Source organism: Erigeron canadensis, chromosome 8 (genome assembly GCF_010389155.1).
Source record: "Erigeron canadensis isolate Cc75 chromosome 8, C_canadensis_v1, whole genome shotgun sequence".
In the NCBI taxonomy this organism is placed as follows: Eukaryota; Viridiplantae; Streptophyta; class Magnoliopsida; order Asterales; family Asteraceae; genus Erigeron; species Erigeron canadensis.
In genome coordinates, this window is record NC_057768.1 from 680059 (window position 1) to 752147 (window position 72089).

Sequence of the window (72089 nt, forward strand, 5' to 3'; positions counted from 1 at the left end):
ACCCTTTTGCTATCTTCCTAAAAGTGCAGGTTGTTACAATGCATGGAACCTTGCGCAAATTTAGCTAATTTTACAGTTTATGAATCTGATATATAGATACTGCAGTTACAATAGACAATTATTATGAGCTAAACAGGAACTACCTGAACAATGATAATGTGCATGATGGTATGTTATAATGCGAAAATTTGCAAACGATCAATGAGTCGTAAACTTATTAAGGAAAAAGAGGCCAAGGTTTATATATGATTGATACTTACAGAGAACTACTAAACAGATATAAGTATCTTTATCAGACAAAGAAGGGGTACCCCCACCTCCGGAAAAAAATTAAAAAAAAAAAAAGAAAACCTCGATGGACCCGATTGATCAGCAATAAAGTAAATATCGGTCGGGTGCGCTTTTGTTTGAATCTTTGTTAGACCAACATTATGCTATCTGGATGTAAGTTAGAATCATAGATTCTTAATTTTTTTGAAGCTGATAAAAGGGATATTTTATAGGAAATGGCTGGATTTTGAGTCTTGTATGTATGACCATCACTTTCTGGTAGCAAGAAGTCCAGACATATGGAATCCTTTCTTATCTCATTTAGGAGAAATCAAAGAAAATGTGTTCAATTCTTATAGCTCAAACATATCTAGTGGTCCATTGCTTTCTGTTCAGATGAAACTCAAATAAATTGATTATGTGCTCATCTTAACTCCTAAGGTTATAATAATATCCACATCTAATATAGTCTGATATAGTATCGTACATTTTGGGCGAAGCTAACGATACATTGTGTACAATTTGCTGAAAAAATATATTCTGCGACCCATAAAGTAGTAATATGATGTGCTCATATATCATATCATTAGGTTATAATACCCTCATATCTGATATAGTATCTTACAATTTGGGCGAAGCTAATTACCATCTGTCATTAGATCACACAATACATCGTGTAGCCCCCAAAATGAATTAACTAACAGGAAGTTGAAACATAATATATTCAAACCCAAGTTTGTGATGCATTTAAACTATACTCCACCTTAACCAGTTTTGGCTAATACTATCAGCTTGAAAAACTGTATATATTTAGCATCAAGTATCTGAAACTATGCAACTTAAATGCTAGTAGATTATGTAACACTGTAGAGATCTATTGAAGTATTAAGTGAAAAGGCCTTAGATAACCATCGCAGGCCTTAGAATCAGGGCCACCAAGTACCATGAAAAGGTGAAAAACTTCACTATCATGTTCTATACAGTAATATGTACAAATACTTAAATAACAGAACAAAGTTTCTGTCTATTGAAGTATTAAGTCCAAATTTATTATTTGTTTCTATGGGCTTACATTAATTTTTATTCAACATAATGCATTATTTAGGTTTTTACATCTTTAGGAGTGATGGAATCAGAAGAGTTGACCACCAGCTGCTACTTTCTAGGAGCAACCTAGGTTCGAAGAGGCAGAATTAAATTTAAGTAGTTGACACTATCCCTGCTGGGGGTTATGTGGGTACCAATTCGGTACATGGGATCAAGCGGTTCCTATCAATCTACCGTTTTTTTATCTTTAGGAGTGATGGCTGACCTTTGAGGCAATAGGATCAGATAAGAATTCATTGAAATTGATACGACATTGTTAGGGTAACTTGCTTCTTTTTATAAAAATTCTTAAATCCCCATTTAACTTGAGCTAAGAAGATATTTGGACCCTTTAGCCCAGTTAAGTTGGTAGTTATCTTTACTTCTTTATCTTTACTATTACTATTACTATTTACTATATATTATAAATCATTTTGGATTTTTATTTATAATATATCTTAAGAAATTAAACATATTTTTTTTTCTTCCAAAAAGCCCCTTTGAGTATATTTATACACTACAACACTAAATTACTATATTTACCCTTATAACAAATTGTCACTACTTTAACAAAATTCCGCCGCAACGCGTGAGTATTATGCTCGTAACTTATTAGCTATACAAGGGCACTAAGCGACTAACTTGTTTATAACGCTATAAAAGGGCACTAAGCGACTAACTTGTGTGTTTGTCCAACGAACATGAACAAGTCGATTTTTTATTTTTAACGAGCATCAACATAATTTTGTGCCCATTTATACATTTGTGAACATGAACAACGCCTAATTCATATATGTTTGATTTGTTTATAACGCTGAATATCTTTACTAAAAGTCAACAGCAACAAATAAAAAACATACTAAATTCTCACAAACAATAATATGTTGTAAAACAACTAAAACTGTCCCATATGTGTTTTGCTGATGATCTTCTTGTGGTTTGCAAAAGGAATAGTGGCTCTTTAAAGGTGGTGAGAAAGGTTTTGGATGAATTTAGTATGGTTTGAGGTCTAAATCCTAATATGGGTAAGAGTACTATTTTCTTTGGTAGCTTGAAGGAAAGTGAAAAAAGGGAATTACTAAATATTTTACCATTTAAATGTGGTAAATTACCTGTAAGGTAATTGGGAGTACCTCTGTGGACAAAATATTAGGGATAAAGGATTGCAAAGTTCTGGTTGATAAAGTTAGAAATAAAATTGAATGTTGGAGGAATAAGAAATTGTCTTATGCTGGAAGGATTCAATTGATGGGATCTGTTTTGGCTTCTATGCAAGTGTACTGGGCATCTGTCTTCTTATTGCCAATTTCAGTCATTAAGGAGTTGGAAAAACTGTTTAAAAGATTCTTATGGAATGCTGGTGAGTCTGCAAAAGGCAAAGCAAGAGTTGCTTGGAAAGATGTGTACATGCCTAAAGAACAAGGTGGATTAGGTATAAAAGATATAAGGAGATGGAATGAAGTTCTTTTGATTAGACAATTTTGGAAAATTATAGATAATAAAGGATCTTTATGGGCAGAATGGGTGAATGTGGTGAAACTTAAAAATAAGAATATATGGTATTATCAGGTGGATAAGACTGACAGTTGGGGATGGAAAGCTATGATGGGGATAAGGAACTTGATTAAAAAACACGTTTATGTTGAAATTGGTAATGGAAAAAGCACCTCAAAGTGGTATGACAAACTGTGTATGGAGGGTACTCTGCATGAATTTATTAGCAGAAGAGATTTATGTGATGCAAGACTTGGTGATGATGATACTGTGAATGAAATGACTACTAATTGGTGTTGGAATTGGCCTGATGGATGGATAGAACAGTTTCCCAGAATTAGAAACATTGAGGTTCCTGTTTTATGTAGTGGAAAAGAAGACAAGATACTATGGTTGACTAAGAATAATCAGAAAATGGAGTTTTCTACTAGTCAAGCATGGTATGATTTAAGGGATGAATGGTCAAATGTGACATGGAAGAATGTAATCTGGTTCAAGCAATGTATACCAAGACATGCATTCATTCTGTGGCTGTCAGTTCAAGGAAAACTCCTTACTCAAGACATAATGGCTATATGGAAAGGAGATGCAGACTTAAAATGTGTTTTCTGCTAGTTAACCACAGGCAGTCATGTTCATTTATTTTTTTAATGTGAGTTTATTCAAGGTATTTGGAAGGGATTGTATAAATATATGCAGCAGACACAAGAAAAGGACAATTTGCAGGTTGTTATCAATTCGGTGGCAACAGAAAGGGGTATGAATAAGCTAGGAGGAATTGTAAATAAACGGTTTTTGGCTCCTGCAGTTTATTACACATGGCAGGAAAGGAATGCAAGGGTGTTTAAGAACCAAGAAAGAAATAAGGAAGAATTATGCCAAGTCATATTTGATAGTGTTAAATATAAACTCATGACTTTTAAAGTAAGGAAAACAAGGAATGTGGAAAGGATAGCAGAAATGTAGGATTCGGAATGGATAAACAGAACTTTAAAGGCTAAGTAAGGATGTTGATATATATAAAAGGTTGCACTTACGTATGGGAATAGTGAGTCATGCAAGATGAGACTATTTGGTCCCATACTGGTGCAGGCTAGGTGTGGCTTGAAGACTGAGATTATGCAATTTAAGGTTCAAGGAATATTGCTGGACATTGAGATGGATAGAATAGATTCTGTATTGGTTTTGGAGAGTATATAGTTGATTGTAATGCTTGGGCCTGCCCAAGTTTGTTTATACTGTAAATTTGTAAATGTTGGACAGATTATAAAATTTTCACATTTTCACCAAAAAAATAAATAAAATACGAAAGACCATTTGATGGTTTAAAAGACAATTCGACTTCGAGCATTGTTCGAATACATTTCTAGTTTGTTTGTATACATGTAAAAGAAAAGAAGAACTATGTATAACGGATCAAGTTATAGATAAATTAAGATATATCAATCCGCTTGCCTCAAGAAAGGAAAACAATCATGTTTGGCTAGTTTTCATCGTTAGATTGCCGACTCGTGTGAACTTGATTAATAGAGGTATTGATATTCAATTGAGTCTTTGTCCAAACTGTTCCAATTAAGAGAAGTTGGCAAGACATTTGTTTGCAAGATTGGTTCCTGTATTTTGTATATTTTTGCAAAGGGGGTCTCTATTCGAGAATCATTGCAATGAGAGTCCCTATTTTGAGAATTTTTTCAAAATTGATCCATATTTGACGGATCCGTAAAAGGTGGCCATCAAGTGTGCACATGTGGGATATTTATGAACTTTCCACTTCACAAGGACCCCCATTGCTAAAATGAAAAAACCACAGGGACCAATCTTGCAACTAACACCTTGATATTGTTTTTATTTAATTCAAGAGATTGTAACATACAATTATCTGATTGTTAGGTCTCTCATACTAAAATTATGTGCACTTTAAAATTTTAATAATAGATCTACCTTATATAAATACTTTTATTTTAGAAAACTGGTTTATATATAAACTTTTGTTTTTATATAAGTTTAAATAAATAAAAGATTGTATGTTAGGAATTTGATATTTATTAAAAAGAAAAAAGCAAATCTGTTCGAATAATATAAATGTCATATATGGTATTTTAGTTATCTATTCTCGAGTCAAATACGCAGAAAGTCAACAACATTTTTTGAAATAAAATAAATTATTAAATAAATAAAAATAAAAGCAAACTAGTAATTTGATAGTTGTCTTAAAAAAAATCTTTGATATATTATTAGAAAGTAGATATAAATTATTATGTAAATTGGAGTTTAATCATAAATTGAAGTATTTATAAGTTTTAGAATTTTTAGTGAAAATATGTTTTTAGTAATTTAACAATAAATAATCATAAAAAGCTAAACTTTGCTAAAAGTTATATTAAAGTTAATTTTTTTTAATAAGATTTATTATTTTATGGAAAAGTTAAAAAGATTTATTTAGTTATGGATTTTTAAAAATTAATAAAACTTTTTCTACAACTATTAATATAATTGATAATTAAAAGTTTTTTAGTTCCATAATTTTTAATTTATAGTTTTAATTACGATACATGTAAATTAAATTTTTTTAAGTTAACTAAAATTTTTTAAATGGTTAAGAAATGGTTAGACCAATAGTCTTTTATTATATATAAAGAAGAGTTAGTTGTAAGATTAGTCCATGTGGTTTTCCCATTTTAGCAATGGGGTCCTTGTGGGGTGGAAAGTACATAAATCCCCCACATGTGCACACTTGACGACCACCTTTAACGAATCCGTCAAATTTGGACCAATTTTGCAAAAAATTCTCAAAATAGAGACCCTCATTGCAACTAGGGACCCCTTGCTAAAAAGTACAAATCACTGAGACCAATCTTGCAATTAACTCTTTTATTTATTTTTGATATAGTATCACATCAATACATAAAAATAGTAGGTAGTATGGCAATAATGTAGCATGGTTAGATACTCGATTAAGTGGTTAATACCCTTAAAAATGGAGACAGAGGTCAATGGTTCAATCTTCATCTCAACAAAAGCCAGAGGTCCTTTTCTATCATTTAAATACAACATGGAAGCAGTTTCTTTACTTAGATAGAGGTGGAATGTCTACATCTCAACCTCCCCCATATATCGTCGATGTATTATGACCCAAAACTTGTGAAAAATGGTATTGGATATTACATTTAGTAGGTAGCAGGGCACTAAACTGCGTCGCTAATCCTTTTTGCTATACCGTGAATGGCTAATAAATTGTGAATGGTGATCTCAAAATGGCTAGACATGTGCTTGCTTGGTTTCATGATTGTTTCGTATACGTTGACATCGGTAGATGAGATACAAGTATACAACAAAATCAAAGTGAAAAAAAATATAATCAGACAGATTTTATTTTTCTCGTGATATAGGCCATTTGAATATTCAAAAATGAGGAAATGTTTAGTGTTAACAGAAAAAAAAAACGACCTACTCTTAGACTGGGTGGATAAACAACCCATTTTTAATATGTAACTATTTTTTGTATTCGATTGAAGGTTTAGTACTAAACGTGTTTTATAATTGACGAATAAGTAGAAAATGCATTACAATACAATGGCAGATAGTCAGGACAATAATTTGTGTCGTTACCCCCTTAAAATATATATATATATATATATTGAAAAGTTATTTTGAGAACTTTTGAGAACTTTTTAAATCAAGTCCAACCGATGATTATTTTTTACATGAAAATTGTTTTTTGACTGTTTATAGAATAACTTATGTGTAATTTTGAAGTTTATAATTGTGTGGAGGCATGAATTATGATCCGTTATACAATTATGTGGAGATTTGGATTCTTGATCACATGTGCACGAATATTGCTATAATTACATGCGATCGACTTGCATACCTATGATCATAGCAATATTCGTGCACATGTGATCAAGAATCCAAATCTCCACATAATTGTATACCGGATGGTAATCCATGCCTCCACACAATTATAAACTTCAAAATTACACATAAGTTATTCTATAAACAGTCAAAAAACAATTTTCATATAAAGAACAATCATCGGTTAGGCTTGATTTGAAAAGTTCTCAAAAGTTTTCCAAAAAAAAAGGTTTCTCAAAATAACTTTACCCTACTGCTTTTAGAAAAATAACGGATCAACAAAGCAAGCAAAGTAAAAGTAAAACCAGTTAACCATTATGATATGAGCTAACAGCTAACTCACCCTTTTGAAGACTAATCTATTGGACGGGCCATAAATAGTGTAACCCATTGGGCCTCGCCAACACCTTGATATTGAATATCAACCAATAATAATAAAATAACCCATGAAATTCATTTTTAAAAAAGTCTCAACGGATGAAAAAGATTTTTAAATTGTGATATTAGGATTAGTTTGATGACCTCATCTTCCATATTTAGATATATTGTAATGTAAAACTTAACTACCAAATGAAAAAAAGATAGAAATTACGTACATTTCAAAAAAGTTATTTTTGTACGTTCCCTTTCATATCATTCATATTTAAATACGATTAGCGAATTACTTTACTTTATGGTTCAATACAATTAAGTGAATTCTGAATACTTAATGAATGGATGAAATTGCGTTCCAAAGACGAGCATGATACCCGCGCGTTGCGGCGGAATTTTATTTTAAGAATGAGGTAGATTCGAGGGTAGTTTAGTTTAATTGTAGAGGTGGGTAAGGTGAGGGGCATTTTAGACTTATCAGGTTCTTAATAACTTAAAGCTAGTTTGCTTTACAAGGGAGTATAGATAATAAATCTCGATCCCTTCATATCCATATTATTTTGATATTATATATATAATAATAATAATATTAGATTATTTCTTACGTAATATGTGGGTAAAATATATTAACTCTTTATTATAATTTTAATAAATAGTTATATATAAAAAAATGTTAAAGTTTGATGACACTGTTATTTTAAATAACTAGCTAATTACCCGCGTAATACGCGAGATTTATATATATTTTTTCATTAAAAAATATTTAATATCTGAAAACTATTAACATCTAAATAAATATTTATAAAATTATAAACCATAATTATAATATCATATTCACTGTCAAGAAAGAATGTTAACTAATAATGTTTTCAATTATAAAGCTAAAATATATACATGAAATATTAAAGGGATATTTTTATTAACATTAAGTTATAACTATATTTCTACTCGTATTAAGGGTACCTTATGTGTTATTTTAATCCATGTATTTAAGCAATCACATCAAAAAACTATGTAATATAAAGATTTTTATAAAAAAAATTTAGTGTCATTGAAATAAAATGTTATTAATGGAAAGAAAATGTAATTAAAATTTCTCATAGCAATATAATACTTTTTATGTTTTATTATAATTAAACACTAAAATAAGTAAAAAATTTAAAAAAATCATACAACTAAAATTTTTTACCAAAAGATAATTAGTAAAGTAAATGGTATAAATTATCAACAAACAAATAAGCATATAGTAAATTTATCAAAAAATTTTTTATCAGAACTTAAATATCATATTCATTTTATCAACTCATCTTGAATTGAAATTTTATCAAATACTCAATTAGACAACATTAAAAATATAAATATATAATATATAAAACTTTATACATGAAAGAATAAAGAGTACCATTATTATAAAGATTTGGTTAATAAAGTTGTTGATTTACTAAACTAAAATAAAATAACATAAATGCTTTATTTATATGAAAGTAAAGTATGAGGACTAAAAATGCTATTGCCTAATTCTTTGGTCAATGATGATGTAATCAAAAAAATCTAATGGTGGAGAATAAAAGGTAAAACTTAATCAATGATTTACACTTATTCAATTTAAAATTAAGGGTTTTGTTTTAATATATATATATATTAAAGATGTATTGTGTCACAAGATTTTAATAAGATATGTATTTAAATAAAATATTTATAAAATGATAGAATAAACTTAAATGTAATAGTACGTGTAGAAAAAATATTGATATTATTACTTGAAAATGTTTTATATTGTGTTGGGGGATTAAGCGACAGTTCAAAGAGCTGCTCAAAAGCTTGACGAAGAAACGAAAAATGGTTTTAAAGATAGATATCATGACGATGTATAATTAAAAATAGATCAAATAGGTTTTGTTTTGTGTATTAATAAAATTTTCAAGAAACATATTATTTTCTTTTTTTTTATTACATATTAAATCACTAACTTTAAACTAAAATGTGTCTTGATCTAATAATTTAATATGACATTCGCAATAAAATTTATATTACAAGAATCAATGTTATACTTTACTTTTAAATTACATAAATGCATAGGATAGAACTTATGAGATTGTATATGGTGAAAGGGATTTCACTCAACTTAATTATACATAATACATAAAAACACATGAGAGCTCCATCATTTATCCATTATATAAATTATTAAAAATTTAATATGTAAAAAGGTTTTCACTCAACTTAAATGTGTGACAACACCGCATTTATTTTTCGTTACAAATGACATCCATATCTTTAAATCAAAATTTAGAAATAATTATTAATGCTAAAAATGGTTCATTAGAGTAAAAATAATATATCTATTCCCCATATATTTATAATTTATGTATCTATAATTCTATTATTTTTATGTGTATATATCCATTCATCATATATATAATTGTTTTATTTTAGTGTTAGCCGTTAAAAAAAAAAACGTTGATTAGCACAAATATAGAGAAATAATTTTTCCCTTACAAATGACATCCATAGCTTTAAATCAAAATTTATAAATAATTATTAATGCTCAAAATGGTTCACTAAAGTAAAAATAAAAATACTTATATATCTATTCTCGATATATTTATAATTTATGTATCTTTGATTCTATTATTTTTATACGTATATATCCATTCACCATATACGTAATTGTTCAATTTTGGTGTTAAGTATGTTAATAAGCATAAATATAGAGGAAAAATTTGTTATGACTTTTCATGCATTTTTTTAATATATTATTCACGTATTACGCGAGTTAATAATTTAATTGGTTAATAAATAAATTCTTTTATTTAAACAACTAGGAAAAAAAAATTCCACACGTGTAAAAAAAAATTTGTTATGACTTTTCGTGCATTTTTTAATGTGTTCTCAACGAATTTTTTCGTGACGCCAACTCATTAATTTTCAATTTAGACACGCGTTGTATGGCGTCTCAATCTAACGCTGCTATAGACACCGTTGATCATGGTGTGACAAGAAGCCCATCATAAGCTCATAACAATGCTTGATAAGCACGCACCATGGAAAAGTAGTAGTAATTGCAAAAGTATGTGTCGGAACGTGGATACAGTATTCTTTCGGAAGTTGGCGTACGCTAACTTTTAAGTTTTACTCTCGGAGTCAATATTTTTGACATTGACCGTTGGTTTGGTTTCTCATTCTACAAAATTTGATTGCTTAAAATGGACTGATAGCTTCGAAAATGATTTAATTATCACCAGAACTTGTAGGTTTATTTATTTTTATTTCATCTTGTATATAAGAATATATATTTTTTAAAAAAGGAAATAATGATGTTTATTGTCATGTTAGTACATGCATGTAATAATATTCATGCTATTAGATTTATGAGACATGTATATTGTTTATGATATCAAATATCATAGATAATACTACTTTAGATCAGATTTGGAATTATGATTTTTTTGCTATATTGAATATTTGGATGCTACAGGAAAAGAGTTTGAAAATGCTAACGAAGATACTAAGTTAATTAGGTGGTATACATTTGACACAGAGACTGATTTTCCTCAGATTTTTTTTTTTAACAATGAAACGGCCGGGATTGATTTTCCTCAGATAAGTTACATGACACAAATGTGGCACTCAAAACTCAAAAGAGTCAAGAAGAGGAGATATGAGCGGAGCAAACCTCACTTCAAAGTTAAGTTGCAACAATCTAAGTAATTTGAACATGAATAATTGTGTTTGAACAAGCTGGTCATAAACCATAATTTCATCTGAAATAAACCACTTGCTTCTCAACAACTGAATCCAAATCAACACCATCTATAACCATAAAACCAAATTAAAAGTCTTAACATATAGCAATACTATCACAAGAAAACATAGATAAACTGATGATGACCAATGAAACGGATTGATTTTCCTCAGATAACTTGAGCTAGAGAAATCGTAATTTGTTTTTAGTGGTTCTCTAAATAACTCACCCATATATATATATATATATATATATTTCAAATTGATTCAGATAAAAAAAGCTCTTTTCATCATCAGAAACAACCTTATTTCCAACCTCTTGCATTGCATTACCATAACGAAAAGATAAAATAATTCAAAAACAATTACGCCGTCCCCGGTCCCTTGGGCTTGGGGTAAGCCTTAAATGTGCGATGCCCGATAATTGTGCATTAGGAGCTCGCTTCCTGCCCAGAATGGTACTAACATGAGGGAAAACATTCCTCCATCCAAACATGAGAGCTTATATCAGAAAGAAATAGGCTTATTTGTTGATCCGCTTAAAGAGTTCTTTCCTGGAATAAATTATTCTCAGCTTCTAGTCAACGGTTTTGCCACACCTGAATCAGACGATGTGCCCAGGTCTAAAGTAATAGGTACAAGCACTTCCCGCTTTATGTCTGATCTGAGGTGCTCAAGTGCATTCTTATTAGGTATTGGAATTTTTCTATTATTTTAGAAACTAAAATTTCGATATAGAAGAATCTCCTTATTTCTGAATAGATTATAGCATCATTTTCTTTCAAAGATATGAAATCACCTTGGGAAACAGAGAAAGTCTCGGCATTAAGAAAATGGGGTTAGCTGTGAAAGAAAGAGCCCGACATTCATTTTTGAATGAATATTCATAGCTGAGTGAAGATCCGGACCCTTTTTTTCTGATCCTTCGATAAAAAGATTCATTCTCTTCATAAAAAATAGGAAGTAGAACCGATAAAACCAATAAAGATGTCGTTTTCCATTCATACCGGAGGAAAGTCAATAGCGTAGATAAGGAAGTGGCTATTCTTGTTTGTTCATGACTCCGCTGCGCTCCTATTTCATGGAATAAGTTTTCTCTTACAGACAAAAGAAATGGATTTATTCCGTGCCAGCGCTACTAATTGAGTGCCAGCACGTAGCTGTGCTGTCAGTAAGAAGGTAGCCGGCGCCTTTCGAAGCCTAAGCCCTTTCTATCTTCTTAGTCAAGCGCGCTAGCTGCAAGGTCTATAATTTACTGAGTACTCGGTATAACTCACGCATTCGTGTACAAACCAGTGCAGACGAAGTAACACGAATATCCCCGGTAGTCAGTCCATTTCCATCAGCCGGCCGGTGGGAGCGAGAAGTTTGGGACCTGGGAAGGCAACCCGATTGGGAGTCAGAGGATCCATAGTACCTGCAGCCTCCCGGACTTCATATTCATCATTTTTGAAAGCGGGGGAAGGGATCTTTTTTCTGCAACGGAAAAAAAAACGGAGCAGATTTGTATATGTATATATATATATATATATAATTTCTGGATTGAGGTTATCTAAAATGATTTCTAACTTCCTTTCAAGATTTAAAAATTATTTTTAAATTTTAATCAAATATTCTAATCAAATGATTAAAATGTCTAAAATGTGACATATATAAAAAAAAATCAAAGATATAAATAGTGAGAGCACCCCTTATGTGCTAGTATTGAGGCCGTATTCAACAACCAATACGGTGAACACCATTAGGTGTGAACTGTATTGGTTCGTATTGGGCTGCGTATTGGATGGGTTCGTGGTGGGCAATACGGAAGTTGATGTTGTTGTTTTTTTTTTTTTTGTGTATAACGGCTAGTTGGGTTAAAATTTTTTTTTTTTTTTGAATTTAATAATTGTTAATTCAAATAACCTTTTAAACAAACACATTACTTTATTAAAACAAACACATTACATATTAAAAAAAACACAATTAAAACACAAAATAGATTACGATACGATTACTCGTCATCATCTTTAATTGACATTTTTCCTAAACCACGATAAGCGGTTTCATTTGCCCACCATTTGTCATGTTGCGGGCACTTGACTTCCCACGTCGTTTTGTCTTTTCCGCAATTGTCGTGGTACGATTCGGCCCAAGTGCATTGGTCGGTCAACGTGTGATCGGCCTTAAAAACATCATCGACCACGCTCTTGACCTGCTTGATCTCTTGTTGCAGAAACGAAGAATAATGTTCTTCGTGGTTCGAGACCTTGCGGCCTGGTGCTTGTATTGCTTCAATCATTTGCTCGCATCGTCGTCTTTTCTCCCGCAAGGAACCCATGACCCTAGAGATTTCAGTTTGAAGTAGTGTGTCATCTTTGACATCATCCATGATTCTTTTTTTCATCTCATCTTCGGTCATACGAGGTCGGTGAACATTCTTTTTAGATGATGATGATGAGGACGCCATTTTGTTAAAAAGAGTGAATTGTATTTGTAGAAGAATGAAAGTTGGAATGGTAATGAAACTGAATTGTACTATGGGTTGGTATTTATAGAGTGACAATCCAGGCTAGTCGTTCAGGGACTAAAAGTATAAATGTTTTTGAATTATTTGGCCGTTTGAGGGACTATAAGCATAAATATTTTGAATTTTGAACGTTAGAGAAGCGTCTTTTTGTTTCTATATATACTTGCATTGATCAAATAATTCTGATCAACACAGAAACTCTTAATATGGCTTCCTCATCAAATGCCCCTTACCGAAAACCACTAATGACCGCCGATCAAGTGCATGAGCGTATCATGGCTGATATCGTCGACCACCAAAGGTTCAAAGAGGAACTGCTTGAAGTTGGTCTCAAACTAAAAGCGAAGAAGGAATGGTGTCAATAGCAAATAACCTACATACAAACCGGGCATTGTACTGAACTTGAGTGTCAGTACTTTACTTATTTGCAGGGAAAGATCGATAAGATTGAAATTGCTATGGAACAACTTGCTTCTACGATCATAACCTTGAAGCATATGATGATATGGGCGAAATTAATAAATAATTTCCGTTGTTAAATTGCTCTAAGACATGATAAGTTTGTAATGCTTTTTATTTTATGTGTTGTACTCGTTTTTATTAATAAAATGGTATTTTAGAATTTTATATATTCAAATATAATATTTTATTTATTCAAATAACGTTACACAAACACATCACAAACAGACACATAAGAAACAGACACATTAGAACACACTTAACTAAAAGACTAAAACACACTTAATTAAACGTTTCAAAAGTAGGAAACCATGATAAGCTCCATGAAGCATTGCTCGTAACGGAAGCCCCTCCCATAATTCCCGCGGTACTTCTGATGTGCCGTTGCATAGAGTAAGTCATCAGATAAGGTCCTCCTCTCTGCCTTCAGCCTCGTATAGATTGTCTCAAACTCCTTACATTCATTGCGAATTTTTTTGAAGCGACTGAGTAGTTGAGATATGGTCCGTGGACCTTCAGTTGTGAGGCTGTTGAAGCTTTCTGATATGTTGGTCCAAGCAGTTTGTTGGGTTGGGAAGTGCATTTCACATCCTTCTATCCAACACTTGCATAACAAAAGATCTTCGGATTCAGTCCATATTTGTCTAGCCATTTTGAAAGAATGAGTTGAAAAAAGTTGTTTTATATAGAGTGATATAGGGACTAAAAGTGTAAATGTTTTGAATTATTTAGCTGTTTGAGGGACTAAAAGTGTAAATTTTTTGAATTCGAATGTTGGGGGACTAAAAGTGTAAATAATAATATTTGTGTTTATTTTATAAATTATATTTGTGGTTTTATTTATTAAAAGTTTGAAAATAAATATGTTGGAGTGTATCAGTTAATATTAAATGTATTGGGTATTGAATGTGAATTGAAAAAAATGTATTAAAAAGAGGTTTTGTTGAGGTGGGTTAGTATTGGGAGTGACCGGGTGCTCTGAGTAGCATAATAATAAATCAAAGTTGCTCCCAAACTCGTTTGACATTTGTTAAAAAGCGACTTAAAAAATTGTTGTTGAGTAGGGGGGTTATAATGACCCCTCCCTCTCTCTCCACCCACTCTTGTTCTTCTTTCTTCTTCTTCTTCTGCTGCTGGTGATCGAAGAAGAGGAGGACGACGAACCGGTCTCTTTAATTCAATTCATCACTATATATATATATACAGATAAAGATAGCTATAGAAATGGGAGTGTGTGTTTCAAAGCAACAAGGATGCATGCGTGTACGAAACAAGAAACATAATAATCATAATAATAATAATGATAATGTAGGAATAAAATCATCAAGAAGAAGAAAAAGAAGATTAATAGGAGGAGGAGGACGGCGGAACAAAACAAATCCTTATTCTTCATCTCGTCAAGTCGATTCCGATAATCCTCATCCTCCTTCTTCTATTTCTAATCCTACAAATCAAGGTTATTTCTTTTCTTTTTTTTAATAATTATTATTTTTGATTATAAAATGTAGGAGGAGGCTTGAGAAAAGCAGAAAAAAATCTGACCTTTTGGTTTTCACATTCATTAATTAGTTGGGAAAAGTTTTAGTAGCTGATGTGATATATTAGTGTATAAAAAAATTATTATGTAGGTGGAGTGCCTAACTAACTATCCCTAGTAGCTACCTTTATACAATTATTAATTAATTCTTTTATGGGGATAACTTGGATGATGTTAACATTATTTTGGTCGGATAATGTTGCTCTCACAAACCATTAAAATCATGGGGGGCTTTTTGACATGTGTAGACATTGATTTAAGTGAGCTTGTGAGAGCAACATTATCCAACAAAGATGATGTTAACATCATAAATCATTTTCCCTTCTTTTATTATATTTTATATATAGATATATCAATATATGTATACTTTTTAAGATTAGATTGTGTTAGGAAGATGTTTGTTGTCAAAGTAATTCATCACAGCTTTATACAATTATTAATTACCTGTTAAGTATGTATCTCTTGATAGATAGAAAAAGATCATGACAGAAAGTCTTTAGAAAGTGTAGGAGGGAAGGATTTCGGTACTGACACATTTTTTTACACCTCGATGCCACACCAATAAACGGTGCATCAAGATGTAATTCCGTAAGCTGCCCTAATAGTATATAATGTTCTATATTTGATATAAAATTTTTTTTTTTTTAAATTGCTACCGAAAGTTAATGTTGTCTGGTACATCTTGTTGAGTTTTATGTAAGTACACGAGGAACTTTTTTAGAGGAGGGGAAGGCGGTTTTGGAAAATGAAGCAAGAATACAACCTTGAGAGGTTTTGGAAAATGAAGCAAGAATACAACCTTGAGATGAATAATAAGTTTGTTCTGTATTGTTTGTAGTCACTAGTCATAAAATGTGTTAATGGCCCAGTTAATTTATTTATTTCTTGAGCTATCTGATGTTTATCAGGGAGTACAGAGTGGTTTGATACTGCAACGGGGTTAGAGTCTGACGATGATGACGATTTTTACAGCACTCAAGATGGCAAGTTCTAAATCTGAACTTACTTTTTAGTTATCATTGCTTGAATTACTTAACTATATCTGGGTTCTCAAGTTTTATGGAGTTGGGGGCGCTAACACGTTCAAGTCTATCATGATTCACTAAAGTTGCTTTTTGAAAAATTCTCAGATATTGCATCTCAAAGCAATTCTGTCAGTGCAACAGTAACTCCAAGAGTTTCTGATCATGTCACGGGTTCTTCCTTTTCTACGACTGATTCACTCGCAAAACCGACTGACTTACCACCTGCCAATGGATCTTTTGGGATGCAGAACAATTGCCTGCCTTGTCTTACTTGCACCACCTCCACAGATATAAAGAGTAAATCATCATGTTCAAGCCCTCAAAGTGCAAAGAAGAAATCTTTATCAAGACTTTCCTTTAAGTGGCGGGAAGGACAGTCCAATCTTTCTATATGTAAGGCTCATGCTTGCTACATATTTTCCTTCCATAGGGCTAGAGCTTAGATGTGGTATAATGGGCGGGACGAGAAACATGTAAAATCAGGCTGTTTTTTGTATGGGCTCAAATGGTTTGGACCTGGTTAGGTTGACTAAGAACACTTTTGTCCCAAGTTTTCAATTTGTCCACTAACAGTTAATGTTTAAACTAATTACAAGTGTATTGATTGATATATATATATATATGTGTGTGTGTGTGTGTGTGTGTGTGTTTAAAATGATTAGGGTGGTTTATGTTTTACAAGTACACTTTAGGAGACTTCTAACCCATTAACCCATTTTTTTTTGAACTATGCTTTGACCAGTTAATGATAAAACATGACATACACTGACACATTAAGTAGACAGTTATTTATTATTTTTGGGTGAATAAATATTATTTTTGATGTCATTGTTTTAAGTCACTTATTTATCTTTATCTGTTTCAGTATCCCCAAGAGCTACTTTGCAGAGACCAATTGCAGGCTCTCAAGTTCCATTTTGTCCAATAGAGAAAAAAATGTCAGATTGCTGGTCACCACTTGATCCAAGTTCCTTTAAAGTGCGGGGACGTAATTATATAAGGTATACCGTTATCAAATGTTAGGTTCGCAAACCTAGGAAAATGACACACTGTCCCTTTTGTGTTACAGAGATAAAAAGAAAGAATGTGCTTCAAATCAAGCTGCTTTCTACCCTATTGGTGTCGATGTATTCTTATCCCCCCGAAAAATTGATCATATTGCACGCCTTCTTGAACTTCCCAGAGTTGAATCATCTGGAAAAGTCCCTCCATTGCTTGTTGTAAATCTTCAAGTATGTCTTATCTACCTTGTATATTTGTTAAATTTAATCTAGTTACAAGATTTTTAGACATCTTATAATGCAATGCTCTGCCATCTCCATGTTTTTCAAATCTTATGCTCCATAACAGTTAAGGGGATGCATGGATGTGTAATTAAACTGATCTAGGTGTTTGACTATAAATGATTAAGCAGATCAGAAGTTGATATGAGAAAACTAATTACTGAAATAGAATTTATATTTACTTATCTATGTCTAGCTCTAATCAAATGTCACCTGACTTTGATATTAATCCTGCAAGTTTTAATGTGCACTTTTAAAATTCACATCCAAATTACCAACCTACTCTAATTTAATAATCTGAATATCTGATTCTGACTATTTAGTCGCAATAATTTCTCAAAATGTACATCAAACATCCCCTAACTTGATACATAAATAGAAGGTATATCAGACATGTGTCCACACTGTAATCCCTTCCTAAACTTTCTATTATATAGGGAATTTTCTTCTAAATTGTACCCAAGATAGATATTCTATCTATTTGTAAGATGTTTTATATTGATGCAATCTGCTGCAAATATGAATTTTTAGATGATATTGATGTTACATTTCGTCTTTATCTTTGCTCTATCAGATACCTTTATATCCACCGGCACTATTTCAACATGAATATGACGGTGAAGGAATGAGTTTTGTGCTTTACTTCAAGTTATCCGAAAAGTATGAGGAACTTCCACTGCATTTTCAAGAAAACCTCAGGGTAAGAATATTATCTTTCGTCATTCCTGCTTTATGTTCCTATACAAAAAGTTTATTATTGTAGCTATTTGTTTATCTATTAAAACCCCAGGCTACCTACCATGTATATGCTGTTTATTACAGAAAATAATTGATGATGAGGTAGAAAGGGTTAAAGGTTTTCCAGTAGATACCATTGCACCATGCAGGGAAAGATTAAAGATCTTGGGCCGGGTCACAAACTTAGAAGATCTTCAGTTGAATTCAGCAGAAAGAAAGCTTATGAATGCTTACAATGAGAAGCCTGTCCTTTCACGTCCCCAACATGAATTTTTCCTGGTAAATTTACTCCGCTAATTTTCAACTTAAACTTTACTTGGTATTTCTGGACAGTATATGCTTTTTATTTGATTGACAATTAAAGACCTCATTTTTAGTAATCAAAAGAAAGGACAAAATGTCTTTCCTGTGGCAAATAGACACATCTCCCATTAATTACACTATCTGCTTTTGCTCTGTCTTTGTCTGTATGGTATGTGATTTTAATGTTTAAGTGGGGTGTCAGAATACTTGATATTGGGGTGTTTGGATACGACATTTAAAGAGATTATGTGATATTGATTAATGATTAATCATAATCAGGTAGTTGGTTGTAATGATGAGTGCTGTATGAGATATATTTAAGATTTGCTTTAGCTATATGAAGATGCAACAATCACTATTAGGGATGGATCTGTTTTTGAAAAATTTATATTTTTTGATAGAACTTTGTGACTTCAAAATGTACATACAAACGCCCTCTTTAATAATGCAACTCATCCATAAATTATCTGATAAATGTTGCAGGGAGAAAACTACTTTGAAATTGATCTGAACATGCACAGATTCAGTTATATCTCTAGAAAAGGTTTTGAAGCATTTCGAGATAGACTAAAGCATTGTATCCTGGATTTTGGGCTCACTATACAGGTAAACATATATATATTTTTTTCTTCTTCCTATTTCACACACACACATACACGCAGTAAATCTAATATAGAGTTTGTGTTGGTTTTATTACAGGGCAGCAAGGCTCAAGAATTGCCAGAGTGTATTTTATGTTGCCTTCAGTTAAAAGAAATCAATTATACCAATTACAACCTGCTTGGGTTTTAAATTTGAGTATCTTCTCATCTTTATATGATTATAGAATTCAAAGTCCATAGACTATTTTCTATGTTTCTTGTTGATTTAAAATTCACATCTTAAAAGTAAAAATCACATTGAGAACTGGAATTCTTTCCAAGTGTACAGCCATAAACCATTTTGAAATCCAAAACAAGGCTTAGTTAGTCATCTTCAATATAACTCGTCTCTTCAGTCTTCACAATGAAGAAGTTCAGCTTAGTCTTATTTTTTATTTTGGTTTCTGCCATCACAGTGAGATACAGCTTGTATGTACATTCGTGTTGAGTTTATAAGGGAAGTGATATTTAGCTGGCAGCCTATACTACATACATGATAAGTTTAAGTACTTTTGACATTTGTTAGAAATTTTATGGACAAACGGAACTTCCCCTTTCACTTTAGGTCTTCGGCATCACTTCCGCTGGTACCTTATTTCCATTGTAGTTGAGGATCTGAACATCAAACCCTGGATCGCTGTCAATAGTCTTTGACATGCTCAACGGGATCCTTTGCCCTTGTCTTTTGATCTTGCTGTTTATTGGTTTTAATTGAAGGCTTAAAATTTTTGGCATGAATGTGAGTCCCCTAAATTACTCTTAACCGGAAAACAAGTGTGTGATTAGTTTATAAAATTTTCATTGATAGCAGTTATATGTCTAATTTGGCAATGGTGGGGTTTCAGGAAGAGATGAAAATAACAATGTGATTGGCAGGTTTCATCTTAAATAAATTCATTGTCATAATCAGTGTATGATTTACTTTTGACCCTAGTAGCAGGTTCTTCAGTAAATTTTTTAGGAATTTTATGATTAATTTGATATTGTTAAGACAAACATTTTGCCAATTTTAGGACAAACAGAATATTATTATTGAGACAATTGGCAGCGATGAGGAAAGTGAGGTAGCGACGACTAATTGGGCTGTTACAAACTCCTCGATTTACCTTGGTGAGTGCATTATTACGTGATTATTGATGTTTATCAGGATAAAACAGTTAACAAGTCTGTTGGGAAAGCTCGTAATTGCATATAAATGAACGATCCATATAAATCCAAATCTACTAGTTAGATGTATGAAATGAACGGAACAACAGATGCTGGAACTCAGAGACTACATATATGACTGAACTAGAAAATAGCTTGATGTAGAACCATGCTGACCAACACCACTAGGACAACAACCACTGCACCTGGACTTGATGTCTATTTAGTACTCTGAATATCCATCCAAAAGATGCGGGAAGTCCAACTGCATTTCCAGATCTTTATTTAAGATCGACTCAACAAAAGAAACAGGAGCCGCAGCAACATCTAAGTTGTTCTTTGTCTGCAACTCATTATAACTACTCGTGTTTTCATTATTCATTGATAAAAGGCCAAGATTGGGCTCGTTGGTACACTCTTGTTCTTGATCACCAATAAGATAATCGCTCCAAATGGAGGGAGATGATGGTAAATTTACTTGGACTTTAGAAGCAGGTGATGATGTAGAGGATGAAGCTTCAGTCATGGCTTGGAAATGAGCAGTGATAAAGTTCATTGGAGCGTGTTGTTCTTGAAACGTGTCCATCATTGTCAATGAACTATCTGCACGAGAGAAATCTGAGGGGTCTTGGAGGGGGTGGTCTAAAGGCCTTGTGTTCTGTGGGATGGTGTGGCTGATGTTTCCATAATCCAAAAGAAGCTGACTGAGAGGTTTATGGGTGATGGGATCAATCCCCATTTTAGTAAGCTTTTTCTTAAGTTTTGTGTTCCAATGATTCTTCACGTCGTTGTCTGTTCTTCCCGGCAGTTTTTTTGCTATCAATGACCACCTAAAGATGCAGCACAAAAGAAACTTTTTTGATACCAGAAAAACTAGATTGACAATTTTGACCTTTTTTTCTGATCTATGAATGTGTTAATTCAATAAGTAAATGAAAATTTTCATTTTTCTGGAAACATGTCAAATAGGTCAAGGGGTCAGCCAAAAAGTATCTACAGTATAATTTCTTATCATGAGAATAATTATTATTGACAACTACTTTGTTTAATCATATTCGACCCATTAATTAACTATAAACAGGCCAAAAGCTTTTACAAAGTGTTTTGGGCTAAACTGACCCGCTTAGTGGCCGCTTCCATTTTACCCAAACATATTTCATATTTAGACCCATTAACCAACCCGCTCATTCAACCCATTAAAGAAAAACCTTAATGTCTCCTTAAGTTAACATAGCAAGATGGATGGGTTGGTAACAACTAAAACATGTGAAATGTAACTATGTAAGATTTAAACAGAAATGGTCAGATCCATATGCCAACCCCTTTTTGTTTGAGTTTCACTAGTCTGTGACTTACAATACCTGACTAAATTTTGTACCATAAAACACCTTAGAAGGTTGTAAACTATTTTATTGATGACTTTTAACCCTTTTTAGTTGAATTTAACTCTTGGCATAATGGGTAAAAGTTTCATATCAATGGGTCGAAACGTCTCATTTACCTACTGCCTATAGCTTGATGATGTCTCAAAATGAGTTCTTCTTCTTGAGGTGTGAAACTATCATGTTTGAGATCTGGCCTCAGATAATTAGTCCATCTCAATCTACAACTTTTTCCGCATCTGTTAAGACCTGTACAAATATATATACACATAATACACTTTGTTATGAAAATGAACCAACATTAGAGTTTCATACTGTGGACAACAAAAAAAAACTAAGAAAACACCTGCTTTTTGGGGAACCAAAGTCCAATTGCCAATTCCATGGCTAGCAACATATGCAAGAATCTTTGCATCTTCTTCGGCTGTCCACGATCCTTTCTTGACATTTGATTTATCACAACATGGCGGTCGTCTTCCCATGGATCGAAATTGTTAATTGTACACAAACAAAAACACATACACACAAAAGTTAGATGGGATGGGTTGTTATGGTGATGTACTTTTAGAAGCATTCATATAATGGTGGGATGTGAGGAACATTTAACAAGTGCCAAGGCAACAAATGCATGTTGAATTGGCTTGCAAAATGAACATATTGCATGATCTCTTTCATTCACTCATAAAATGACCATGAAATACAATACCCTCTCTCTCTCTCTCTCTCTCTCTCTCTCTCTCTCTCTCATGTGCTTGGGTCTTCATGCATTTCTATATGCATGTTCCGAAAATCAAATTCGAATCAAAACAAATATTGTTATAGAGGCAACTTTTGTTAAAAATATTCATAAAATGTTATAGATATAATAATAATGTTGATATTAAATCATATCATGCATCGAAAGCGGCATGCACTGTTTATTTGTTTGAAAGATTCAATCCAAGGTGCTTTGTGTGAAAGGCAATGAAATCAAATCAAGTGAATTGGGATTGTTATGTAAACTGAAAATTAGGTCAACATTACAGTCCAGAGGTTAAATAACACATTGAAAGGATTTTTAAATTAAGCCAGTCGAAGTTGGTTAATTCAAAAACACTTGGTTCTTAATTTTTTTTATGATCGTGAAAATGTTAAAAGTGCAAATTTGTCACTCAACGTTTAAATTACCGCTATTTGCCATTAAACTTGAGATGTTAGCTAGCGTAGATTTTCCGTTCAGACATTATTGAACTCCATCAATATTCCAAGTTAACCAAAAATAGTAGCTTCTCCTTTTTATCATAACTAAGCATGGGAGCTTTCAAGAGTCCATAATCCATCACCTCCATATCACCAAACTCAAAACCTAACTCATAACGCTACCGTGTCCTTTTTGGAACCAAAATGAAGCCCTTTTCATGTCAACTATTTTGTCGCACTACCAGTATGCTGCAACTACACACCAAGCAATTCATCGACATTACGTATTGATCAAGAAAGGATGCAAGTTGCAGAATACATTAACTTTCTTTTTAACATGTCAAGTAGAGTGGCAAAAAGTCTATAACCAGCAACCCAAATCGTCCCAAGCACCTTTTTTTCACAATATATGACCTTTTTAAGTATTTGACAGCAAAACACAAAAATTCACACAACGATTTATTAAATTACTTTTCATATTTAAACATAAGTAACAGAAAACGCATTCTTACCTATTTTTTGGGCCAAAAACTGCTTTAAGTTATTAGAATGACGAATTTGCTCTTTTAATCCTGTGAAACAGATAACAAAGACTGTCACTAGTCTTTATAGATTATCATCCATCGCTTTTTAATTGTTTACACTTATTTTTTAATTATTTTATGAAGCATATAACATCACTATTTAGAATAAATTTGAACCTAGATTGATTATTTCCCTTGTCCAAGGTGCTAATTAATGAACATTTGGCAAGAAGCAACTCTCTTTTCTATACTTGTTGACTGTTGTACATGTCCAACAATTCAAACCCATGTCTGAATTGACAAACTTCAACAGCTTCATGAAAAGATAGTTGGTTTCCATTTTCTGTAAAACTTCAACTTATATTACTATCTATTTTCTTTTTCCAAATCCTCACAACTCAGCTTACATACAGCGACTCCGTTTATACCAAAATTTCTTACATGCTTCTCTGGGTTTTTCCTTTCCATCTTAGATTTATCTATCTAAACTCATACTAATATATAATTTTAATCGAATAAAGATAAATAAATTTATTGTTGCATATTCTGTGTATGATATACTTTTGTCACTAGTCTAAGGTTTTCAGTAAGTTTCTCAGGTGACCAAGTAAATGTGTTCATAGTTCTCATTCTCGATCAGCCAAAGTAGGATGGGGGCTGTTACAAACTCGTCAACTTACCTTGGTGAGAGCATTATCTTACATGATTCTTGATGTGTATCAGGGTAAAACAGTTAACAAGTCTGTTGGGCAATTAAGCTCTTAGTCACATATAAACAAACGATGCATTTGAAATCCAAATTTACTCAGAGTATCCACTTGTTCTTTGTCTGATCTACGTCCAACTCCTTATAACTATTCATGTTTTCATCATTAATTGATAGAAGACCAAGATTAGGCTCGTTGGTCTCCATAAAAGATAATATAATCACACATGCAACTACTACTAGGAACTTAAAAACAAGTGTGCTTAAATACTTCTTAAGTTCTTATTCCATGCGTTTATTACATAACTGAACTACATAGTTGACTCGATCAATCCAAATAACGAGCTGGTGTTTTTTTGATTTGTGTGGGTCGACCTGCAGTGGTTTGCTGGTGTTCTTGCCCGGGTCTCCACGTATCAGTGTTGCTCTTTCTTAAGTTTCGTGTTCCAATGATTCTTTACGTCCCTGTCTGTTCTTCCCGGCAGTTTTTTTGCTATTAATGACCACCTAAAGATGCAGCACAAAAGAAACTTACTCTGATGCCAGAAAAACTAGATTGACAATTTTTGACCTTCTTTTTCTGATTTATGGATGTTTTTAATTTGTTTAAAATTTTCTTTTGTAGAAACATGTCAAATGGGTTGAGAGGTAGGACAAAAGGTATCTGCAATATAATTCCTTATCATCTTATGGAAAACATAATAATTATTGTTGAGAACTATGATTGTTTAATCATGTTTGACCCATTAGTTAGATTCAGAAAGAACAAAACTATAAAAGCTTAGGAAAAAAGTGTTTTGGGCTGAACCGACCCGCTTCCTTTTTACCCAAACATATTACATGTTTGGACCTATTAACCAACCCGCTCATTGAACCCATTTTGCTAGCTTTAAAGAAAACCTAAATGTGTCAAAATAACATAGCAAAATGAATGGATTGGTAACAAGCTAAAACATGTAAAATGTTAGGATGAGATGAATCTGTTTTAGGTCGGATGGATAAGCCAACCCTTTTTTTTTTGTTTTCACTAGTCTTATAATCAAAATACATGACATAACTTTAAGTGTTAACCCTTTTTAGTTGAATTTAACGTCTCTCATTTAAACTTGCCTACTGCCTATAGCTTGGTGGTATCTCAAAATGAGTTCTTCTTCTTGAGGTGTGAAACTATCATGTTTGAGATCTAGCCTCAGATAATTAGTCCATCTCCATCTACAACTTTTTCCGCATCTGTTAAGACCTGTACAAATATACATACGCATAATACACTTTGTTATGAAAATGAACCAACATTAGAGTTTCATACTGTGGACAATAAAAAAACTAAGAAAACACCTGCTTTTTGGGGAACCAAGGTCCAATTGCCAATTCCATGGCTAGCAACATATGCAAGAATCTTTGCATCTTCTTCCACAGTCCACGATCCTTTCTTGACATGTGATTTATCGCAACAAGGTGGCCGTCTTCCCATGGATGATCGAGAATCGTTAAAATTAATCACACAGTTCGATTGGATGGTTGGTTTTGGTGATGTACTTTTAGAAGCATTCATATAATGGTAGGATGTGAGGAACATTTAACAAGTGCCAAAGCAACAAATGCATGTTGAATTATGTAGGTGCCAAATGCACATATTGCATGATCTCTTCATTCACCCTTAACATGATCATCAAAGGTAACTCTCTCTCTCATGTGCTTGGGTCTTCATATTATACGAGAGCAAGTACCCGCGCGTTGCGACGGTAAAATGATGAGGCTGATAGGTCATAAAGTGTGATAGGTCATAGGAGGTTATATGTCATAGAGTGTCATAGTCAAATGCCTTAGTCGTACGGGCTCCACACTCGGATTTAAAAATTCGCCGAAAATATATCGAATGACATCTTTAATGAAAGAGCATGAAATTTTAATAACATCCATATCATTTTTATAATTTATCGATGTACAGTTTTTAAGATAAAAGATTTTGAAATAATTAGAGGAATAAAATGATTTATGGAGGATAGAGAAAGTTGTATGCATTGATGTATGGTACATTATGCATTAATATGTGTATATTGTTGAATTAAATGTTGAAAGTTGAAAAGTGAATTTGCTTTATAATATAGTATCGATATGTTCCAAAAATCAAATTAAATCCGAAACAAAACAATATACGCTATAGAGACTTGTATACCATGCAACGAAATGTACTATTTATCCATTGGAAAGATTCAAAATACCAACAAGGTGCTTTGTGTGAAAGACAATGAATTAAACAGAAGTGAGCTGGGATTGTTATATAAACTGAAAATCAGGTCAGCATGACTGTCTAGAGGTTGAATACACATTGAAATAGTTTTGAAAATAAACCAGTCAAAGGTCTACTCACCAACACTTTGCAATCAGGATTTTTTTTAATTAATTGTTTTTTATTACTGTAAAAATGCTAGAAGAGCAAATTTGTCTCTCAAAGTTTAAACCACTGGCATTTGCCATTAATGTAGGTTCAGACAAATGAATCCTGTCGAAGTTCCCAACCAATGTAGTAGCTTCCATGTTCTTTTTGGAAAAAAAATCAAGCCCTTTTTCATTTCAACTATTTTGTTGCATTACCAGTTTACCACTATATATATGCTGCAACTACACACCAAGCAATTCATCCACATTACAATATACAGATTCAACAAGCAAAAATGCAAGTTGCAAAATACATAACCTTCTTTTAACATGTCAAATAAAATGGCAATTTAGACTATTTACTTATAATGAGTATACTAGTGGCAAAAAGTTGACAACCCGGTATATTTTATATCATCACAGACACCATTTTTCACAATATATGACCTTTCAAGTATTTGACAACCAAACACACAAATTCACACGACTTGTTACTTTACTTTTCTTATTTAAACATAACAGAAAACGCATTCTTACCTATGTTTTGGGGCAAAAAATATTTATATTATTCGAATGACGAATTTACTCTTTAATTCTTGAGAAAGAGATTGCATAGACTGTCATTAGTCATTAACGATTCCATAGCTTTTTGAGTGTTTACACTTTACATTATTCTATATCTGTTGTATATGTCCAACAATTCAATCCCACGTCTGGATTGACAAACTTCAACAGCTTCATGAAAAGATAGTTGGTTTCCATTTTCTGTAAAACTTCAACTTATATATCTATTTGCTTTTTCCATATCCCCACAACTCAGCTTACATACAGTGACTCCGTTTATACCCAAATTTTCATACGATATTGGGGATATGAAAAGAAATAAGGACAGACACTATATAATATAAGAACGGGAAATCCGTATCTACTAACATACTTTGCAGCTTTTCCTACAATACCCAACACCTTCAGCAGACCCCACCATATAGACGGGATTCTTTTGGCACTCACCACTAGCAGCCCATGTTGGGCAATTCACGTTTTCGTCCTTGCAATCGTCACTTGTGTTGTCTGGTTTGTCAAAGTTCCTAACATGGATCCATTTTGTTGCAGACCATTTCTCACCTTCTATGACCGGGCAGCTTCCGTGCAAGCTCAATGCATCAGTTGTAGCATTGGGATGAAGGCTAAAAAACAGCAATGCATCACCTTTCCTCGGTTTCACTATGAATTCAGAAGTCAAACATTCAACTATTCAGAAAGATCTATGAATTTTTTATTTGACTATATCTTTAAGAAAGTCCTTTTTTTCTTGTTAAAAATGGCCCATTTTAGCAAAGATGAAGAAATATCAGCTTCCGATAGAGAGAGAGAATTTGACATTTCTCTCAATGGTCAGTTTCCTTGTAACAATTTCTTACACGCTTCTCTGAATTTTTAACCCAAAATCCCAAAGTAAAATGAAACTGTTGGGCATCAAGTTGCAAAAATCAGTTTAAATCAACGACTAATCCTCTGAAAAAAAAAACAGTATACAGTCGCAACAATCCGTTTAAAACGACAAAATTATACATATAAAAGGTACAATCCCATTCCCAATGCATAAATTCCAGAGTATCATTAAGATTTAGGTAGATACATTTTCGTCATATTGTTGCTACGAAGGGATGACTCGGATAGTTGACATACAATAAAGCAAATTTATTTAACTTAATGTCAGGTGACACAGGTTGAGCGGAGTTTATTTCACGGAACAAAGAGTGGAGTATGACGTATCAATGTCGAATTGAAGTACCCCGTAGCTTTTGTTTTTAACGACTGCCATGGGCTAGAAAAACATACCTGCATAACCTTTTTTGGCACATTCTGACCAATCTTCATTAGCTTTGGGTTGAGATTTTTTAATCTGTAATTTTTACAAGAGAAAAATGACAATCAGGCTACACCAAGTACCATATCAGTGGCAGAACGGTGAATCTATAAGTGCCATATTTACAAAGCTAAATAACTTATAATTTTTATACTGGCTTTTTCAACATTTCTACTAATTACAAAACTTGAAAGGCACTTGACTGCACCAGAGCGTCCTGGCTCGGTCACTTATTAAAAGCGCTTTAACATGTTTACTCAAAAGTGGGTCAGTTTGAGTTGTGTTATATCCCAAACAAGTCAAATGCATAAAATGAGCTAAATGGGGAGTGAATCAAATGGGTTGGAAGTCATCTACAGTCTACTTTCTTAATGTATAAACGACCAAAACTGCTTTTGTTCAAAAATCTAGCTTCTTAATGTAGTAATATTTACTTTTGTAATCATACTGAACAGGCCAGCACATCAATTATTTATAGAAGACAAAAACAAGTGTTAACGGGCTAAACAAGCCAGACTTGGCCCATTCATCGGCACTAAAAAAGACTGTTTCAACCCAAACCTGTTTTGACTGGTTACCAAACAAGACGGCCCTGCCACCACTACTGACTATAGTCCATCAATATTACCAAATAAAGCATACCTCAGACTCAGGAAACACAGTTTCCCCACCCTTTTGTACATTAGAAAGATACATTAGCACGGTGGCAATCCTGTGACCACCCAACGCTTGATTGGCTTTATCATGAAAGTAATCCCAATGAGGCTCGTATTTTTGACCATGTTCGTAATGCAATATTTGCATAGACTCTCCATTTTCAACAGGAAGAAACGTCCAGGCAGAAATCCTTGATTCAACACCAGCTACTACTTCATCCTTCAAACATCCACAGGTGGTTGTCAGAAAATAATAATTTCATAACTTGATGAAGCTCAAAACGAAAACCTTATAGCTCAATCATCTGTCATTCATAACTTGGTTTAGTGGCGGTGTTGTAGCCTGCGTGCTATTGGTGATTGTTATCATTGTTGGTCATTTCGTGTATTGGGGTCCCTGGGGCTAGTATGGGTTGCATCAAAAACACCGTGGAGTGAAAACCGGTGGCTCGGCCTCCATTGGTGGGGATTTTTCTTATGTCTCAAGTCACTTGTAACTGGCATAAGTTTTTTTTATCCCATTTGCAAACTTAGCAATTTTAGTCCCGGGAGGTATCTAGATTGTGTAGTTGGTTTGATGTCTATATATTGGTGTTTGTATTTTAGGTTCTCTAGCACCTTGCTAGTTGACCGTTTATAATTTCATATTTTCTGTTCAAAGAAGAAATTACCAACTCATAATACAAAAACCGAAATCTCTTTGACTTTTGAAATCTGGAAAAACACAATAACAGATACACAAAAACTAACCAAATGGTTTAGAATCAAAACCTTATGCACCTAAGCAAGAAATTAAGAGCCAACATAACATGTGGACGTCTGTTTGAACTTATCGAAGACTAAGGGATATACAGTTGTGCATCATAACTGATACAATATCAGTTTAGAGCTTATAATTCCATGATCATCTCATTTCTGATTATCTCATTGATGTAAATTATTTTTACCAAGTATTGGTAACTATCCCAAACCTTAAGCCCATGAATATCTCATTATCTGATTATTCAGATCACTCTAATCATTTTAAGGGCACATCCAGACACTCCCTAAGATAGATCTAAATCACCTAATACAGAAGATGGTCCCGAGTCCTAGCTCAAAGCCGAAAAATATCTCACTAACTATTTTCTATAGAACCAAAAATACAAAAATGTTGCATTTCAAAGGACTAAAAAGCGGTGCATTCCATACAATTCCAAGCGAGATGATTTCTGTTAGGTTCTAACGTTATGGGACTTAAAACCAAATGAAATATAAATCAGCATATACAACAGACAAAGCTAGTAATGAAGATTTTAGCTTACTTGAGCTTTATTAAGAAACATCCCTGAGCTCGTTCGAACCTCACTTTCAATACTCTTACCGGATTCATTATCAGCAACCATAGATTTCTCAAGCTTATCCTTTGCCTAATCACCCAAAATTCATATCATGTTAGCAAATGAATTTGCTTCTTTTTCGACATAAAAATAAAAGTCGCTAATGCCACATATAAAATCACGATAATATGAAATAACCAGTTGCTGAAAGTCAAAAAGAATTTCAATAAAGTGCACATCCAAATAGTCCCTAAAATCCATAAAAATGTAATTTATCTTTTTAACAAAAAACTATAAGGATTATAATAAATAAATAGCATAAGTAAGATGATAAATGAACACTTACCAACTGAATAAGATGATCACACTCTGCATCTGTTAAAAAATTTCTATACAAAAAAGCCCTGTTCATAAATTCCACATAAATTTTTATATGTACACATAATTGTAAAAAATAAAAATAAAAAATTATAAAGATATATAACATTAATGAAATTTAAACCTGGGATGCCATGAAATTTGAGTGACCCGGGTGGGATTAAAAGGGTGACCATAAGAATCGCCATTTGGCAATCTAATCACTGATTCGCGTCTGAAAACAAATAAAGATTAAACCCCATTAATTATTCATCATGATTAAGCCAAAATTTACAAACTTTAATCGAAAGAAAATGAAAAGATTACATTTTTCGTATGTTTGAAGACTGTATGGAAAAATTGGGAAAAACCAAGAAAAAACAGAGGAAATAATAAAAAATTAAAACCCGAAAACCCATTTTAGATCTTTGATAAATCTCAAAAACCCTTAATCAGAATTTAAATTCTGATCAATTAAGGGATTTATGATTTTTTTTCTTTTTTTTTTCGTTAGTAATGGAAGATGGTAATTTGGGTAATTTCAAGATGGGTAGATATAATGAAATGGGTCGGGTTTGGTTTTTATTATGGGCGCCCACTGGATTTAAGAAACGTGAATTGAATTTTCAAATGGATGGGTTGGTATGAGAATTATAAAGAAGAAAACATAGCAAATGTTGTTTGTGTGTTTGGGTTACGAAAAGAAATATAAGAATAAGAATAAGAAGAAAAGAACAAAGAGGGAAATTGAGAAGAAACAGTCAATTAATTCAACGAAAATGATTATATAATTATTAATACTTTTTATATTTTTTTAAAAGTAATAATAATAAATTTGTTATACATAATGGATTATACAAATAATGTGAGGTGAAATGTTCATTTGAAAACTAAATTTTTTGTAAAATAAAAAACTGGTCAAAACACACTGTGATTCGAATTTAACACAATGTGTTTTAATTATGTTTTTATAAAACACAATGTGTTTTTATTGTGTAATCTAAAATACGTTGTGTTAAATTTTAAATCACAGTGTGTTTTTTATAGCGCTGTAAATCAAAAAATTGTTCAAACACATTGTGATATGAACTTAACACAATGTCTTTTAGAAAAACATATTAAAAACACATTGTGTTAATTCAGATCACAGTGTGTTTTGATCAGTTTTCTAGTTTTCACGAAAATTTTAGTTTTTAAATGATCAAAACCTTATATTTGTCAAAACAAAGTTTTACGGAAAAAAAAATAGTTTTTTCAAATAAAAATCACATAACGTTATTGGAAAAGCTATATATTTTCAATATATTGAGAATCAATATTTACTTTTATCCTATCAATTTTTTTTAAGGCAAAACCTTAACAAAATCTTATATAGTCAACTTTTGCATCTTAAATATTAAGTAACTAGATTAATACCTAGTCGGTGACTGGGTTACTCGAAAATAAGCTATTTGACTTGTCAACTCACTTGACCCAAATCCAACTCGATACAGATCGACCCAATTAACAATCATAACAATTAGGTCTGTCAATACTTGACTCAACCCAAAACCAGGACTGGAAGCGGCCCAAAAAACAACCCAGTTAGGGTTGTGAAATCTCAAACCGCCAACTCACTTTTATTTTTTGGGTTAGGTTCCAGTTGACCTATTGGGTTAACATGTCAACCCTCCAACTTGAAAATATTTTTAAGTTTATATAATAATTTTTAACAGGTCGACCCATCCACCCATTTGACCTGAAATCAACCCACCCACCCACAACTCATATAACCTATTTGACGTGAAATTAAGTCGCCAACCCGTCTACCCACCGACCTATTTGACCCGAAAACCCAAAACTCGACCTATTAACCCGCCAAACCAATTTAGTTCAAGTTGATGGTTGGTTTGGGTTGACATGTTGTAGGTAAGAGTTGAAATTTCTAACTTGAAATTTTTAGTGGGTCAGGTCAGGGTCACAGGTTTTTTACCCGCCAACCCGAACCCATTGACAGACTTACTAACAATAGCGGTTATTTAAATGTCTACACAAAAAAAAAAGTTGATTTGATATAATTATTTGAAAATTAAAACAAGTTGTTGAGTGATCTGATCTTAAAATTAAAATAAGTTGTTGAGTGATCTGATCTTAAAGTTCAATTAAAAAAAAGTTGATTTGATATAATTATTAGTTTGGTCAACTTGGGTCGACCGGAGTCGGGTCCAGGTTGAAGTGTCTGATCTTAAAGTTCAACCCGGCCCTAGTTTAATACCCGGTCGATAAAAGTTACATATATCAGACATTGCAAGAAATATACGTCTTATCATATACCAAAATGATGTTTAGTATGAAATTAAACATACAATTAAGATAATCTTTAAACCCTTGCACAATACCATTAAGTTGTTGTAAATGTATGATTAAGTAGTTTATAGACAATAACCAGACTGATAATACCCGACTCAACTTGAAACACAATATCCGACTCGACTTGAAACTATCAGAGATTTTCAACTTGTTAACCTACCAACATGATTTTCTCGGATCGGTTCAAGCTGAGTTTTCAAGTTGTTAAGTCGACCCGCCAAACAAAATTTTAAGTTTGTAAATGATATTATCAATAGTTTTTTTTTTAAGTTCAATTATCTGTTTAAGAGAAATGTATCTTTTTTATAAAGGACATCTAGTTATATTATATTTTAACGTAGTCAAAGTATTATATTACTTCGGTTATTTCTATACAATGCTTTTTACAAAATACTTCATGCCAATAATAAGATAAAGACTGTAATCAATCAGGGCTAACTCTTCAACCCTCGATAGCCAATTTTAATAAAGTGTGAAATGTCACAAGGACAAAGCTTAAACAAAAACAACTTCATAATCTTTTTAGAAACACACGCACCATTAGATTAAGCCAATTTCACTAAAATGTGAAATGCTGCGAGGATAGAGTTTAAACAAAAACAACTTTAAATACATTATAGAAACACATGTATCGTATTAGATTAAAGGCTTTTTAATTAATTTTATAATCTTAGAACAGAAAAGAACGTATCTGATATTAGTTCATTTGATATTTATTTTAGTGGGGAGAAAATAAATAATCATTGTTGATAAATAAACAGTTTATAAAAGTTGATTAATATGTTAGCTAGAAACAAAATATCATTTGCCTTTTGATTTTCTTAATGTACAGATCTATTACATAAGTATGAGTTTATGAATGTTAAGTTATATTAAAAGATTTCCAACTCATTTAGATTTTAAATTTATTATCTATATTTTCCCTTTAAATATAGTTGTTACCAAATATAAAAACAACATTTAAAAATAGTTTCTAAATATAATCCAACCAATCAAAATACAAGAAAATAAAACTTTCAACCAATCAGAAGCGAGAGAATTCATCCTCTTTTTCTCTTTGCTTTACCGACAATATATATATATATATATATATATATGGGAATATAAGGTTTTCAGGTATCTAAGCTTAGGTGTGGAACACTTACATATTGTTTTTTTAATCCATAAAAATCATGGGGGCCCATGCATTTATTCATTAAACAATAAATAATAAAATATTAGTATGTGAGGGGTTCCACACCTAAGCTTAGGTACCGGACAACCTTATATTCTCTTTTCCTATATATATATATATATATATTAACTTATTTCAAACTTACAATAACAACAACAATAATAAAATCCAATCCCGCAAAAGGAAACATGGGAGAGGCAATATATAAACAATTTTCCAAAAGAGGTGATTAACAAAGGTTTTGTACATGACATATTCGAAGTCGTGGTGTTGTGGTAGTTCCCCTTTTAGTTAGGTTTTTGTCATTTATGATTTATGAGTTTTAATTTGATCATTTGTCCATACCAAGTTAGGCACGCAATTTAAAATTACCATTTCACCTTATGCTGTCTCCAATGGGGTGCCATTGGGTGTTTTTAGGTGCCTTTGGATATCCTTTGCCGTTGAAGTTTGTCCAAAACTAAGGATTTTTTGAAGGATGCCCTTACCTAAGGGCATGCTCTTACTTGTCCTTACAAAATATATTTTTGTTTTTAGTTGAGGTAAAAGGATATGTAAGAATATGTAAAGATATTTGTATGGTTGGAGATAAAATTATAAGATTTGAAGGATTTGTAAGGATGTACAAAGATTTATAAGGATGTATAAGGATTTGTAAGGATATGATGTGGCAGCTCAAGGACGCCCTTATGATGTAGCATTGGAGATAGCCTTATGTTTATCTTTACCTTTATTTCTTTATAAAATAAATAGTTTCTTTGTGTTTTAGGTAATTCTACCTTTAATTACCAGAATTACCTTTGACTTTTTATGTTTTGTACTTAATGAATTATAATTTACACTTTAAACTTTATTTCAATAATTAACACTATAAGCTCTTATCTTCTAAAAATTCTACTATCACAATTACATCAACTTACACCACTTAACACTGACACCACTAGACTGCCTTCCCCACCACTGTCGCTGCATTGCACGGGTACCATGCTCGTCACTAAACAATAATGACAAGCTTTCATTTAACCTTTTATAATTTACTCCCTCTGTGCCACTAAACTTGTCCACTTTTAAATTTTCAAATTCAAACTTTACGAACTTTGACCATAAATATTTTTGTTTGTGTTATGTAATATTTAATGAAAGTTATATGAATTGATTATGTTTTAGATGTGTGTTTCATTGGTCTAACTTTCACCAACTATTACGAGCATGGTACCCATGCAATGCGGCGTTAATGACAATGAAAGTGATGTGGTGATATCGACGGATGGTGACGGCAATAGATGCGTCAAGTGGTGTACGTATTTGATTAAAATTATTTGATTTTAAAGAGAAGTGGATATCTTTTAGAAGATAATGTAATGGTTGTGTAAGTTAATTCATTAAGGTTAAAATAGTAATTTTGCATGTCCCCAAAATGTTAACTTTTCAATATGGGGCATAACTTTTATATAGTAGTATAGATATAACACAACTAAAACTATATATGGTCAAAGTTCATAAAGTTTGACTTTGAAAATTTAGAAGTGAACAAGTTTAATGGGACAAATGGAGTATATAATTAGACAATGTCAAATTGTCAATTACACATGGAATAAAACAATTTTGATTTTCACTGTAATAATATGCTACAAAGTTAACATATTAAGAGTTGAAACTAAGGTAAATACTTGCACTTGATTGATCCTTTCACATCTTTTAGTCATCAAAAATATTGTAACAAGATGATAAAAAAGTAACTTTCATGTAATTTTTTTTTATCATACACAAAAATATATGCATTACACAATATACTTATACTGTATAGCCGTGTGATACATATATTTCTATTTATTAAAAAATCATTTGGGCATGAAATATTGTTTCAAAGAAAATCGAACCAAGTGTATGACTATGGTTTCATTGTTGGATTATTTCCAAGATTAGTATGTTTAAGAATTATAAGCTACAACTACCATGTTGCCCGTTGCAATATGGCGGTGGTAATGTAGTGACAACGACGGCGACAGGTAGTGATGACGATGAGTAGTGCAAGCTATTAAAATAAAGGTAACTAGCATAATGATTAGCGTAGTTATTTTAAGAGTTAAGAGACTGGTGGTATAATTTAATTCATTAAGGGTATTTTAGCTATATGAGTGGAAAGAAGATGATAATTTAGAAGGAAAAAAAATAATATTTTTGTAATGTATGTTATAACATTTAAGATTTTTAAAAGTAAAAAAGCTATTTTTTTTATAACGAAGTATACATATATATATAGATTAAGTTACATTATATTTTAATAGTAGTTGTCTACGAAGAAAAAACAAAAAAGAGACTTGACTTTTATGGGTATGCTTTTGTCAAAAGTCGATATCTTGCGTATTGGCCCCATGTGATACGTTGCAACTTGTCTAATTTCTAAAACATATACTCCGTATAAAACCATAGTGCCTTCACAACGAAATACGCCCTAAATCTGAAATCAAAACCAAAAAATACTTCAATCAAAGTAACATGTCTCTGATACCATGAACAAAATCAAAACCAATATAGATCGGTTGACCCGATTAGCCAATTATTATTATTATTATTATTATTATTATTATTATTATTATTATTATTATTTTATGATTGTTCTTACAAAAGAAATAGAATTATCTAAACAATATGTTTAGATTTACAATAGCAGAATATTACTTAGATACACAATTTGTCAGATCAACCAAAACGATCGAGAGAAAAAAAAGATATCAAAAATATGTAAGAATATGTGTGTGTGAAAAACTGCTCGACTCCAAACCCTAAGCAGGGTTATATAATCTGCAAGTTACATTTAGCACTCTCCATCTCTTTATCTCTTGCTATCTTTTATCCGAACTTGAATAAATACACTATGCACCCTTGTACTTCTTCAACCTTGTCATATACATCTTTAAGTGTAGATCCTACACATTCTAGTAAGTGCATTTGTAAGTAACAAGAAAATAATTACCAAGTTAAGATTGTTTTTACATTATAAATTTAACAGTGAGGTAATGAGGATTAGAAATAATAAGAATAAGGAGGTTTATAAAATACCGAAAATATTGAAAGACGATTTTTTTGTTTTTTTTTAAATAGAATAGAAAAAGGTGTTTTGTATTTATTTTAGAAAAATTATTTACAAAACACACAAATTTGAGAAAACTATACATTGAGTCAAATTACATGGAATTGAATATGGTAATTTTATTTATGGTAACAATATGATTAAGTAGCCGTTGGGAATTTGGAAAGACCGACTGAGTCTAATTTTCTTCTTATATATAGATATACATATTAAAGCCCAAATTATATCCTATTTAAACTAAATTCGCGTGAACAGTAGGTTCTTTTTCCTTATATGCAGATGTAATTTATATATTAGATTTGTTCCATACACAACTAAGAAAGATATTCGGTGGAATGGTTTGTGTTCATGCCTGTGGGGTATGAAGTCAGGGGTTTGAAACCCTTTGCATTCCTTTTTTTTTTTTTAATTTTTTCATCTTGCCCCTTCTCTTTTTTCATTTTTCTTTTGTGGCCTCTCTTTCTTTTCTTATTTCTTTTCTACCCTTCCTATTTTCTTTTTTATTATTTTTACCTCTAATTTTATATAATTTTTTTTTTTAAATCTTTTTTTAGCATTTTTTTTTTGTTATTTCTTTTTTACATTTTACATTTTGTTCTTTTATAACTTTTTAATTTACCCCCTAACCTTATATAATTTGTTTCTGTAGTTTTTTTAACATTTGTTTTTTTAATTTGTTTCTGTAGTTTTTTTAACATTTGTTTTTTTATACTTTTTTTACACTTTACATATTGTTCTTTTATAACTTTTTAAAATGTTATATTTTAATTCAAATGCTATATATATTGTTTTATTTATCGTATTTCATATTTTTCTTTTTCTTTTGTTGCATTATATAGTCGATTTTACTTTTAAACATTTGGTTTTTATACCTTTTTGACATGTAAGTTTTGGTTTCTTTATAACCTTTTCATTTAGTTTTTGTATTCTCTTTTGTTTTTTTCTTGTTCTCTTTTTACTTTATGGTTTTAATATATTCCTTTTGTTTTTTCAAAAACATTTGCTTATCCCCGGCCAACGACCGGGTACAATACTAGTTATATTGAATTAGTCCGAAACCAAAAAAATAAAAGAATCCCACCGGCCTCCCTAAATCCTCAAATTATTAATTTATTATATTCGATTCGATTCATAAACCCCATAATGGTCAAATCCAATTCGCTTCCCATCTCGGTGCATCACCCACCCACAGACTCTGTTCTAAGGCCAGACGGGTTATATGACGTGTACACCAACAAAGAGAATTCCTGGTCCAAGTTGCTAAACACGGTTGAAGTCGCAGAAGTGGGCCGATTTATCGTGCAAGACGGAGATAACTGCGATTTTTTTTATTGAAAGGTGCATGAAAATATAATCTTGGTCGACAAACTACTCGTTGTTCCCTGTGAAGATCGGTTGTCCAAATTCGAGAAGGGGACAACCCTGAATCTTAAAGATTCCGCATCAGACCTGCTAGTGTTACTGATGGAAAACTATCAATGCTTTCACGTTGAAGCCTTGAGGGTGAAGTACAAAACGTGGGGCCTAGTCGGGGGGCTTGTCTTAATCAAGAATATCGGCTACGTAATAGTAGCCATCTTTACGGTTGTCTTGTTGGTGTTTATGGATAAAACTGTTGAACGTCTTCTTAGTGGTACTGATAATCGACATCTTTAGGGGGAGTATGCATAAGAGAATAGACGACAAACTGTGTCGACATAAAGATTCTGAGATGATAGTGGACATGTATGATCTCATCAAAGGGACACTCCAAAGAATGGAAGATACGGAAAGAGAGAATGACAAGATCCTTGGAGTTTTGGCGTATGACCTAGCACCGTTGGATAGGGATGAGGCAATAGAAACTTTAAGGACTGGTCTCCTCCATTCCCATCGGGTTCTTTGAAAGTTGCGTGTCAATATGATCCCAAAGTTGAAGTGCAATCTTGCCAAATAACTCGCCAAACATGGGGCAAACAAATCATGGGCACTCGCCTTCATAAGGCGTTGTTGGGGATGATTTGAGCTTTGATAGTGGAAAGAAGATGATAATTTAGAAGGAAAAAAAGAATAAAGGAAAAAAAGAAAGTAAATGGAAGTAAAATTATAAAAACTGGGTTCTCGAGATTTTTACTAAAAGGAAGAGAATTGATATAGAAGGAAACTAACGGGTCATTCAACTACAATTTTCTTATAAAATTTTCTGCCCACTCGATTGCAAAGGAAAAAGATGAGACATGTTGCACAATTACTAATCTACCCTTGATATATCCCTTATGTAATACTCCTTCATCTTCTTCCCTTTTTCACACTCATGTGCCGCTTTTTTTTGCGCCAAATTGAGGATCCCTTTACCTACCCATCTAACTTGTGTTGATTAATTCAGGTGATTAAACTTTTTTACATCCCAAATCATCTATTTTTTTTCCTCTTGTTATTATTTAGGGTTTTCCATTTATGATTGTGGTTATCAGATCTAAAACATCCAATCTCATATTCACATATTTTGTGTTGTTCCGATGAATAACACTAGAATCTCTTGATATATTACTAGAGGTATAATGGATGATAACATATACTTTATGGCTTTTGATGTAATTTTGACTTATCCTACATTGGAGAATTAGATATATATTCGATATGGTACTCTTTGTTGCTTCCAAGTACTTGTTCTATGTCAATACTGGATATTAAAGTGAACAAAGATGTAGTCGTATAGATATGTGGTATAAATATTGTTGAAAGCTTTAATAGGTATAATCGTCAAATTGTAATTTTTCATTTCTTTTCTTTCTAACTCAAGAACATAAAAATGTTTTATTTTCATTTCCTTTCCTTTCATTTCTATATAACTCAAGAACACAAAATATAAACATGTTTCCTTCTTTTATCTTTATTTCATTTGCTTTCATTTCCTTTCCATTAAAAAACAACTCGATAACACAACGTTACTACCCTATATTATTAAACACATAAATTAGTATTCCGGTCCCAAAATTCAACCTTGTATTATCGGAATATCGGGTATTAATCCTACATTCGATTAAAAGAAATGATCGTATTTTAGTCAAGGTTGGAGAACTCGTGACTCGGACTCGACTCGGCGAGGGCGGGAGTCGGGAGTTTTTGGTGACTCGGACTTGAATCGAGAAGAACTCGGATTTGAAATTTTACAAATAAACATAAGTATTTTTGAAATTATATGTAATAGAACTTTAAAAGTATATACCAAAGTTCAAATTTTAACATAATTGTTTAAAAATGGTAACATAATATTTCAAAAAGAAAATCGCGACAATAGCCAATTTTCATTGCGATCGTACCAAAATAGCCAAGGTTTTTTGGATTATCACAAAATAACCAACAAAATCGCAAAAAAAAAAATGAAAATCGCAATAAAAAAGGCGAAATCGCAACAAAAGATGCCAAAATCGCAACAAAAAATGGAAATCACAACAGAAAACGCGAAATCACAACTCGCAGTTCGCAACAGTTTGACTTTGACTATTTTTTTTAAGGATACTAGTTCATTATATTAGACATGAATACAAAACTTCAAATAAACCCTAAACTTTCATTAGTTTTAAAAACACAATACAACTAAATAAAACATAACATTTATTTAAAACATAAAACGTTAAGAAATTAAAACACACAAAACATTAACCTATAACACAAATACATAAAAAACGTTACAAACTTAATAAAGAGATCCATACATAATAATAGTTCGTACAAACTTAATAAAGAGAAACATACATAATACTATTTATCTATTATTTTATTATATCATTTTTATTTTTCACAAAATTAAAAAAACTTAATAATAGTTCTTGTTCTACGAACTATTATTATGTATGTTTCTTTTTATTAAGTTTGTAATTTTTTTTATTTGTCTGTGTTGTAGGTTAATGTTTTATGTGTTTTAATTTCTTAATGTTTTATGTTTTATTTAGTTGTATTGTGCTTTTAAAATTAATGAAAGTTTAGGGCTTATTTGAAGTTTTGTATTCATGTCTAATATAATAAACTAGTAATCTTAAAAAAAAAAAAGTCAAAGTCATACTGTTGCGAACTGCGAGTTGCGATTTCGCATTTTTTTTGTTGTGATTTCCATTTTTTGTTGCGATTTTGACATTTTTTGTTGCCATTTTGTCATTTTTTGTTGCGATTTTGCGTTTTTTGTTGCGATTTTGTTGGCTATTTTGTGATAATTCAAAAAACCTTGGCTATTTTGGTACGATCGCAATGAAAATTGGCTATTGTCGCGATTTTCTCTATTTCAAAATTTGAAAATTAAACGTAAGATTATTTAATAGATTCACGTTTATCATTATTTTGTGTGTATCGAGATAAGAGAACTTGTGACTCGGACTTGACTTGACAAGATGGGGAGGCGGGAGTTTATTGTGGGTACTCGGTCGACTGGGGGACCATGATTTTAGTCGATGTTTTAACAATTTTTCGAGCACTAGCAAGATTGATCAAACACCACTAGGCTTACTAGTGTTTTTCTAATTAATCGACCCGACACTAAAACCCACCCAAAAAAACCGGGTTAGGGTTTTCTCGCCGGATGTCGAGCTCCACCACCTGAGCTCCGCCACCTCATCTCATCTGATTTTGGAGCTCCTCCGCTAAATCCGGTAAATTCATTTCAATCGCCAAATCTGCCCTCAATTGACATATTTATGATGTATCTTTGATCTATAATTGATTTGTGTTTGCTCAGATTAGGCTATACATACACACACATGGTGAAATTATAATACTAATTTGTGATTGAGATTTTATATTCAAATTACAGTATAGGTTAAGTTATTAGCATAAGGGCCAAGTTTAGTTCATATCGGTTAAGTTATCGATTTTTGATTCAAATTAAAATTCTGTACTTCTCTGAGTCAGTGGCAAAGCTTCTATTTTACGTCGAACTGTCAAGGACATGCGTGATCAGATCACGTCTCTTAATGCAGCTTTACTGTCTGAATCACAATATGTAAGTCGCAACAGTTACTTCATTAGGGGTTGAAAGGTGCAGAAATGGCCGAGTAGCGTTATTATGTTAGTAGTTTGTTGTTTTTAGGCTGGCAATTTGTATCGGGTGAACCGGAATCCGAGTCACTCAAACGGGTTAATTGGGTTGTATACACGTTGAAACTTGATAAGGATGTTTAAGAATATAATATATGATGTTTTATCTGTCAAGTTTAGTACTAAATGGCTTGGTGAGTGACCTGTTGATCCACAATGTAACATGAACTCAGCTCATTGGTTAATTGGATTATCCGGTTCAACCTATTTACAACCTATAATTGTTTAGACCAAACTTAACCTCTGTATTGTTTATGTAGGATTATTGTAGGGTTATATTTACTTAGAATTAGACCAGGTCTTATTTTACTAGCAGGTGTTAAAATTAGCAATATAGTAAAACCCGAAGTGTATAATATGCAAAAGTTCAGTCTTTAGAGTCCTAGATTATGGTGTGTTTATATGGTGTGTATCACCATATATTGCTAATTTTGTATATATGCAAAAGGTCAGTCTTCAGGTACTGAAACAATTCTTGCATAATATGCAAGAATTCTAGGACTCTAAAGACTGAACTTTTGTAGGAGTGAGTTTATATATGGGTAAATCATGTGTACATGTATCTATAATTCATTAATTTGACTGTAGTTTCTTACAGTCACAGGTGATACACACCACCAACAGGTTACCACTTATGACTTATGCTACTGAGCTAGGCATTCCATAACTTCAGTTCTGTATGCATCAACATCCTATTCGAACTGAAATCTGATATCTGCTGTCCAACATACTAGATTGAGGGCGGACGAATCTCTTTGAAAATCGATCCACTGCTTTATTTTAATTATTTCCTTATTTGGGTTTTCAAAGTGATTCCACCTTTTCTACTTTCAAAGGTACCCACATAATCTATTTGTCAAGATTTATCTTTTCTATCTCTTTATTATTTGTTTTATCTTCTAATCTAATTACTGTATTTTTGTTGCCTTCCAGATTGTTCTACTACTGGAGTGACTATATAAACATATCACAACTACCGTCCGCCGACAACATGACGTCATCATCTCCACCACCAGAACCATGGGGAACATGGGATGAGCTATTATTAGCTTATGCCGTCAACCGTTACGGTACCAAAAACTGGGACTCCATTTCATCCGAGTTACGAAAACGGACACCCGACCCGACCCATATCACTCCTCTTCATTGTCAACAAAAATACTCTGAACTCAATCGCCGGTTTAATCATACAAACCAAAATGACGTCGTTCTGGATGATGATGATAATAATAATAATGATGTCATTGATGAAGTTTCTATTGATAATAATAATGATAATAATATCCCTTGGCTTAAGGATCTGAGAAGACAACGTGTTTTAGAACTGCAAACTCAACTCCAAAATTACGATCTTTATATCTCGTAATGATATTGTGGATATAAATTTTTATAAATATATATAGGCAAAAGGGAATATAAGGCTGTCCGATACCTAAGCTTAGGTGTGGAACCCCTCATATACTAATATTTTATTATATATTGTTTGATGAATAAATGCCTGGGCCCCATGATTTTTATGGTTTAAAAAATTAATATGTGGGTGTCCGGCATCTAAGCTTAGGTACCTAACAGCCTTATATTCCCATCCCCCATATATATATATATATAGATATATAGATATATAGATCTATATATATAGCTATACGTATCGATTTTGTGTATCTATAGATTTGATTTTTGTTTTGTTTGAAAAAGCAGGAAGTTGCAATCAAAAGTGAAGAAGCTAAAGGAAGAACATGAAAAATCGTTGGATTTAGATAACGAAAATGAACCGGAAAAACCAGAAAAAGAAGATGAAAAAGTTATGGTGAAGTTTCCGGCGACGGAGAGGGTGGTTTCAGGCGAAGGAGAACGTTCCGACGAGGACGAGACAGTTTCTGACAGGGATAACCAATCAGTGAACGGATCAAATGGGAATGTGAATATGGAAACGGAAGGAAAATTGGAAAATGGGAAGGAACCAGGTCCCGGGGAAGAGAAAGGTGGACCGGTGGAAGTTGAAACGGTGAAGAGTGAACCGGGTGAGGGGGAAAGAACTGCGGGGGAAAAGGAAAATGTGGGAATGAAGGAGAATTCAGATGTACAAAGCTCGGCTAGCAAGTCGAAAAAAGAAGAGAGAGGAGGCGATAGGATACGGCGAGGGTCCGCTGTAAGTAAAGATGAAGATCGAGACGAAGATGAAGAAGATGATCAATCGACGGATAGTATTCCTGTTAGATCTTTGCCTTTGGTGGATTTCTTGGCTCGGCTTCATAAAGTTGGCTCGGCTTTGTTTGATCGCCCTCGGCTTGATCGGCAGGTCATTTTCCTTTTTTTTGTTATTTTTAAAAGTTTTGTATATATATGTATATATCTTTTCTTGTATTGTTTTTGTTTTTTAAAAAAAATCTGAATAAGGTGTGGCCTTGTGGTCAAGATTTGAAATATTTATCTTTAATTAAAAAATAAAATAAAAATATTTAATATGGTAGATCTTGGGTTCTTTAAAATTTTAGATATATATGTTTTCTTCAAAGTATTTTAGTATGATATTTTTTTTAGTATTGTAAATCTTGAAATTGGTATATTAACATTGCTTTCAACTGCATACCTTGACTAATTGGTTGGCTTCTTTTTCTTCCTTTTGGGGCCATTGATTGAGCAAATATTCTTTTCTTTTTTTATCTTCTGTGGTGCTTCCATTGCATCAAACTTGCCTCCTCCCTTCCTTAGCATGCCAAATAGAGGCTGAGAGAGTCAAGTTTAATAAAAATAATTTGCATAAACGACTAATGAGTTCTTGAGCTTTAGCAAGACAATGGAATTGAATGAATAACATTGAATTGAGGATGTTTGTAACATTTAATTGTAATTTGATTTAAGTTTTAGTTGATCTATACTAGGGTAGCTTGAACAAGGAAAAACCTCCTTTTACCCATTTATTTTGGGATAGTTACCAACTTATCATTTGCTTTGATGAATACCAGTTAAGCTTAAAGAATGATGTACTTTAAGAGAATCCAATAGTTCTTAACTGAACCAAAACTGGTTTAGCATATAATATAAGTACTGTTAATATACATATATATTCTGTTTGAAACCAAAACTTGTATTAAGGTGTTGCTTTTAGGGTAGTTCTTCTAGGCTTTTTTTTATAAGCTGGAAAGTTGCTATTTGAAATTAATTATAGAGAAGCGAGTTGAGGAGAACATGTGGTTGATGAGGAATAATTGATGTTGAAATATTAGACTCGTATTAAGTAAACTTTCGTTTAAAATATAATGTACGCTTGGTTTTAAAAAGCGCGCCTTAGGCACAGCCCAAGGCGACCTAAAAAGCTCGGGCTTTCGCTTTGTGGCGATTTAGTTGCGTCTTTTTGTACGCTTAAATGTTTTGCTCATGAATTTTTGCCAAAAACTTGAATGCTAGGTTGTTTTGCTACTTAAACATGTTTTTGATACTTAGAGTGGTGTTATATATATATATATATAGGGCCCATATATATATATGTATATATATATTGGTTATGGTAAAATATAACAACTATTAAACTAAAACAATCAGTTTTTCTCAACTGTAAATCATTGCGCATCATTATAACCTTCGTGCATCAATGTGTATATCTTATTTGTTTTAATTTAATAGTTGTTTTACAATATATATTATGTTAATTTAAAATTTTTTGCGTTACAACTTATGAATGCTATATAAATATTGTTTCAAAAGCGTGAGCCTGGCCTACGAAAATCCGGCCGCTTTTTCGCTTTGGAAATGGACCATGTCACTTTTCTGCGCTTTGCGATTTTTAAAACCAAGAAGACAAGTACTGTTAATATGCATGTATGTTCTGTATAAAAGAAAGACTTGTATTTAAGTGTTGATATTAGGGCAGTTCTAGACTTCTAGGCACTTTTTTAAGCTGCGAAGTTGCCATCTGAAGATTAATTATATAGATGTGAGTTGTGGCAACCATATTGATGTATATGAACATGTGGTTGATGAAGAATAATTGATGTTGAACATGTTTGTAAGATGGTAAAAGGGCTTTGTATGTAAACATTCGTTTGTGAGGATGAATATATTTTAGTATGATACTTTAATATTATTATTTATTAGTATTATACTTTAGTATGATATTTCTTTTATTTTATTATTATTATTATTACTATTATTTTTTCCCCTAACTCCTGCAACTGACATGATATCTTTTATACTATTAACATATCTTAGATGCAACATAAGTTATTATTATCAATACATTGATTATTATCAATACATTGTCTTCGTGCCACATTAACTTTGCAGGAAAAACAAAGATACAAGAACTTGATTAGGCAACACATTGATTACGAGATACTACAAGCCAGACTAAAAGAAGGCTGGTATTCTGATGGCAACGATAAGTTCTTTAGAGATCTTCTCCTCTTTGTTAACAACACTCGTGTATTCTTCCCTAAAGAATCCCAAGAATCGACTGCTGCTATGGACCTTCGACAACTTATTCTAAAGGAAATGATGTCCAAGAGGAAACTAAAAACGGAATCAAAATTGATGGATAAACAAACCTCGTTAAAACTTGCAAACTTACCCTCAAAACGAGCTTCTGAACCACCTGATTCATTGCTTCACAAACCCATTTTAGCTGTCCCGATGGTAGTTTGTAGAAAAAGAAGCTCGATAACAGCTAAAGCTGCAGCATCTTCGTCTGGACTTGATAAGAGAAAAGAACAACCGGATTTAAAGAGTTCTGAAAAGTTAGATGAGGAGAAGCGAGAGACACCAAAGAGATCAAGTGATTCTTTTTCTTTGATCACTAAGAAAAAGGGGAAGAGCATTGAAAAGAATCCTGGTAATGAGACTTCAAACACCAAGACTGACAAAAAGAAGCTAACAGAAGCAGAAGAGAAGAAGCAAAGCGCAGCCAAGTTTTTGAACCGAATGAAACGGTCCAACAATGAGCCATTGTTGAATACATTGAGAAGCACATCGGAAAGTGGGGGGAATCCAGAAAACGACGGTAAAGGGGGAGGAGAGCATAAAAGAAGTGGAAACAAGGGTGGTGGTGAAGGGAAGAAAGACCAGGCGTCGAAGAAGAGCTCTGGGGGACGCCAACGTAAAGATAGCCCTGCAAAAAGGAACGTCGGCCGGCCACCAAAGAGAGTGGCCGCACGGTCTCCCTTGTCGGGTACTTTAGGAAAACGAAACCGGGAGTTGGGGGATTCAGAGACATTGGTTACTAAACAAACCAAGAAAAGATCAAAGAGGTGAAATGGTAATGTAGTTGACGTTAGTGTATGTTCTCAGATATCATTAAACTAATTAGTCTAACCCTGTTGCTCCATCATTTTATCATTTTGTTCTACATTTGACATGTTAACATGTTTTTGTAGTTGATTTGCCTTATATTTCTTGTTGTTAACATGTTTTTGTAGACCAATCTGTTTTTGTAGCGAATCACCTATCTTATCGTATATTTTAAGTAGTACATAATTTAATTATATACCAAAAATAAGATCATATATACCATAATCACATTCTATTATGAATATAGAAGATTAGAAACATAATTATAGAGATATGTTGCCTATAAAAAGATAAAAACATGATAATCGTGTTACATTATCATAAGGTTTGTGTCTTTCTTGATATGTAATTCAATGGATGATGCATCTTATTAATTCTATAACATTTGTACGATATTTTAAACAAGATCATTCAAACAGGCATCGACGGAGCTGTATATATATTCATTTGTGAAACGAGCCTTATCCCTTATGTTTTAAGGTTTGCTTGTCTTTTAATGAAAGGTTGTAGCACGATTTCATATTCTTAGACAACAATCTAGGTACTTTAATCTCCTATAAATACATGCTAAAATTTAAAACCTCTTCAAAACAAACAGAAAAACATGGAGACGACCAACCCATTAGGTCTTTTCTTGGTCTTCCTCTTCTTATCAGGTAAATTTCCTCTTTATCTTATTGTTTTATAAATATTTTAAAGTAAAATATGATATAAAGAAAAAATATTTTAAGTAATCATAAGAAGAAAGAAATAATGTACATTGGTAACAGTAACATTTTTCTAATAAACGGATTAGTATTTGAAGAATTTGAGATTTAAAGTTTTTGATTTGAATTTTGATATAAGAAAAATGCTCTGAGAACTAAAGACACAAAACTAAAGACACAAGTGTTTTTAAAATGAGATTTTTTTGAAATTAAAGTCGGTTACATGCGGATGAATTCTAATTTACCATTTCATAGCTACTGGAGCCATATCGTCTCCCCCTATTTGAAGAATTTGAGATATAAAGTTTTTGATTTGAATTTTGATATAAGAAAAATGCTCTCAGAACTAAAGACACAAGTATTTTTAAAATGCAATTACTGTTTCTGAGGTTGTCTTAACATATATGTATATATATATATATATAGGGGACAATGAAATAAAAACAGTTTTAAAATAAGAACGGTGAGAACACCTTAAAAACATCATTTTGATGCATTAAAAATCTATAAAACTAACATAGTGCATAACTAATTATCATTATTTAAGTGTTTAACAACACATTGATTCATCAAAATCGAAAAAATCACGTTTTTTGTTGGATGCATCATTTTGATGATTATGCATCCAAGATGGATGCATAAAACAAAAAACATGATTATTTCGATTTTGACGGATGAATGTATTGTTAAACACTTAAATAAAGATAATTAGTTCTGCACTATGTTAGTTTTATGGACTTTTAATGCATCAAAATGATGTTTTTAAGGTGTTCTTACCGTTCTTATTTTAAGAGTGTTCTCACTAGAGTATTATCCTATATATATATATATATATATATATAATAAACGATACTCTTTTTAGCATGTTGCAAGTGAACTTCATTATTTTGACAATCTATATTACTGCTGTAATTATTTGAACATGTATATTAATCCTTCTTACTTGATATGAGATAATTAGAAATACAATTATGCTAATTATCAAAAACTTGAACATATAGGAAAAATTCTTGTGGAAGCGTGCAATTTCTATATTAGCAACAAATGTCCGTATCCAATATGGCCAGCAAACGCAGCAAATGAAGGCCACCCGGTGTTAGCCTACGGCGGCTTCTACCTTCCGCCAGGGGAACAACGAAAAATCCAAGCTCCGGCCAATTGGGTAGGCCGAATATGGGCTAGAACCGGGTGCAAATTCGGCTTTGATAAAATCCCTGCTTGTGAAACTGGAGATTGTGAAGGAAAATTATGGTGCAATGGGCTTATTGGAAGCCCACCCGTGACATTGGTCCAATTTGCATTACAGCCCGATAAAACTAAACCAAGTTTTTATGATGTTAGCTTAGTGGATGGTTATAATATTCCGGTCTCAGTAACGACAATACCAACCTCATCCAAATGTCATATTGGAGGGTGCAAAAAGGATGTTAATCATATTTGTCCTCAAGAACTCGAGGTCCTTAATGATAAAGGTGAAGTCGTCGCGTGCAAAAGTGCTTGTTTGGCTTTCAATAATGACAACTTTTGTTGTCGCAACGACTATGGGACTCCAAGTAAATGCAAACCGAGTGTGTATTCGAGGATTTTCAAGGAAGCATGCCCATCTTACTATAGTTATGCATACGATAATCCGCCACCGTTGGTTAATTGTGCTTCGGATGATTATTTGATAACATTTTGTCCATCGACCAAATGGAGTAGTGAAGTTGAATCTGTATAGAATCACTATGAGTACATTTGGAATGTATTCGTTAAATGGTATGCTAGCTAATGGCCTATATAATATTTGCATTACTTGAACTTTGAATTATAATAAGGTTTTGAACATTATTATTTGGGAGGTGTCTCTAAACTACTCAATTTTGACAATGTACCACCAAAGTGTCAAACGTGTTTTACAGTGTTGTACTATACTACAATGTAAAACTTATTTAATGATATATTGCTAAAATCTGGTGGTGTACACGGTGGCGGATCTAAAATTTATATCAGGGTATGTAATATTTAGTTTAAATATGTTATTTCACAAAATGTTCACATTTCGGGTCGGATTTTTATGAACTCAAAATATTCACCATTTGTCTATTTCTTCCGGATTAAGTTCAAACTTCTATTTCCATTGATATTGATAAGAGAAATATATCTTCAAATCATCGTCTGACTACTTTTTTTTTTCTTTTCACAAAAAGTTGGACATTTTAGTATAATCAATCACATTCTTTGGTTTAGGGTGTTCGTGGTCTGGTTTTGACTAAATTTCAAACCAAACCAGGATTCGCGGTTTCAACATATTTTAAACCAAACCAGACCAAGTGTGTTGTCTAACCGGACCAAACCAAACCATGTAAGCCAGTTCAGTTTGACCGGTTCAACGGTTTCGTGATTTTTTTTCTTTTCATTTTTATCTCCAAATAGTAGATTAATGAAGATCGAAAAAATAAAAGGCTAAATTAAAAATACGAAAGGAAAAGTAGATTTATATAAAATAAACAAATGTTTAATAAAATATCTTATAATTGTCTACCAAAAGATCTTTTACAATATATCTAAACTAAAATACCTGGTAATATATTGCGCATACTACTAAAATATGTAAATGTTAAATAGAATATTTCTGGTAAAAGTTGATAAATATGTGAAGTAAATATATTACGAGTATATATATATACATATATATCTTTTGGTCCGGTCCGGTTTTGACGATTTATGTTTTGCTCAAACCGTAACCGGACCAAGGAACCCGGTTTTTCAAAACATAAAACGCCAAACCAGACTTTAACAACTCAATCCGACCAAACCAATCCAAGTACCCCGGTTTGGTTCGGTTTTTACGGTTTGACGGTTTGATGAACACCCCTGCTTTGGTTAATGTTCCGGAAATGGTCTAGATTATCTACTCTTGTTAACCATGGTAATAGCCCAGTTGCCACCAGCCACCACTTTTCCAGGAGAGGTCCTGGGTTCGAGTTTTGCCAAAGGCAAACTTGAAATAATAAGGAGATCATTAAGTGGTTAAAATTCACCTAGACACAAGTCTTGCTGGAGAATTAGTAGGTACCAAATGGTACAAGAGATCAAGGGTTGTTATCCAATTACCCTTTTTGATTAGTTACTCTTGTTATATCTAGATTCGTAAAGATTAATTCTAGAATCACAAACTTTTTACAAACACAATTTCCAGTCTTCCACCAATCAAATCACTCCCATGTGTTATCTCTTTTTTTTTTTCCTCTCTCTTTTGCCTGATTGAACTAACTCACATGCTACCTATATTTATAAAAATTAGTTTATAAAATTTTTCTCACTCTAACATATCTCATTTGTAAATGTAATTGTAAATGTACTTTATAATAAGTAACGACTTTCTACTTTGGTTATCTATGTTTTTTCTCCATTGATTAACTATTAATAATTTTCACTTTTATTTTAACAAATTCACAAGAACTAAAATAGAATAACTTTACAAACTTTTTATTCATAAATGTATTCACATTTACATTCTTACATCAAATATATATAAAAATATATATAAAAATATAAAGAGTAAACTGAAATAATGCTAAATTATGTTAGGAAATATGGAATATTATTATGGCAAAAGATTTTCAAAAGTTCTTAGGCTATCCGGGGTGGGGCGGAATCGCCTAGCGATCCACTGGATTTTGCCAATGAGTCGCCGGGCACATCACCCCGCCTCGGCGATACACCAATTGAGCGATCCACACGGGTTGCAAGAAAGGAGGTTGACTGGCGATGGAATTAGGTATTTTCCTACCGTTGGAGCAGACCTTTGTAATTTATATATAGATATCTAGATATTTCTCTTTTAATTTTCTAGTGATGAAGGTTTTTCCAAGTATTGCAGGTGGGTGGTGGCTGTATTTCTAGACGTAGAAGACAACCATAGTTTTATTTTTCACCCCTACACTTTTGATCAGTTTTATTTTAAATTCTACCAAAATAGTTATGTTCGTTTTTAACCCCTCATCTAGTACATTTGTTAATTTGCAGTATGTTTAAGGTTAATATTAATAAAGTTACAATTAATGTGTTTTTAATCATATTATTTATGGTTTTTTTATGCTTTAAATAAAAATAAAATGTATTTTTATCTAATATATTAAGTCAAAAACAAAAGCAAAATAAAATAAAAACCAATCATTATCATACTTCACCTTCCAGGCAACTCCATTCCCCCTCTTTTTCTCAGGCAACCCCCAGCAACCCAGGATGCCACATGACGCGACGTGGTGAAAGTAGTTCAACCCCTGCAATACCACTCCGGATAGCCTTAGGTTACATGGGGTGGAGGGGTATTTATATATAAAACTAGTTACACTTAGTACCCCTTCATACATAACTAAATTACAATCAAACACCTCTCTATACTTAACTAAATCATAATTAAACACCACAATTTCATATCTAACATAAACTAAATAGTAATTACTACGAATTCCAACCATCTAATAAAACCAATGGATGGGTAACTTATTTTAACTTATTATCGATCAATAAATATATACTCCATCCGTCCCATATTTAGTGTCCAAGTTTGACATTTTGAGTCTTTTTCTTTTAACTTTGGCTGTCAATATTTTTGTTTATGCTGTAGAACACTTGATATAACGTATATAAATTGATTGAGTTTTAAATGCACTTTTCATTGATATAATTTTCATCAACCAATATATAACACAAACAAAGATATTTACTGTCAAAGTCAGAAGAAAAAGACTTGACCAGTCAAAATAGGACAATTTTAATATGGGATGGGAGGCACATATAAGATATATGCAGGTGTTAGTTTTAGATGATGAGAATCATTAACCTGGCCACTTACACACAAGACACGCAACAAAGGGTATGCATTTCGCTTTTGAAGGATATGCACTATGTATGTTTTGAGCATAAAAGAAACTACAACCCAAACTTTTTCCACTAGTTTGATGGTTTAATGCATTTTCTGCTTTGCATACCCTTGTATTAACGTGCGTCCGCCACTGGGTGTACAGATCGGTTCCTTAATTATTTAGCGAAATAAATATATGGTGCATCTATTTATCGAGCAATATTTCATGAGAGCATTGTTTGTAAATTGTAATATTTTACATGGTTATGAAGTGTTTGAGATTAACCTGAACACTAACTTGGCTGGGGAATTAGTGAGTACCAAATGGTATATGGGATCAGGGGTTCCTATCCAATTACCATTTTTTTTAACATATGAATGTAATCCATCTTGAGGTAAATAAGTAACTCCTAATATCGTTTTTACGAGTTATGAGTTTCAATATCGTTTATGACGGTATATGGGGAGGTTGAGATGTAGACAAATGACGTTTATAATGTAACATCCCAACAAGGCGGAATCATGAGGGTTACATACTAAGCACATCACGACATGAAAATTAAGTAGAGACAATTTAAAATGCATCTAAAGGATTGGACAATCCATAAATCAATCAATTACATGTATCAGATCATACAAAAATGCATAAGGAGAACGTCAATCAAACGTTTACAAAATTTGGTTCAAAAGATGGTAAATAATCCTAAGCATAACCCATAATCGAGAACTATGAATCACGGATCCATGAAGTCCAAGTCCAATCCTAGCACAATTAAGCAATAAATCATCAAATACGCCTTCCATTGACATGTTCACCTGAAAAATGTACTAAAACGTGTCAACATAAAGTTGGTGAGTTCGTAGGTTTAAGTAATGAAAATCAAGTGTCGGGATATCAACCGTTAACGATACACGAGGATTAGGATACCTAATCACGTTCACAAAAATCAACACAAGTTAATGTTTACGTTTAATAATAGTTATAACGGCACGACTTACATAAATATATAATGCGCGATAACCAGCACGACTTACATGATGAACAATGCGTAAAATACGTTTCTGGCACGACTTACATAATAAATAATGTGTAATAAACCGGCACGACTTACATGATGAACAAGGCGTAAAATACATTTCTGACACGACTTACATAATAAATAATGCGTAATAAACCGGCACGACTTACATGATGAACAAGGCGTAAAATATGTTTCTGGCACGACTTACATAATAAATAAAGCATAATAAACCGACATGACTTACATGATAAACAATGCGTAATCATAAACACATACAATCATGTGAACATGCAAAACAAGCAAAACAAGTAAGCATTCAACATCTCGTTCCATATCATAACAAGTGAATCAACCTACAACCGTTTAATAACAAGTACACTTTCCACCCCAAAATGAGATAAACGTAGGGGCCACGAGACTCACCTTAGCCTTAATTGTCAATTGAATGAGCTTAAGCGGGTGAGCGGGGAGCACAACGATCACATACCTATTACATTAACATTTAATCATCACATTATAGCCTACATTACGTTACAAGTCATCCTAGGCCAAACCAAGACACCCTACAATCGATTTAAACGTTTGCCCGCTCATGAGCACCGACACTTAAGACCAACTGATGTGACCAATTTATACCCATCACCCACATCAATATTGGCCATATATTTATGTGTTTTAAGTCGATTTTATGTGCATTTGGCGCGTTTATGGTGTTTGTTAGTGGTTTCAGGCTCTAAACAGGTTACGCGTTCATTTGGCACATTTTCGGGAGATTTATTGGTCAGAAGCTGATTTGATAATCAAGAGTTGTTTTAAGTGGAAGAGACGGCGAGTTAAACAAGTTCAAGATCGAAAAAAGAACTTCTTCACAAGTTTGAGACTGCGCCGCAGTGGGGATGTACCTAGCCCACTACGACGCAGCCATGATCCACGTATAGAAATTGAAGTTACCCCACTGCGCCGCAGTGGGGAGTGCACAAGACTGACTGCACAGGGACGTGGATTTGGACTGCGCCACAGTGGAGGATGTAATGCCTACTGCGCCGTAGTCACTTGAAGGTCAAAGTCAAACTAACCTCACTGCACCGCAGTGAGGGAAGACACATCCCACTGCGCCGCAGTGGGTGCACGGGGGCTGAAGATTTGGAGTGTTTCTGCATCAGATGTTGAAAGGGTATAAATAAAAACTAAAACCCTAATTATCAATTATCAAGGTTTCTTTCTAGGAGCTGCTCTACAAGGTTTACTATCAGGTGTCCAAGCAAGATAATTTCTTAGGCGGATCCACTGAAGATTCACGAGCACCCATCTAGATCGCATTAATTTACTGTATTGCACATTTCTCTTTCACTCAAACGATTGGTACAATATATTCTTCTCTTTATTTGATTATTATTGTTACTTGATCATGAGTGGCTAAACAGTTTATCATCCACCTTGATGAAATGAGACGAATGATGTGATTGCAATATTTTTAATTCAAAAGAGTTTATTTAATTATCGTTGTTCCGTGATCTTGATGATTTAATTCTTTTTAATAATTAAATATGATATTGGTTGCATATATTTCTTCGTTGGTGGTACCAGTTGAATGTATATGTGATTTTAAAATGGTTGCTTGTCTATGAGTAATTATCACTAGTTCATGGTATGATAGTGAATGTCATTTTAAGAAAAGATTAATTTCGTCAACGTGATTCATAGCGGTTGGTGGTACTACGTTGTTGTCACATAGGTGCAATTGATAATTCGATAATCAATAAAACTAATTGTTGGAAAAAGTTGTCTTTGCTTTGGTGGTACCGGCTTGGGTAATTCAACTAGCAATTAGGTGATTCGGTAATTTGTTCACGGTTGGTGGTACCACGTGAGCATCTTAATCTTGTCACGATTATCTTTAAATTCTAAAGAATTTGGTCTTAATCAAATGCAATCACATTTGAAGTCGAGTGAAGTCAAGGTGGATGACTTTTAATTATATTGTTTGAAGTTCTTTTCAATTTTATGCAATTTGTTTGCAAATCATTTTTAATTTAATTGTCAAAGAGGATTTTCGAAGCAACACCTGTTTTCCAAACCCTTTCATAAAGCAACTAGTCATATCCAATCCCTGAGAACGAACACGGACTTATCTCTTAACTATATTACAAACGATCGGGTCCACTGCCCGTGAGTGCGTAGTAGAGAGTTTTTAGGTAGATCTAGTTTTATAAATTTAAAGCTCGATTTTGCACATCACCAACCTTTTTAGAAGTGGAGTTAGATTCATCCCAAATAGATGGAACCATAAGAGAGTAGACTCTCACACGATTCCAAGGGTAGCTCTTACGTTAAATACGGAGTTGCGGTTTGAAAGTTACAATCGTTCCAAAAATTGAGTTTTTGCTGAAGGAAAAAGAAGTTGTGGCGAACCATCCCAAATTTACAGCGCAACCTTGAGGCCAAGGAAATGGGATAAAAAAAATTGCGGCGAACCACCTCAAAGTTGCGGCGCAACCTTGAGGTCAGGGAAAATGGGACAACAGAAGTTGCGGCGAACCATTAGAAAGTTGCGGCGCAACTTCCCTAGTTACGGGAGAAACATCCAGTTTCGCCTACAATCGACCAAGCTAAACGAAAAATCAAAGCTTCAAACTTTGACACAACCTTTTACAAGCATGAACAAGTCATAAAAACATATATTTACACAAACCCACTTCCTATTTATCAAGATTTGATTCAAAACCCGCTTTTGTGCTAAAACACTCATTTTACGCCAAAATCGACCACCAAATGTTTAGATCTAAGATGGGGAAGTATTCAACAATGTACAAGGAACATTTTAAGCTATAAAACACTTACCAATTCTTCTCACAACCTCAAATTCGGATTTAGGGCTCAAACTTGGATGAACACTTGAAATAAATGGAAAGTCTTGGATTTTTGATGATGGTTATTACTATTGTTGCAAAATTTAGTGAAATTAATTATTAACAACACAATTTGCAAGAATTTTAAAGGAAATTTATTATGAATCTTTTGGTTAGATGAAAAGGGAGATGGAGGTGTAAATGAGAGAGAAGGAGATGAAGATAAATAAAGGATAAGGGGGAAAACAAGAGTATGTGTGGTGTGGGGTGAGTGGGGGCTGGCCTAAGGGGTTTCTTGGGAGGCTCATGCTCTGCTAATCTTGACCAATAGCTATTCGTTAATCATTTAAATGCTAAAACGACCCGTAATGACAAACAAACTTCAAATTATGCTAAGGCTCGACAAAATGCTCGAGAATTCTCATTAATTCACGAAAGTCATTTACATTTACTTACATTTAATTGCAAGTCAAATCTAGTCAAGTTATAAGTCATCTTACGTCATGAAGTCAATCAATATGGCCACATAGTCTCGTTTAGCATATAACACGTTACCAAATCATCAAACAAGTATTAAGCTATTTCGACTAACTAAATTAGTTAGTTAATAGGACGTGTAAGTCAACGAGTCAAAATAGATAGAATTTCATTAAATCATGCAACCTAAGTTACACTTAGCCACGTTTAAACACATCAAATTTACCAGTCAATCGAGTCAAAATATGCAAATGTTACATATAACATTCTACGTAATCGTTTATATAATTTCTTTATAAGTAATATTCAAAGTCGGAAAGATTATGGAATGATTTCCCATTAGAGAGGAAGGAGTACTATTCGGCTAGCAATCGGGTAAGGCGAAACCGATCGGGTACACCATTTCCAGGTGTCGGCTAGCATTCGGGTAAGGCAAAATCGGGTATCACTTTGAGTATTGAAGCCGAGGAGCGGGCTTAACTTTTGAACGTTGGAATGTTGTGGACCCCCCTCAAACGGCTATGAATGGAAATTAAAAAAAAAGAAAAAAAACTTTTACCCCTTTATTTATCTAAACAACCACATATTTCACAACTTTACTCATTTTTACCATCTTCTTCCATCTTTTTTAATATTTTATCACCATCTTCTTCCACACATTTTCTTCATATTTAACACACAACTTACTACAATGAACCTCCGGGATTGTAAAATGGCGATCCAAGTCCACCTGAATCACGACTCCAAACACCGCTCTAATGTGAACAACGTCACTCAGGAAGTTTATGAGAACAAATTAGCGGCTTGGTATTATTTATGTATTGTTTTTTTTTATAATTTTAATGGAATTATGTTTTATGTTTATATGATTTTTAATTATTGGTGTAATAAAAAAAATGAAAAAGAAAAAATGAAATTGGGTAAGTTTAATGAATTGAGTATGTATTGCATATGATTTGGTAAAAATTGGGTAGTTGTGAGTTGGAAGATATTGATTGGATAAAAGGATTGGGTAACTTAACCAACTAGTGGACCATTCCCTCCCCTTAAACATTATTTACTCTTTACTAGTCTTAATAAGATTTTGGCTTAGATCGATATTAAATATGATATACATATTGGTCCTATTGGACAAACCCATATCATTATATTAGCTTTGGATGTTAATTCATAGAAGAGAAAATGACAAAGCAAGAAACCTCATATGAATGTTCATTTTCATTTTGGGTCAAAAGTGAAGATAGAGACACTGACGTAATTAGGTAAAGCATGAAAATGACGTAATCGGCATTTTTGTCATCTTTTGTTTTCTACTAGATATGTGGGGCCAAGTATTATTTATAATAATCAAACCATGAGTAACAGGTCTAAACTAAAAAGAAAAAGAACTAAGATAGCCTTACAGTTAGAAGCTTAGGGGAAAAAATCACAATAATTTATGGAGTAGTAATCTGGCCATGAGTTAGGGGCTTTGGAAAGTAACGATGTTGTGGATAATGTTCGTTTGAATTGATTGTTTAATAATTGGAGATTGTTTTGAAGAAAACTGCCCTTTGTTTTGAAGCTATGCTCTTGCTGCATGCTCTGCATCTTTGTAATTATCTTTGTGGGTGAGAATGGAAGTGGTTTTTACTCATGGCAAGGAAGGTAAAGTGGTGTATTGTGGGTTAAAGTCTTTGATAAGAATAACTTAAAGTATTATTTTTCATATCCGGATATGGTTGTATCTCACGGTCAAATTTACATAGAAATGGTGTATGTATAACTGAGATATTACTTTTAAGAATCATATATATCGGAGATAAAAAAATACAATAAAATAATTGAAGTACACCTATAAACTATTTTTATTTATAATCATAAAATAAAAAGTTGTTTAACAAATAAGTTATTTCTTAGAAGTGTATATATAAAAAGTAAAAATATAGTGTTCTGCGTTCTGGGTCGTTCTGTATCCATAACAGTCAAAAATTAATGAAAAGGTGAAAACTGATGTGGCGCTGAAGTGGCATCATGGATGGTTCTGTGTTCTTGAACCATACCTGATGCTCTTATGAGCTCTTAAAACGTACATTAAGATGAAGCCTTGTTCAACCTTGTCGGTTGAGTTTTAAATCGCATCTTGCTCATACTAAGATTTTCATTTATCTATTTTATATGAAAGATAAAATATATACATAAATTTTATTATTGTATTTGTTTTTAGAATATTTTTTCAAATATTAGATGATCACAAAATATTATATATATATATATATTTTAAAGTTTCAGATCAAATTGTCACTAACAACCAACGATTCATTATAATTGTTATACCAAGTTTTCATTTTCAGTATATCATTTAAAAGTGTTCTGTGTTAACATGTTAAAGTGAGACATAATCTATCTACTCGTATAATCGAATAAATTAGTTGGTATATGAATTTGGTGCAATGAATTATATATTGTATAAAAACTTTGATATAAAATGGTTTGAATAATTAACATTGTACTTAATTTTTTAAAGATTGGTTAAATTATCAAAAAATGACATTTAATATTTATTAATTTAATCTGTTAACAATTTTTTATTTTTTTTGAAAAGTGAATTTCGTTGAAAACTTCGTGTTGCGATTTGACAATGAGAGATCTATCATACGTTGTCTTAACCGGTTCCGCGCTAGAGAGCTCCATCGAAGTATAAATGTCTATTTCAAATACACGATGGGGGAAAACCCCTATTAACCCGCCCGAAGGCACGACGATTAATAGAGGTAAACCCAACCCCCTCAGACTTGAATCTGGGTATACCCAAGCCAAGCCCTCATAAAGGAATTTAATTCCTATGTCCTCCCCAAGTCTTGAACACAAGACCTCATGTAAAGGGGGATTGTATTTTAACCATTGAGCTAAAGCTCAAGGAGTAATCTGTTATCAACTATTACATATCAATCATAAATATAAGTTTTTATATATGAAAAAATTGATTTCATTAAATGTACCATAACTAGGGGTGAGCAAAAACCGAACCGAAAACCGAAAAAATCATAAAAACCGAAAAACCAAAAATCATTGGTTTTGGTTTTCTAAAAACCGAAAGTTATGGTTCGGTTTTGGTTTCTAATGAAAAACCGAACCAAACCAAAAATATATATTGTTTACTTTATTTTATATTTATATCATTTTATTATTAATTTTTGGTAAATATGTTAATATATTTGCATTTTTAGGTGTATATAATGATATCATTTATATGTTTAAGTAAAAATACACAAGAAGATTGATTTACTTTAATAAATGTATAATTTAACAACGCGTAAAAGATATAAATAGTTATATGTGAAGTTTGTACAACTTACTTTTATGGATTTGTTGTCATTGTTGTAGTGTTATTGTCGCTAATATTGTTATGAAAACTTGTTGAAATTAATTATGGTGTAATTATAGGGTATAAACTTATAAACTTTGCAAGCTCAATTTGACTCAAACCACAAGTGGTTAAAAACCGTCTAAAACCGAAATAAACTCAAACCGAAAAACCGAAACCGAAAAAACCAAAAACCAATGGTTTTAGTTTTTAAAAACCGAATTATAACGGTTCGGTTTCTGTTTTAGTCAAAAACCGACCTAAACCGAACTATACTCACCCCTAACCATAACTGCAAATCCCATTTTTGTATCAAAATATCCGACCGATTTAAGGTCTTGTTTTTGTTTGAAATGGCAATTTATCGTCTTGTTTGAGATGGCTGGTCTGCAACATTTTAGTAGCGAGGTCTCAAATGGTATGACTACACTGAAAAAATTAGAATATGTATTGATGTTATGAAATATGTGTATAACGAAAAGTTAAAAGGAAATCGTTAGAATTAAATAACAAGTTAACAACTAATCAACTATAACGGTGGTTGAAGGATATTAACTAATTTCTAAAATTTGCCATGAAGACATTACAAATAGACAATGATCTCAATTTGGTTTTTACTTATTCCTAGTAATAAACCCGGGTTCAAATCGGGCATATTAATAAAAAAAATTATAAAAACGTATCTTCGTCATTGAAGTTGTGGCAATCCAACGGTACTCATAGCCTCGAAATAATGTACCTTTAAATTAACTTATTAACCCGCATAATATGCGGATAATTTAAAAATCTACTATGACAAAATTATTTAGATGATTGAACTTAAAAGGCCACAAGTTATTAGAGTTTTTAAAATAAAATAAAAAGTTTTAAAAACAACATCATAAAATAACAAAAATAAAAATACAATAAATTTTAAAAAAGAAAGTGTTTATAACATCATAAGTAGATAAAATGAAAAAGAAAAAAACTTTTAAAAATAAATTTGAAGATAAATAAGTTTATAATGATGTCATAACAATTTTCTTTTATTTAGTATAAAGATATCGATGTGAATTCAAGTTATTTTGATCTCCATACTAAATACTCGTAACACTTTTTTATTTTGTGTGATGAACCTGGCTATGATTCAACATACATATTTGAATATCTTTTATTTTAAATCTTTAAACCCTAATAAATCATATGATATTGTTTTTTAAAACTTTTCAATTTTTAAAAAGTCCTAATACCTTTGTCAATTTCTAGATCTTATACACTGAGAAATACCTGAATTGCCCTTTTATCAATTACTATTCCCAACCATTAAAACAAAAACACACACAACACCAACCCTCTCTTTCTCCCTATGTTTAAACACTCTCTTTACTTTTCCTCTCTCTTGTTACCGCAACACACGAGTACCCATCCAGTATTTTATAAAAAGTGAGTTCATGCAAAATCTACACCATCTTTCCTCTTAATATCCTCTTTTATATATCTAGACTTAATTGAGTGTTTTTGTTTCATTATTATTATTATTGTTGTTGTTGTTGTTGTTATATAAGCGTGTTTGTTTGATCTTTTATTTTTAACGTGTTTGTTTGATCTTTTATTTTTTAATTCTCTTTAGTTATACTTTTATCTAATGTTAATTTTGTATTTGTATTTTTATTCATTTATCGTTATATATGTATTACCGAAGGGTTCTTAAGGGTTTTTTAATAAGAAAATAGTTAATATATGTCACCCACTGCTAACGACCAGGTAACATTATGGTGTAGTTTTTCAGCTATAACATGTTGGAATAAACATGGTTTGATTCAAGGGAAAATACTCACCAGATGATCCTGTGGAACCTGTAAAGGCATTAAACATGTTTGCCATTGATTTTGGGTTCCCAAAACAAGGTGATTGAGTTAGGATGAGATGGGTAATTCGGCTGTGATGTTATGCACGAATTTGAGAGGAGTAAACACACGAATTTGTGTGGGATTATGTGTGTGTAATTAACCTTAACCAAGGGTTAATTACCCTCTATTTATAATGAGAGTAATTACACTTACCACCCTTTAGTAATTACACATTCAACCCCTGTGGTGTTTAATGTATATACCATTAGTCCTCTTATTTACAATCACCTAATGGGAAACCCTATTCTACGTCTCTAAGAGTAAATACGCTCATCATATATTTACCTAGACATAGGGATTTCATTATTGTCAATTATCATATCAGGAATGATACATGATCAGTGACGGTCACACTAACGTGGTTCCAACATTCTCCCACTTGACCGAACAATCATTTATCTATGAGTATTTAAATAAGTTCCGGAATAGTACTCATTTTGTTTTAAACCGAAATCATAGCCAATAAGTACAGTCGTAGAGAAGAACATCAACTCAGGACCCCCGCTAGTCAAACTATGACTCAAATTTAAAACTAATAAGCAATGATCAATTGACTAAGACAAATTTTGTCACAATAATGTCAATACACCAATATGAGTACTCAAAGTGTAATTAATAGACAAACAAAATCTGAATAAGGAGGAAAGTTTTTAAACAATAATACTAATGACCAAATAAGTACAATATGCTATTAAATTAAACTAAGTCTTTAGTAAGCCCCATCTTCAACACGTGTCCTATGAAGATATTAGGAGGAAGACCTTTGGTCATCGGATCCGCTAGCATGTCATTTGTACTTATGTACTCAATACAAAGAACATTTTCCTCGACCCGTTCGCGTACAAACAGATACTTTGTATCGAGATACAGCTCAGCGCCAGTTGAACTGTTACTGTTCGAGAAAGTTACGGCAGCTGAGTTATCACAGTAAAGCTTCATGGTCTAGAAATGGAGTTGACGACTTTGAGTCTACTGACCAGATGTAACAACCGCCTTAGAAATAATTTAAATAAATCCATGATATGTTCTAGTTTCGAATATGTACTCACATGAAGGTCTATTCACTCTTAAATCTTAAATTATAAGACGCGTCTATGGTCTATTATGATAAGAATGTTAGGTTTCAAGACGTAAGCGATTGTATTCAAGAAATTCTAGTCCAAAAATGTTTTATTTAGACCCTACAATTATTAGAAACATTAATTAAGGGAAAACTATAAAAGGGTTAGAAAACCCCATTTTTCTACTTCTTCACCATTTTTCCTCCCATCCCATCTCTCTCTCTCTCTCTCTCTAAAAACACACACATACATTCACCATCATCACCCACAAAAATTCATCATTTGATTTTGAGTTGTTAAACCAAGATTTCTTGCATTTTTTAGCTTCCTTGTGACAATCAAAACATATTTCTAGTATCGATTTTCAGGTAATGACAGCAAATTTTGAGATTTTCATCAAAATAAAAGTTTACTTTTCAAGTGTATGTTCTTGATGATTTGGTCCATTTTTGGTGTAAAAATCGTGTTAAAAGTTAGTGGGTTTGTGTCTAAAAGTGTTTAGTAACCTTTTCGTGATCAAATTTGGGTCGTAAACATGTTTTAATCTTCAAAACCCTCGTTTTTGTTTAAACAGTCCCAAATTCGTCCTAAAAACACAAAACGAATTTAGTATCCTAGAAACGAATTTAAGTCTTCCAAAACGAAGTTAAGCTTCAAAACGAACTTAGCAAACAAACTTAAGTCCTCAAACGAATTTAAGGTCTATCTTCGTTCAGACACACCTTACGAATTTAAGGTCTATCTTCGTTCAGATACACCTTACGAATTTAATCTTCGTTCAGCTACACCTTACGAATTTAAGCCCTATTTTCGTTAAGTTGTAGAAATCAGGTTTTATACTTAGTTGTAATCCAAGTCTATCATGTACAAGGAAACCCTAATTAAGGTATAATCGAGACATATTCGATCTTGTTTATCAAAGTGCGAGTTCAAAGACGTTCATTACGAGTCTAGTGTATGAAAAACACTGTTGAGTCAAACGTTTAAAGATCTTTAGTGAACCAAATCATCAGTACATCAAGGACACTTAGTGAATAAATAATCACGAGAACTAATACATGTATCCATCTATGCTCAATGGTTTGTGATTAGGTTGACATCAAGACATACTTGGATTCGAGTAGATATATTTTACTATATCTGTGCTTATACTCTGTGCTCACAGAACTACGTTGTAGCAGATCACTGTGAGTCTTCGTAGCCCCTTTTTCTTTACTTATTTCGGGGTGAAAGGAATACTACTCATGCTTTTATACATGCCGTAACTACTTCTACTACTCTTCGGCTATTTGACTACTTGATACTACTAGCCAGTCCTATTGAGGATTGTGTGTGCTCTATTGATACTATTAGCCGGTCCTATTGAGGATTGTGTGTGCTCTATTGATACTATTAGCCGGTCCTATTGAGGATTGTGTGTGCTCTATTGATACTATTAGCCGGTCCTATTGAGGATTGTGTGTGCTCTATTGATACTATTAGCCGGTCCTATTGAGGATTGTGTGTGCTCTATTGGTACTATTAGCCGGTCCTATCGAGGATTGTGTGTGCTCGCTTACTTATGTGCAAGTTGGTCACTAGCCACTACATACTACTTTACACTTGAGATCTATTGACAGCATAAAATGCTTTTATACTACTTGTTTATACTCAAACCTACGAACTCACCAACCTTTGTGTTGACTCTTTTAAGTATTCCTTTCAGGAAATCAGGCTAATCGTGGCTAGGAGTGGTAGCATGGGGCTATTAGCAGACTTCAGGATTTAGGGTTGGAGTTTGCATGCTTGTACTTTGTGGTTGGTGGCAATATGCCCAATCGTATCCCCTGCGTGGGACTTTTCATACTTGATTGGATCATCTTTGTTGAACTTGTGTGTAATAACTACTACTATGCTTGTTTGGTTGTGAAATTGACTATTTATGTTTATTCTAAGCACTCATTTAGTATTCCTATGTAACATCCATGTGCGCGTGTGCTTTATCTTACATCCCGAGTTTTCCGCCGCTGTCGGGGTGTTACACCAGATTCCTAATTAACATCCCATGGCAAGTAGCATTATAAACGGCAATGTATTCAGCCATCATGGTGGACGTTGCAGTCAGTTTCTGCTTATGACTCCGCCAAGAGATAGGTCCGCCAGCTAACATGAAAATATACCCAGAAGTAGGTTTCTTATCTTCCTTGCTTTTGGCAAAGTCGGAATCAGAATAGCCTACTACTTCTAGATTGTCACTTCTTTTATACGTTAGTTTGTAGTCTTTGGTCCCTTGCAGATATCGTAGAACTTTCTTAGCCGCTTTCCAGTGTGCTAATCTAGGATTAGATAAGTAACGCCCTAGCATACCGGCAATATAAGCGATATCTGGACGAGTACAGACCTGAGCATACATAATGCCCCCAACTACTGATGAGTAAGGTATCATCCTCATTTTCTCCTTTTCAATCTCAGTGCTCGGACTTTGGAAAGTACCGAATATATCTCCTTTAACTACTGGAGCTACAGTGGGTGCGCAATGTTGCATGTTATAGCGTTCTAAAATCCGCTCAATATAGGCCCTTTGAGAAAGACCTAAAATACCATTATGCCTATCCCGGTGTATTTCGATACCTATAACATAAGAGGGATCACCGAGATCTTTCATGTCTAATTTCTGCGAAAGCATCCGCTTCGACTCATGCAACATATTCAAGTTATTACTTGCTAGTAGAATATCGTCTACATACAAAAGAAGGATTATAAAGTTACTCCCACTGAACTTGAGATAGGTGCATTGATCCACTTGATTCTTTATGAAGTCTTGTTCTTTAATAACTTCATCAAACTTAAGGTACCACTGTCTCGATGCTTGCTTCAACCCATATATGGATTTCTTTAACTTGTAGACCATGTGCTCTTTACCATTTGGAATGAATCCTTCAGGTTGCCACATGTATACGTCTTCTTCCAAGTCTCCATTTAAGAAAGCTGTTTTGACATCCATCTGATGTAACTCAAGATCAAAGTGAGCTACTAGTGCCATAACGATCCTTAAAGAGTCTTTACGAGACACGGGAGAAAAGGTTTCTTGATAATCGACTCCAGCCTTCTGAGTATAGTCTTTCGCAACCAATCTGGCCTTATAGCGTTCGACGTTTCCTTTCGGGTCTAATTTGGTTTTGAAGACCCATTTGCAACCAACAGTTTTGGATCCTTTAGGAAGTTCAACCAATTCCCAAATGTCATTATGCTGCATGGAATTAAGCTCTTCAATCATGGTTTCATTCCACTGAGTGGCCTGATCACTATTAATGGTTTCTTTATAGGAGGTAGGATCAATAAGCTTTCCAACATCCTCAACTTCAGTGAGATAAGTAATGAAGTCATCAAAATTAGTGGCCCTACGTGACCTCGATGATCTCCTGAGTTGATTTTTGGGATTTTCGAAAGATCCTTCAGCATTAGTGGTCTCATGATTAACATTAGGAGGAGTTGGATCAGTGACATTCGGAGTAGCGTTCTGTACAAGAGGAGTTATCGGAGGAGTAATAATAATCGACGAATCGTTTCCCCCGCTTCTTGTACTTCTTGCAAATTGAAGTTATGATTTGTCGTGCTCCCACTGATCTCTGAGTTCTCTAGGAACGTGGCATGCTGTGTATCACTGATGCGAGTAGTATGGGAAGGACAGTAAAACCGATAACCTTTTGAGTTATCAGGATAACCGACAAAGAAACATGTAATAGTCTTAGGATCAAGTTTCTTTAAGTTAGGGTTATAGAATTTAGCTTCGGCAGGACAGCCCCATACTTTCATATATCTAAGACTTGGTTTCTTCCCTGTCCAAATCTCATGAGGAGTTTTAGGGACAGATTTAGAGGGAACTCTATTGAGTATATGAACGACTGTTTTTAAGGCCCCAGTCCAAAGGAAAGTAGGTAAGTTAGTGTTAGCAAGCATACTTCTCACCATGTCCATTAGGGTTCTATTTCTTCTTTCAGCAACACCATTTTGTTGAGGAGAACCAGGCATGGTGTATTGGTTAATTATGCCATGATCCTTACAAAAGTCATGGAAAGGACCAGCGGCTTGACCAACGTCAGTGTGTCTACCATAATACTCACCTCCTCTATCTGATCTTACAACTTTTATTTTACGTTAAAGTTGGTTTTCAACCAAAGTTTTAAAATCAATAAAAGTTTGCAAGGATTCAAACTTTTCCTTAATCAAATAAAGGTGCATATAACGTGAATAATCATCAATAAATGTAATAAATGAAGTATGTCCTGTAATGGAAGCGAGATAGGGGCCACTTATATCAGTATGAATTATTTCCAACAAGTTGGAACTTCTGGTGGCTCCTTTCTTATTCCCTTTAGCCATTTTGCCTTTGAGGCATTGAATACATGTTTCAAAATCACTGAAGTCAAGAGATGGTAAGATTCCATCCTTTACGAGTCATGTCATGCAATCTCGTGAGATGTGACCAAGACGTTTATGCCACAACATGGAGGAATTCTCTTGTTGCTTAAGTGATTTTGTAAGTTATATCATCAACATTAAAAGATAACAAAGATTGTGAGAAATTATGATCTAGTTCTAATTTATACAGCAATCCATCCAAGAAACCACGACCAAGCAATTCATTATTAAGAGCAATAGTAATCTTGCCGAAACCATGAATTATTACAAAACCTTCAATGTCTAGTCTAGAAATAGATACGAGGTTCCGAGTAATTCTCGGTACATATAAGGTATCTACTAGTCTAATACATTTTCCAGTGCTCATATGTATAATATAAGTTCACATGGCTTCGACATCTAAAAGATCACCACTTCCAACTCTAAGTTTTCTTTGGCCCTTTGGTAGCTTCTGGATTGTATGGAATCCCTGCATTGAGTTAGTCACATGAACCATAGAACCAGAGTCACCCCACCATGTATTAACAGGAACATCAGTAGTAAAAGAATCAAATATTACATAAAGTACGTTACCTTTCTTAGCTAGCCATTCCTTGAACTTTGGGCAATCTTTCTGAACATGCCCTTGAGTACGACAGAACTTACATTTGATGTTCAAGACATTAGAGCTAGAGGCAACTGCACCAGGACTGATCTTTGAAGCTTTCTTTCCAGTCTTGTTACTGTTGTTACCCTTCATCTTCTTAGAATTAGCAGTGGTAGTACGGTGAACAACTTTAGGTTTCTCGAGCTTAAGGCGATCCTCTTTTTGTTGACACATTGCAATCAGTTCACTCATCTTCCATTTATCTTTCTGAGCATTATAGTGAATTTTGAAGGCATCAAATTGAGCAGGCAATGATGTCATTATGAAATGCACAAAAAAATTATCAGAGACTTCCATTTCGAGAGTCTTAAGCTTGTTCGCCATGTCACTCATTTTCATTATGTGTTCACGGACACCGCTACTTCCATCATATTTCAGAGTAAGCATCTTTAGCATTAAGCTGCTTGCATGCGCTTTAGACGATCCCTTAAAGTAATCCTCAACAGATTTGAGGTAATCTTTGAGTTTGTCAGACTCAGGGATAGCTTCTCGAAGACCAAGGGGAATAGAGTTCTTGACCGTCATAAGTGATAACCGATTCGCCTTGTCCCACTTCTCAAATGTTGCTTTCTGTTATGCAGTAGAGTTCGCAGTAATAGCAGCGAGTTCATCATTACGAATGGCATAGTCAAGGTCAAGGTACCTAGAGTAAGATCTAATTGATCTTTCCAAGCAGTGTAGTTTGCACCAGTAAGTGGCTGAATGCCAAGAGTAGGTGCTACAGTGGAAATAAGGAGGATATAGATTTAGAATACAAGTAATAGAAGATTAATAAAGTAATGCCTAAAACTAAGGACAATTAGATTATAGTGACATAATTAGCTATCTAAAGCAGACTAAGCAATATCTATAAAACTAATGGAACTAAAGTAATGCCTAAACTTAACTAAGGGCTAATAATAATGTTCCTTATAATAACATAATTAGATATCCAAGGCTTATTAAGTAATGTCTCTAAAAGTAATGGAACTAACGTATTGCCTAAATACGTAAGAGGCTAAAGTAATGTTCATAAAAGTAATGAGACTAAGACCATTATACTAATGAAGCCAGTGATAGGTAACCTATTGTAAACACCAAAACAGTAAGTTGACATAAGGCTCTACTTAGATTTACATCACCTTTGGGCAGAAGTAACTAATATCTAAGTACACATGAGCATTAGGGTCATGCGGCACAACGCTTATCTCTTGACCTTTGGGCACAAAATTAAGAATCGTGTATCTTATGCATGAAAAATATTCCTTTTAGCACACAAAGTGTATTAAATCACCTTTGGGCAGAATTAATATACTTAGTGTTCATTATCCAAAAGGAAAAGAACGCACCATGACAATCATATTTGACCTTTGGGCACAAATGATGAAACCATGTACATTAGTGCGAAACCCCCACACATTACGGGGATCCGGGGGCAGCGCCCCTGGGTGCGGGGTCCAAGGGGCGGCAACCCCTGGCGGGGTCCAAGGGGCAGAGCCCCTGGCTGGGATCGAGCTATGGTAAAAATGTCTCAGAAAAAATAATTTTCGAAAATTAGAGACTAATTTAGCCACAAAATTATAAGGTAAAATTAGTAAGCACGAGTTCATTCATCAGCTAAAATCATCTTTAGTTTAATACGAACTTAAGTTATAACTCGTGAATAAGTAAGCACGAAGTAGACCATAAGTTCGTGATGATGTAAGCACGAAGGTAACATAAGTCAACACGATGTTCGTGTGATGACGTCAGCACGAATAAGTCATAAGTCTACATGAAGTTCGTGATGACGTCAGCGTGAGGACAATCTGGTTCGTGTAATGACGTCAGCACGAAGTAGTAATGAGTTCGTGTGAAGATAGCTGAGTTCGTGTGAAGATAGCTGACTTCGTGCGAAGACATGAGCGTGAAGGTGGTGCAGAAACTGTGATGACGTCAGCACGAAGTAGTTTTGAGTTCGTGATGACGTCAGCACGAATTTGTGATGACGTCAGCACGAGTTTCTTCATTCTGCAACTCCTAAGTTCGCGTAAAACCCTCGAACGAACCAAAAACATAACAGGACTTCGTAACGCGGCTCTGATACCACATGTTGGAATAAACATGGTTTGATTTAAGGGAAAATACTTACCAGATGATCCTGTGGAACCTGTAAAGGCATTAAACATGTTTGCCATTGATTTCGGGTTCCCAAAACAAGGTGATTGAGTTAGGATGAGATGGGTAATTCGGCTGTGATCTTATGCACGAATTTGAGAGGAGTAAACACACGAATTTGTGTGGGATTATGTGTGTGTGATTAACCTTAACTTAGGGTTAATTACCCTCTATTTATAATGAGAGTAATTACACTTACCACCCTTTAGTAATTACACATTCAACCCCTGTGGTGTTTAATGTATATACCATTAGTCCTCTTATTTACAATCACCTAATGGGAAACCCTATTCTACGTCTCTAAGAGTAAATACGCTCATCATATATTTACCTAGACATAGGGATTTCATTATCGTCAATTATCATATCAGAAATGATACATGATCAGTGACGGTCACACTAACGTAGTTCTAACATAACAAAAAGTCAACTTTTTAATAGTTTTTTGCGTCATTTGTTATTCTTCATGTTGTCCTTTTTTTAGTTTATAACACGCTTTTATAATATATGTTTATTGTTATGTATATATTAACTGTCTTAATATATTGTAACTTTTACGTATTGTTATATTTTATAAGAAAACACCCGGGTAAAAAACTACGAATAGTTTGTTATCAATTACAATTTAGTAATGGATGAGAATATGAGATCATGAGAATGTTCTAAAAAAAGAAACAAACAAGGAGATACTTCCAAAAGAGATACAAAAAACAAAAGGCAGTTACCAACGAGACACTATGCAATCACGTCACATCGATTATACGTTTATACAATAAATCAATAATCAATGCACTGAATTAATGGGTTGCTTAGTGTATAAGCATTATTAGATTGGTTCCCGCGCAATGCAGCGGCGGTAACGGCGATGTGATGTGATGAATTATGGTCGGAGATGTGAT

At 33.1% G+C, this 72089-nt stretch overlaps 5 protein-coding genes across 5 annotated transcripts; 3 read left to right on the top strand and 2 right to left on the bottom strand.

Annotated features, from left to right (window-relative positions):
• The first annotated feature begins 14797 nt into the window (after nt 1-14797).
• On the top strand, nt 14798-19681 carry LOC122579289. Its single transcript, XM_043751430.1, has 9 exons — nt 14798-15245; nt 16235-16309; nt 16457-16744; nt 17217-17352; nt 17421-17583; nt 18209-18334; nt 18457-18651; nt 19159-19281; nt 19375-19681. Exons 1-9 carry the CDS (start codon nt 15014-15016, stop codon nt 19465-19467), a joined length of 1431 nt encoding a protein of 476 aa, XP_043607365.1. The 5' UTR covers nt 14798-15013; the 3' UTR covers nt 19468-19681.
• A 1004-nt stretch (nt 19682-20685) lies between these two features.
• On the bottom strand, nt 20686-25724 carry LOC122580370 (transcription factor MYB35). Its single transcript, XM_043752643.1, has 3 exons — nt 25589-25724; nt 21964-22093; nt 20686-21292 (listed from the first exon to the last, which is right to left on the bottom strand). The coding sequence occupies exons 1-3, from the start codon at nt 25722-25724 to the stop codon at nt 20686-20688; spliced, it is 873 nt and encodes a 290-aa protein (XP_043608578.1).
• A 1644-nt stretch (nt 25725-27368) lies between these two features.
• Nucleotides 27369-31522, bottom strand: LOC122611318 (probable prolyl 4-hydroxylase 7). The gene is made up of 7 exons (XM_043784326.1): nt 31162-31522; nt 30980-31069; nt 30824-30881; nt 30463-30567; nt 29145-29378; nt 28475-28538; nt 27369-27856 (listed from the first exon to the last, which is right to left on the bottom strand). The coding sequence occupies exons 1-7, from the start codon at nt 31251-31253 to the stop codon at nt 27561-27563; spliced, it is 939 nt and encodes a 312-aa protein (XP_043640261.1). The 5' UTR covers nt 31254-31522; the 3' UTR covers nt 27369-27560.
• Nucleotides 31523-41918: 10396 nt separating this feature from the next.
• On the top strand, nt 41919-47903 carry LOC122578336 (uncharacterized protein PFB0145c-like). Its single transcript, XM_043750279.1, has 5 exons — nt 41919-42076; nt 43120-43357; nt 43455-43883; nt 44220-44820; nt 46806-47903. The coding sequence occupies exons 3-5, from the start codon at nt 43513-43515 to the stop codon at nt 47766-47768; spliced, it is 1935 nt and encodes a 644-aa protein (XP_043606214.1). The 5' UTR covers nt 41919-42076; nt 43120-43357; nt 43455-43512; the 3' UTR covers nt 47769-47903.
• Nucleotides 47904-48406: 503 nt separating this feature from the next.
• Nucleotides 48407-50346, top strand: LOC122580069 (pathogenesis-related thaumatin-like protein 3.5). Its single transcript, XM_043752339.1, has 2 exons — nt 48407-48460; nt 49513-50346. Exons 1-2 carry the CDS (start codon nt 48409-48411, stop codon nt 50229-50231), a joined length of 771 nt encoding a protein of 256 aa, XP_043608274.1. The 5' UTR covers nt 48407-48408; the 3' UTR covers nt 50232-50346.
• The last annotated feature ends 21743 nt before the right edge of the window (nt 50347-72089 follow it).

Bases quoted from the DNA above. Each gene is read 5' to 3' on its own strand.
- LOC122579289 (XM_043751430.1), top strand. From the start codon at position 15,014: ATGGGAGTGTGTGTTTCAAAGCAACAAGGATGCATGCGTGTACGAAAC. The intron at 18,652-19,158 runs GTAAATTTACTC...TAAATGTTGCAG, and splicing joins CCCAACATGAATTTTTCCTG to GGAGAAAACTACTTTGAAAT. The intron at 19,282-19,374 runs GTAAACATATAT...GTTTTATTACAG, and splicing joins ATTTTGGGCTCACTATACAG to GGCAGCAAGGCTCAAGAATT.
- LOC122580370 (XM_043752643.1), bottom strand. From the start codon at position 25,724: ATGGGAAGACGGCCACCTTGTTGCGATAAATCACATGTCAAGAAAGGA. The intron at 22,094-25,588 runs GTGTTTTCTTAG...ATATTTGTACAG, and splicing joins CTTGGTTCCCCAAAAAGCAG to GTCTTAACAGATGCGGAAAA. The intron at 21,293-21,963 runs GTAAATGAGACG...CTGCATCTTTAG, and splicing joins CATCAAGCTATAGGCAGTAG to GTGGTCATTGATAGCAAAAA.
- LOC122611318 (XM_043784326.1), bottom strand. From the start codon at position 31,253: ATGGGTTTTCGGGTTTTAATTTTTTATTATTTCCTCTGTTTTTTCTTG. The intron at 30,882-30,979 runs GTTTAAATTTCA...ATTTATGAACAG, and splicing joins CAAATTTCATGGCATCCCAG to GGCTTTTTTGTATAGAAATT. The intron at 27,857-28,474 runs GTATGTTTTTCT...CTGAATTCATAG, and splicing joins TGCCAAAAAAGGTTATGCAG to TGAAACCGAGGAAAGGTGAT.
- LOC122578336 (XM_043750279.1), top strand. From the start codon at position 43,513: ATGACGTCATCATCTCCACCACCAGAACCATGGGGAACATGGGATGAG. The intron at 43,884-44,219 runs GTAATGATATTG...TTGAAAAAGCAG, and splicing joins AATTACGATCTTTATATCTC to GAAGTTGCAATCAAAAGTGA. The intron at 44,821-46,805 runs GTCATTTTCCTT...TTAACTTTGCAG, and splicing joins GCCCTCGGCTTGATCGGCAG to GAAAAACAAAGATACAAGAA.
- LOC122580069 (XM_043752339.1), top strand. From the start codon at position 48,409: ATGGAGACGACCAACCCATTAGGTCTTTTCTTGGTCTTCCTCTTCTTA. The intron at 48,461-49,512 runs GTAAATTTCCTC...TTGAACATATAG, and splicing joins GGTCTTCCTCTTCTTATCAG to GAAAAATTCTTGTGGAAGCG.